The 72089-nt window shown below is 37.7% G+C and overlaps 1 protein-coding gene across 2 annotated transcripts; it reads right to left on the bottom strand.

Annotated features, from left to right (window-relative positions):
• Positions 1–26382: 26382 nt before the first annotated feature.
• Positions 26383–39923, bottom strand: LOC107803924 (beta-glucosidase 12). Of its 2 annotated transcripts, XM_016627714.2 has the most exons (13): positions 39676–39919; positions 39514–39583; positions 39307–39365; positions 39110–39185; positions 31323–31400; positions 31148–31235; positions 28665–28920; positions 28423–28538; positions 27460–27677; positions 27310–27341; positions 27098–27200; positions 26899–27001; positions 26383–26652 (listed from the first exon to the last, which is right to left on the bottom strand). In XM_016627714.2, the coding sequence occupies exons 1-13, from the start codon at positions 39847–39849 to the stop codon at positions 26484–26486; spliced, it is 1542 nt and encodes a 513-aa protein (XP_016483200.1). In that variant the 5' UTR covers positions 39850–39919; the 3' UTR covers positions 26383–26483. The 2 variants fall into 2 exon arrangements, with proteins under 2 accessions (XP_016483200.1, XP_016483201.1); XM_016627715.2 differs by lacking the exon at positions 26383–26652 and having other exon boundaries at positions 26898–27021; positions 39676–39923.
• Positions 39924–72089: the final 32166 nt, after the last annotated feature.

Below are 72089 nucleotides of genomic sequence, written 5' to 3'. Positions count from 1 at the left end.
GTCATAAGTTACTTAATCACATTAATAAATGCTAAATGAATCAACCCCAATGCATGAAAATGAGTTTTCCAAAGTTTTACCCAAAAGTCAAAATTCACCTCCGGGCCCACGTGGTCGCAACCTGAGGTTCAGACCAAAACCCGATTACCCATTCCCCACAAATTCAAATATATGGTTTGTTTTGAAATCAGACCTTAAATTGAGGTCCAAATCCCTAATTTTAGAAAAACTTAGGTTCTACCCACATCACCCAATTTCCCCATGAAAATCTTTGATTTGAAGTTGAAATCATGTTAAAAGATGTTAAGAAGTGAAGAAAATAAGTTAGAAATCACTTACCAATCGTTTCGGAGAAGAAAAGTTCTTTGGAAAATCGCCTCTTATGTTTTGGGGTTTTGAAAAGTGTAAAATAACTGAAATTCACGTGTATTTATACCCCTCTGAAGTTCCCACCGCGGACCACGCAAGAAGGATCGCGGCCGCGCAGGCTCCCTGAAGACCTGCGGATCATTGCCCCGTGCGGACCGCACCAAGCCGACCGCGGCCGCACAGCACCCACCGCGGACTGCGCAAAGGCGACCGCGGCCGCATTGGCCCCTTCGCGGCCTCACGCGTTTCCTCGCGGGCCGTGCAAAAGGGTTCAGAGACCTGTCAAAATTCGTGAACCTGCAACATCTGATCTTTTAAAGCCTAAGGCATCCCAGAACCTACTAGAAACTCACCCGACCCCTCGAAACTCTAAACAAAGCATGCACACTACCTCAAAAACACCCTACGAACATATTCGTGTGATCACATCACCAAAATAACATCATGAACATCGAATTGAGCCTCAAGATCCATGAAATTTCTCAGATTTTCTTTTAAACATCAATTTTCCCAATTTGGGTCCAGATCACGTCAAACGACATCCGTTTTTGACCAAACTTTACAGGAGTGATTCAAAACATATATAAGACTCGTACCGGGCGCCAGAACCAAAATACGGGCCCGATACCACTGCATTCTAATCAGATTTCATTACCATTTTCTTTAAACATTTTCAGAGAACAATTTCACTTAAAAATTCATAACTCGGGCTGGGGACCTCGGAATTCGATTCCGGGCATACCCTTGAGTCCCATATTTTCCTACGGACCCTCCGGGATCGTCAAATCACGGGTCAGGGTCCGTTTAACTAAAATTTTGACCGAAGTCAAATTTATTCATTTCGAGGTCAAAACTTAGAAATTTTCACAAGATTTCTCATTTAAGCTTTCTGGCTACGCGCCCGGACTGCACACAAATCGAGGCGAATCTAAATGAGGTTTTCAGGGCCTCGGAGACATAGATTTCAATTAGAAACAGGTGATAACCTTTTGGGTCGTCACATTCTCCACCTCTAAAATAATCATTCATCCTCGAACGGACAGAAGAAGGAAGTGCCTGAGTCGGGGAAAAGATGAGGATACTGATCCCGCATATCGGACTCGGACTCCCAGGTCGATGCCTCAGGGGGCTGAACTCTCCACTGAACACGAACCAAAGGAAAACTCTTCGACCTCAGCTGGTGAACCTGTCGGTCTAGAATAGCCACCGGGTCCTCCTCATACAACAAATCCTTGTCCAACTGGACAGTGCTGAAATCTAATACGTGGGATGGATCGCCGTGATATTTTCAAAGCATGGACATATGAAACACTGGATGCACGGCTGATAAGCTAGGCGGCAATGCAAGTCTATAAGCCACTTCTCCCACTCGATCAAGGATCTCAAATGGACCAATGAACCTAGGGCTAAGCTTGCCCTTCTTCCAAAATCTCATCACGCCCTTCATAGGCGACACTCGGAGCAACACCCGCTCACCAACCATAAAAGCCACGTCCCGAACCTTACGATCTGCATAGCTTTTTTGCCTGGACTGAGCTGTACAAAGCCTATCCTGAATGATCCTGACCTTGTCCAAGGCCTCCTGAACCAAATCTGTACCCAACAACCGAGCCTCTCCCGGCTCAAACCATCCAACCGGAGATCGACACCGCCTACCATATAAAGCCTTATAAGGAGCCATCTGGATACTCGACTGGTAGCTGTTGTTGTAGGCAAACTCTGCTAAAGGCAAGAACTGATCCCACGAACCTCCAAAGTCAATAACACAAGCTCGGAGCATATCCTCTAATATCTGAATAGTCTGCTCGGACTGTCCATCCGTCTGAGGATGAAATGTTGTACTCAACTCAAGCTGGGTGCCTAACCCTCGCTGAACTGCTCTCCAGAAATGCAAGGTGAACTGCGTAACTCGGTCCGAAATGATAGATATCGGCACACCATGAAGATGAACAATCTCCCGGATATAGATCTCAGCTAACCTCTCAGACAAATAGGAGACTGCCACAGGAATGAAATGCGCTAACTTGGTCAGCCTATCAACAATGACCCAAACTGCATTGAACTTCTTCTGGGTTAATGGAAGTCCAGTAACAAAGTCCATAGTGATTCTCTCCCACTTCCACTCGAGAAGCTCAATCCTCTGAAATAAACCACCAGGCCTCTGATGCTCATACTTAACCTGCTGACAATTCAAACACCGAGCCACATAGGCAACGATATCCTTCTTCTTTCTACCCCACCAATAATGCTGCCGCAAATCCTGATACATCTTCGCGGCTCCCAGATGGATAGAGTACCGGGAACTATGGGCCTCCTCTAAAATCAACTCTCGAAGCCCATCTATATTAGGCACACAAACTCGACCCTGCAATCTCAGAACTTCATCATCACCTAAGGTAACCTGCTTGGCACCCCCACACTGCACCGTGTCTCTAAGGACACACAAATGGGGATCATCAAACTGTCGATCACGGATACGCTCCAATAACGAAGAACGAGCGACCGTGCAAGCTAATACTCGACTAGGCTCAGAAATATCCAACCTCACAAATCGATTGGCCAAATCCTGAACATCCAAAGCAAGCGGCCTCTCACCGATTGGAATATAAGCAAGACTACCCATACTGGCTGACTTTCTACTCAAAGCATCGACCACCACGTTGGCCTTTCCCAGGTGATATAGGATAGTGATGTCATAATCTTTCAATAACTCCAGCCACCTCCTCTGCCTCAAATTCAACTCCTTTTGCTTGAACAAATACTGAAGACTCTTATGATCCGTGAACACCTCACATGCCACGCCATACAGGTAATGCCTCCAAATCTTCAATGCGTGAACAATGGCTGCCAACTCCAAATCATACACTGGATAGTTCTTCTCATGAACCTTCAACTGCCTCGAAGCATAGGCAATGACCTTGTCATCCTACATCAACACTGCACCAAGTCCAATGCGAGATGCATTACAATAAACGGTGTAAGGCCCTGAATCTGTGGGCAAAACTAACACTGGCACGGTAGTCAGGGCTGTCTTGAGCCTCTGAAAGTTCGCCTCACACTCGTCCGACCATCTGAACTGGGGACCCTTCTAGGTCAACCTGGTCATCGGGGCTGCAACAGATGAGAACCCCTCTATGAACCGATGATAGTAGCCTGCCAATCCCAAGAAACTCTGAATCTCTGTAGTTGATGCTGGTCTAGGCCAGTTCTTGACTGCCTCAATCTTTTTTGGATCAACCTGAATACCCTCTACTGATACAACGTGACCCAGGAATGCCACTGAACTCAACCAGAACTCACACTTCGAGAACTTAGCATATAACTGACTATCCTTCAGAGTCTGAAGAACCACTCTGAGGTGTTGCTCGTACTCCTCCTGGCTACGGTAATATATCAGGATATCATTAATAAAGACTATCACGAACAAGTCCAAATAAGGCCTGAACACTCGGTTCATCAACTCCATAAATGTTGTTGGGGCATTGGTCAACTCGAATGACATAACCAAGAACTTATAATGCCCGTCCCGAGTGCGGAAAGCTATTTTAGGGACATCAGATGCCTTAATTCTCAACTGCTGGTAGCCAGATCTCAAGTCAATCTTTGAAAATACCTTGGAACCCTGAAGTTGATCGAACAAATCATCAATCCTCGGCAATGGATACTTATTCTTAATTGTAACCTTGTTCAATTGCCGGTAATCAATGCGCATTCTCATCGAACCATCCTTTTTTTTACAAACAAAACCGGCGCACCCCAAGGCGAAACGCTGGGTCTAGTGAAACCCTTCTCAAGCAAATCCTGCAACTGTTCCTTTAACTCTTTCAACTCCGGCGGGTCCATACGATATGGCGGAATAGAAATGGGCTGAGTGCCCGGAGCTAGATCAATGCAAAAATCAATGTCCCGATCGGGTGGCATCCTCGGCAAGTCTGAAGGGAAAAACTCATGAAACTCATGAACCACGGGCACATAATCAATATAGGGAACCTCAGCACTGGAGTCACGAACATAAGACAAATATGCCAAACACCCCTTCTCGACCATACGCCGAGCCTTCACATACAAAATAACACTTCGGGTAGAATGACCAGGAGTCCCTCTCCACTCTAAACGGGGCAAACCCGGTAAGGCTAAGGTCACGATCTTGGCATGGCAATCCAAGATAGCATGGTACGGGGATAACCAATCCATTCCAATATAACATCAAAGTCGACCATGTCTAAAAGTAACAAATTAACACGGGTCTCAAAACCCCCAAGCACTACAATACAAGAAGGATGAACTCGGTCGACCACAATAGAATCACCCACCGGTGTAAACACATAAACAGGAATACTCAATGAATCACTAGGCATGACCATGTACGGGGCAAAATAAGATGACACGTACGAATACGTAGACCCTGGATTAAATAGCACTAAAGCATCTCTATCACAAACCAGTATAGTACCTGTAATAACTGCATCTGAAGACTCAACCTTGGGCATGGCTGGAAGTGCATAACATCGGGGCTGGGCCCCACCACCCTGAACTGTCTCTCTGGGACGGCCTACTGCTGGTTGGCCTCCACCTCTGGCGGCTTGAGATCCACCTCTAGGACCTCTACCTCCACCTCTAACACCTCTGTCCCCGCCTCTAGCTGACTGGGCGGGCTGTGGGACATCTGGTGCCTGTACCATAGCACGAGAACCTTGATGCGGAGAACTGCTTGAAGCTCGAGGGCAATACCTAGCAATGTGCCTCGTGTCGCCATAAGTAAAACAAGCCCTCGGTTGCTGGGGCTGACGAACCTGGAAACTCTGAAGCAGCGGTGCACTGATAGGTGTTGATGGTGCACTGTAAGGCTGCTGATCAAAATAGTGTGTCTGAGAGCCACGACCACCTGAAGTACCATGGGAGACCTGAAGAGCTAACTGAAAGAGCCTAGGAGGATGGCCTCTACCATATGAATCTCTACCTCCAGACGAGGTACCACTAAATCTACCTAAATGATGGGGATGCTTATCCGACCCATGACCACCTCCCTGTGACAGAACCATCTCAACTCTGCGGGCCACATTGGCCGCCTTCTAAAATGTAATCTCACTCCCGGCCTCCTTGGCCATCTGAAGACGAATCGGCTGAACAAGACCATCAATAAACCTCCTCACTCTCTCTCTCTCTCGGTAGGAAGTATGACAAGAGCATGGCGAGCTAGATCGATGAACCTGGTCTCATACTGAGTGACCGTCATGGAACCCTACTGAAGGCACTCAAACTGCCTCCGATAGGCTTCTCTCTGCGTCACGGGGAGAAACTTCTCCAGAAACAACACTGAAAACTGCTCCCATGTCAAAGATGGAGATATGGCTGGTCTCGCTAAGCAATAATCCCTCCACTAAGTCTTGGTGGATCCAGATAAGCGAAATGCAGCAAAATCGACCCCATTGGTCTCAACAATGCCCATGTTCCTGAGAACCTCGTGGCAGTTATATAGGAAATCTTGGGGATACTCAGAAGGAGCTCCGCTAAATGTAATAGTGAAGATCTTGGTGAATCTGTCCAATCTCCACAAAGCATCGGCGGACATAGCCGTTCCATCGCCGGTCTGAGCCACTACACCCGGCTGAACTGCCACCGCTGGCTGAACTGCTAGAACTTGAATCTGGGGAGCTACCTACTCCGGAGTGCGTGTAGCAGGAGTCTGAGCCCCACCTCCAGCCTGAGAAGTGGCTGGTGCTACAGGAAGCAAACCTGCTCGGGTGACACTCTCCATAAGGCCCACCAATCGAACCAGAGTGTCCTAAAGAACTGGGGTAGCGATAAACCACTCTGGGACCTGAGATGGGCCTACCGGAACTGTTGGGGCTGGAACCTCCTCCTGAAAATTAACCTGAGGCTCCGCCACTGGTGCCGCTGCTCGGGGCTGAGCTCTGCCCCTACCTCGGCCTCTAGCACGGCCTCGCCCTCGCCCTCTGCCCCTAGTGGGAGCTGTTGTAGGGGGCTCGGGATGCTGAGCAATAGATGAGGAAGTGCGTGTTCTCGCCATCTGTGAAGAACATAGTAGAAGTTCAATTAGCATTTGAGGAACAAATCTGCACGACAAGAAAGAACAAAAGTGAAGTTTTCCTAACTCGGTAGCCTCTGGGGGATAAATATAGACGTCTCCGTACCGATCCCTGAGACTCTATTGAGCTTGTCCATGAGTTGTGAGACCTATGTAACCTAGAGCTCTGATACCAACTTGTCACGATCCGGATTTCCCACCCTCGGGAGTCATGATGGCACCTACTAATGAGAGCTAGTCAAGCCAATCCTTAACTGCTTACATCGTTAACAATTACTTCTTTTAACAATTATTGGCGATAGCATGAAAGCAACGGAATTAAATAAATATGCGGAAGACTTAAATTTAAAGAAAACTGAACAATAATGTGAGAATCAACATATGCCTCTACCCAAGAACCGGTGTCACATTATTCACGAACTTCTAAGAGTGCTAAATACAATCGTTTGAAAGAAAATATAAACTATTTGTCTCGAATATATGAGATAACAGACGGAAATAAAAGATAGAGGAGACGTCGGGCCTGCGAACGCCTGCAAGGCTACCTCAGTGTCTCACTGGACTGAAGGCTCGCTCCCGCGCTACTGCTGCTGTCCAAAACCTAGATCTGTGCAAAAGAGCACAAAGCGTAGTATCAGCACAACCGACCCCATGTACTGGTAAGTGTCTGGCCTAACCCCGGCGAGGTAGTGACGAGGCTAGGACCAGACTCACGATAAACCTGTATAGTTATATAATATATGGCGGAAAAGTAAACAAGTAATAAGCAGTTAAAGCTGGGGAAGGGGAACATGCTTCGGGGATAGCAGTTAAAAGAAATAACAGGGAATAATAAGGAAGCTAGCACAATAACTTCTATCACATACGAAGAAAATAAAGGCAACTTTCACTTTCAGTTTCCTCTTGTTGCAGGAGTGCAACCCGATCCCATTTCTCATATCTCGTGGTAGGCGTACCACCCGCTCCCATTTCATTCTATCTCATCGTAGGCGTACCACCCGCTCCCATTTCATTATATCTTGTGGTAGGCGTACCACCCGCTCCCATTTCATAATATCTCGTGGTAGGCGTACCACCCGCTCCCATTTCATCAATCTTGTGGTAGGCGTACCACCCGCTCCTATTTCATTCTATCTCGTGGTAGGCATACCACCTGCTTCCATTTAATTATATCTTGTGGTAGGTGTACCACCCGCTCCCATTTCATAATATCTTGTGGTAGGCATACCACCCGCTCCCATTTTATCAATCTTGTGGTAGGCGTACCACCCGCTCACATTTCATTATATCTTGTGGTAGGCTACCACCCGCTCCCATTTTATAATATCTTGTGGCAGGCGTACCACCCGCTCCCATTTCATAATATCTTGTAGTAGGCGTACCACCCTCTCCCATTTCATAATATCACACAATCACAAGAAATCCCGGCAAGGGAACACAAGTAATATAACAAGGATATCGAAATAGTCATCCCAGCAAGGGAGAATCAGCTATAACCAATCTCACTTTGCTAGTACTCAGTTCAATTAATGGAAATACTCAATCATAGAGGATCATTAATTAAAATATACAAAGTGTCATTTAAAAACACAACAACTTTCAAGTAAAGACCCACGGTCATGCTTGACACCAACGTATAGATACTCGTGACTATGCCTATACGTCGTACTTAACAAGAAGCAAGTAGCAAATATGACTCAACTCCTAATCCCTCAAGCTAGGGTTAAACCAAACACTTATCTCGATGCCTTGAACAACACTCAAGGCTCAATTATAGCTTTACCTCTTGATTCCACCACCAATCTGCTCGACTCTAGTCATAAGTTACTTAATCACATTAATAAATGCTAAATGAATCAACCCCAATGCATGAAAATGAGTTTTCCAAAGTTTTACCCAAAAGTCAAAATTTACCCCCGGGCCCACATGGTCGCAACCCGAGGTTCAGACTAAAACCCGATTACCCATTCCCCCACAAATTCAAATATATGGTTTGTGTTGAAATCGGACCTCAAATTGAAGTCCAAATCCCTAATTTTAGAAAAATCTTGGTTCTACCCACATCACCTAATTTCCCCATGAAAATCTTTGATTTGAATTTGAAATCATGTTAAAAGATGTTAAGAAGTGAAGAAACTAAGTTAGAAATCACTTACCAATCGTTTCGGAGAAGAAAAGTTCTTTGGAAAATCGCCTCTTATGTTTTAGGGTTTTGAAAAGTGTAAAATAACTGAAATTCACGTGTATTTATACCCCTCTGAAGTTCCCACCACGGACCGCGTAAGAAGGACCGCGGCTGCGCAGGCTCCCTGAAGACTTACGGATCATTGCCCCGTGCGGACCGCACCAAGCCGACCGCGGCCGCACAACACCCACTGCGGACCGCGCAAAGGCGACCGCGGGCGCGCTGGCCTCTTCGCGGCCGCATGCGTTTCCTTGCGGGCCACACAAAAGGGTTTAGAGACCTGTCAAAATTCCTGAACCTGCAACATCTGATCTTTTAAAGCCTAAGGCATCCCGGAACCTACTAGAAACTCACCCGAGCCCTCGAAACTCTAAACCAAGCATGCACACTACCTCAAAAACACCCTACGAACATATTCGTGTGATCACATCACCAATATAACATCATGAACATCGAATTGAGCCTCAAGATCCATGAAATTTCTTAGATTTCCTTTTAAACATCAATTTTCCCAATTGGGGTCCGGATCACGTCAAACGACGTCCGTTTTTTACCAAACTTTACAGGAGTGATTCAAAACATATATAAGACTCGTACCGGGCGTCGGAAACAAAATACGGACCCGATACCATTGCTTTCTAATCAGATTTCATTTCCATTTTCTTTAAACATTTTCAGAGAATAATATCACTTAAAAATTCATAATTCGGGCTGGGGACCTCGGAATTCGATTCCAGGCATACGCCCGAGTCCCATATTTTCCTACGGACCCTCCGAGATCGTCAAATCACGGGTCCAGGTCCGTTTACCTAAAATATTGACCGAAGTCAAATTTATTCATTTCGAGGTCAAAACTTAGCAATTTTCACAAGATTTCACATTTAAGCTTTCCGGCTACGCGCCCGGACTGCGCACACAAATCGAGGTGACTCTAAATGAGGTTTTCAGGGCCTCGGAGACACAGATTTCAATTAGAAATAGGTGATGACCCTTTTGGATCGTCACACTAGGACTCCATCCAATCATGCCAACAAGTCCATAAATACTACCTGAACTTATCTAAAGGCTTAAAATATTTTGATTAACGATCAAAACACAAGTTGGACCTCTTTTAAATTCAATAGTTTCCAAACTTCAAACCAAGCATCTGATTCAAACCTAACCAATCCGGATTATAACCAAACATTCCACACAACTCCCTCGCAAAACAGACATATTCCAAATTTTGGAATAACCATCCAAACCCGATATCATCAGAGTCAACTCCCGGTCAAACTTGGAAACTCTCCAAACCTTTAAATTACTAACTTTCGACAAATAAAAGCACCCTAGGAACCTCGAAATCAAAATTCAGACATACGTCTATGTCCGAAATCACCATATGAACCTATTGGAATCATCAAATCATCAATCCGAGGTTGTTTGCACAAAAGTCAAACCTTGATCAACTCTAGCAACTTAAGCTTTCAATATAAGACTAAGTGTCTCAATTCACTTCAAAACCTTCCCGAAGAGAAATCAACCATCTCTACCAGTCACAAAACTTCAAACAAGCATAGGGGAAATATCATTTAGGGGAATAGGGCACAGATACATAAAACGGGCCGGTCAGATCCTTATATATCAGAGCTATATATACTTTTCGCATGGAGTTTTACTCTTTGCTCAATGATAGTGATCCATGGACAACAACATTACCATTTATAACTTCTGGAGTAATGACGAACATCCCATTCGAACAAGCATCCAACTTTCAATTGCATTTCTGATATTATTATTTTTGCAGCATAATGAAAAGCCATTTTCATTGAAGGCGATGAGAGATGATCGGGTGCTTTTACACCGAGTGAGTATGTTATTCGCTTTTGTTCCTTAATTCAAGTCATATCATGCATGTATGAACTCTATTAATGCCTGGATCACCCGAACATTATATGCACAATCGGTTTTCAATGAAAAGATCAAATGTAGGTATGCTACGTTTGTCTCTGATTTGGTGTTTATTCTATTTTGATGAACCATCTCAAAAGGAAAAGTAGTGAGCTCCCTTCTTCTTTTCCACTCATCCTACATCCTGAAGAATAATTTATATATGGAGATCAATCTGTTACATATTCTCAGGTTTGATATTAAATCAGTTATCCTTAATCTAAAAGACAAATATTTAAGAATATCTATCCAGTTTTGCTTCCAACTAAATAATGTGTTAGCAGGACCGGCCACCTCCAAATTTTGTGGCAAAAAAAAGAAGGTTGTCTAGATATTACAGAGTCAAGCAGGGTATACAGTACCAACCTACAAGACAAATCTACTTAATAGCAAGTTCAAAGATGGTCTATGGGCAACTCTGGAGTTCAACAGAATATAGATAATAGGACTACTTCAACAAGAAGCATGGTAAAAAAGATGCAATTACACAGTGGCACTGTGGCGGTTGTTCACTACTAAAAAAACTACCTAAAACCGTCTAGAAATACCGACTGAAATCGATCGGAAAACTGAAAAAACAAACCAATTTCCGAACGACTTTAATATGTTGAAATTAGGATGGTCGGTAATAAATAGCGACCGAAGTCGGTTGCAATTTTCGACCGATTTTGATCGGTCAATTAAATTTCACAAACAACCCAAAAAAGAAAATATTTGCTGAAAAAAACAACTGAAGTCGGACAGTATTTTTAATTATGCAATTAAAAATGCACCGTATGGGAATCGAACCAAGGTCTATACAGTGACAGGATACTATTCTACCACTAGACCATTAGTACATTTTGGAATAAAACTTTTTTTTATTTGTACTTTTTAATTGTATTTTCGCGCGAAAATAAGCAACCAAAGTCGGTCATTTTTTTTTAAAATATATAATTAACGATCGAAGTCGGTCGTTTTTTTAAAATGACTGACTGAAAAAACCGACTTATTTCAGTCGGTTTCTTAAAAAATAAATTTTGCGGGACGCTAAAATAATTTCTTGCATTTTTGCGCCAAAACAAATTGTCCGAAGTTGGTCGGTTTCGTAAAAAAAATTAAAAAATAAAATATTTTAAAAAACCAACCGACTTCAATTGATTTTTCGGTAGGCTTTTTGACCAACCGAAGTCGATCGGTTGGCCACGATCGGTTTTGGTCGAATTTCTAGTAGTGGTTATAGGTATACCAATCTTTGCACATATTGTTAAAAAAAGAGTCATGTTATACTCATATATATATTAAAGCAAGAAAGTTACCATATATAATTGACATTATGGTTAAGCCAAGTGGCAAGCTAATAAATATCAATAGTATATGGTAACTTTATTCTATATTTGACTATTTTAGTTAAATACAAATATAATATATATATACGGAATTTGAATTAAAATATAATTTTGAATTTATAGATAAGTTATCATGTTATCATACTTAATTCGGTTAATGATCATATGCAATCATGTTAAGAACTTTTGTTAGTATATGATAACTTTATTCTATATTTGACTATTTTAGTTAAATACAATATTATATATATATATACGGAATTTATATATATATTAAAACAAGAAACTTACCATATATAGTTGACATTATGGTTAAGCCAAGTGGCAGGCTAATTAATGTCAATAGTATATGATGACTTTATTCTATATTTGACTATTTTAGTTATATATATAAATTAAAAGATAATTTTGAATTTATAGATAAAATTCTAAAATTCGAATTTAAATTAAAAATAAAATTTATCTTTTTTTATCATGTTATCATACTTAATTTGGTTAATGATCATATGCAATCATGTTAGGAACTTTTGTTATTTTTTCTAATTATTTAAATACTACTTTGCCTCTACCAAAAAAAAAATACTCCATATAATTATAAAACTCTTTCATATTTAAAATCCTATAAGTATAGTTCTTTGAAACACTGTAGCTAGATTTGAATAAAATGAAATTCGTTTAAAATAAATGTAATATATAGGCTACACGTCTATGTTTATCTAAATAACAAAAAAAAGTTTACAAAACCAAAAAAATTTTACTTACATATATAATAAAGTAAACGTACATGTTGGAGAAAGTAACATCACAAAATCAGTCAATATTAAAAATAAAAAAAGGTTGTTTTTTTTTCTTCTTGAAGAATATTTGTTTGAAAAGTCAATTTGCATAAATGGACTTCAAACAAATAACAAAACTTTGGCTATACAATTGTTATCATTAATTTCAATTTAGCACATTCAAGGAATTGAAGGGTATAAGTTGAAACCCCTTCATTTAGCTGTAGTCAAACCAATATTGCAAGGGTATAATATTTTTTTCGTCAAAGAATATTAGTTTTGAATCTTTAGATTATGTGAAAGTTTTTTTTTTTCAAACTCAACAAGAGATAAATGGTTTCTAATTGATAGTTTCTGTAGTGACTTTTAAATGTAACAAAGAGTATATATAAAGAAAAAAATGGCATGACGTGAAATATTTTTTTTTAAATGTAAACAAATAAATTCAAATATAATAAAAAGATAAGATATTTTTGAACATTAGTAGAGAGTTTTAAAATTATTATAATAGAAGTTATATAATGGATAAACTCAAAAAATCGAAATCTTATGGAATATTTATATAATATTTGATCATATTTATTGTTTACTTTTTATAGCTAATATAAATAGATGATATACCGACAACACACGATTATACACATATTATATATGGATTATATATAAATTACACATCATTCAATTTTTTAATTTAAATGGTCGGGTGAGCACCTATTTAGGCTGATTAGATAAAGGCAAAAGAAAAATATGAAATAATTTCAACGAAAGACTAAAAATATAATTAAAGTTCATATGTAGATAATTTTTATTAAAACTCATCCTTTTATAGTGAAATAAATTAATTTTTTGTAACAAAAGAAATAATGGCATAAAAATAAGATAAAAGAATATATATTGAAAAAAATGTTAGAAAAATTTAAAAACGAGAAATAAAAGATGACAACAAATTTCTTCTTATGTTTCATCTTTGTTGAGTGTAAACATTTTGAAAGTTAATCTCATCGATTTCAAATATTTTTTTTCCACTCAAATACATAGATTATAAGATAAGATATCTTAGAATATTTTTTTAATTTACATTATGTGTCGTTTTTAAAAAAGCACTATTACTAACAAATTGATATGATATTCGAATTTGAATTGGAATGCAATTTGAGTAGTTTGCATTGAGGTTAAGCCATGTATGGTGTCGAAAAATAAACTACTTGACAATTTTAAGACAATATATGTAATATTTTATAATAATAATAATAATCAACTAATTTAACGTTTAATGATTTAAAGAACAAAAATTTTGTATATACATGGTATTAAAAATTCAAATTCTGGGGCTAGAGATATCGATAAACTTAAAGTGGAGTCATACTGAAATAAATCCGGCCAACGAATCATTTAAATTTTTAGATAGCCGATTAAAGTAAATTTTAAATTAAGGATAATATCTTCACTTGCATCATTATCAAGATAATCATTATTATATGATATATAAAGTTTTAGAAATTGAAATTTCAAAATAGAAATATTTTTTGAAAGATAAAATCATACCAAAAAAGAGTTCAAGTCGTAGTATAAGAGTCACGTCGTAATCAAAGAATCGTTTATATCGTGTCAACCTTTGTGATTTGCCATAAATATGAGTTATTATTTCACTTTATATTTTTAGGTTCCAATGGAACCTATGAAAATATTGCAAAAATAAAATTATCACTACGAGAATTCAGAAAATGTTAGTTTTTTTTCATGTGGTGTTTCTTAATTAATATCTGACGATTATCTATAATTATTTAGAAGGTTTAAATGTTAAGGTTATTTACATATAATTCAAATAACTCAGATATTTAATATGGTTAATATCATATATCAAAATGGAGTAAAAAAAATTCACTAGCTAAAGAATTTTTATATTTTTAGATAGCCAACTAAAATGAGTTTTGAATTAAGAATAATGCTTTCAATTATATCATTATAAAAATAATTATTATTGAAAAATAATATTTTAGAAACTGAAATTTTAAGAAAGAAATATTTTTTAAGAGATATCAACACACCAAATAAGAGTTTAAGTAGTAGTAAAAGAGTTAAGTCTTATCCAAAGAGTCATTCATTGTCTCAACATTTGATTATTTTGCCATAAGTATGAGTTAATATTTTGCTTCCTCACTATTTTTAGGATCCAATGATACCAGCAAGAATGGTATCAAAAAAGAAAAATAGAAGAAATGGTTAGTTTTTTTCATGTAGTTAATATCCAATGATTATCTATATTAATGAGAAAGTGTAAATTTTAAAATTATTTACATACAATCCAAATAACTTAAATATTTGACATAATTAGTGTCCGCGCGGGTACTAATACTAGTATTGTATTAAACATCTTTTTATTATGGTTGTTTATTTTCTATTTTAAACGAAGCACTGTATTACTGTCACTAAAATTGAAAAAAGCGACACATAACATATTGGGCGCGTGCATCGCATGGACATCATCTCTCTAGTATTAGTAGAAACCAATAGAAAACTATTTAAACTCACAAATGATAACGAATATGAAACCTCCTTAGACGCAAGGTCAACATTTCTATGATCTGTTTAATCATAAATTTCAACATGCAATAAAAGAACTTTTAGGTGCAAATTCCAAGAATAAAGAAAGACCAGAAGTAGAGAAACCAAATAATCCTAATAGATGGATCGAAAGGGTACCCCTCCCGCAAAAGAAGAAAAGAAGATGTTATCTCTTGATAATAGGACATTCGTATATTTTATTTTGTTGTAAATTATTTTATTTTATTTTTCAAGAACTATTATTTATAACTATTATCTTTGATATGACGTTACAGTACAAATATTTTTATATGACTTGATAAGGCAAAAATTCTTTAATTTTACAGAATTCAACTCAACTGGGATATATAACATTAAAAGAGACGATGTCCCGTGAAGCAACTAGTCCAATTTGGGACCTACCCATCGAAACTCCGTGGTGGTCAAAGAAAATAAAGTGCAAAAAAGGCCAAATAACTTCTTATCGTATAACTATCGCCTTCTAGGTGCCAGTGAAGATGTAGAAGAAAAAGGAAAGCATAGAAAAATGTCATATAAAACGTGAGTAATTAGAAGGCTTAGTGTAAGATTGCCTGCGTTAAAAACTGGAAGCAACATCCAAGCAATTGCCTTTTCAACTCTCAACCCATAATCATCAACATTGTTCTAAGAAAGTTCCTAACGTTGTAGCAATTGGCTTGTCATCTCTCAACCATTTGTAATCATCACTTGACGTTCTAAGAAAGTTCATCACTCATTCGTTCTTGAAAGGTGAAGATCATGATAAATTATGTAATGGGATTGGCACTTAGCTGTAAAAATATGGGACGTCTCATGAAACAGACATACACTAAAGCTGTGTTTGGTACGAATGTAAAATGTTTTCCATTATTTTCCAAGAAAATATTTTCATGGAAAATGAGTCGTTTTATCACTTATTTTCTCTTGTTTGGTGGGTGAGTGAAAAGCCTTTTCCGGAAAATATTTTCTAATGTTTGGTTAGAAAATAGAAAATATTTTTTAGAAAAATTAATTTTTTATGCTACTCTCTTCACCCCCCCTCCTAAACCCTAAACCCTAAACCCTAAACCCTAAACCCACCCACCCACCCTCCCCAAATACCCAACATTTTCAGGACTACATTTTTGTCACGACCCGATTTTCCCCGCATTCGGGAGTCGTGATGGTGCCTACTAATGCGAGCTAGGCAAGCCAATTATCAAACAGATTACCTTTACCCATTTTTATCCCTTTTCAGCATTTATAAAGCAATAATGTGAAAAATAGCGAAAATCTCATTAAGTGGAAGAAATGTAGTAAAATATCTGAAATATGAATCTAATACAACTGTTTAAGTCTTAATCACCCAGAACTGGTGTCACAGTACCACAGACGATCTAAGAGTGCTAAACACAAAGTCTGAAAATAAAGATACACTGTTTTCGAATCAAAGAAATGAAACAGGAAATAAAGGATAGAGGAGACGCCAGGGCCTGCGGACGCTTGCAGGTCTACCTTGGATCTCCGTGTGGACTGAAGGTAGCCACCTGAATGTTATGGTCCAATAGCTGCTCCGGGATTCTGCACATAGTGCAGAGTGTAGTATCAGCACAACCGACCCCATGTGCTGGTAAGTGCCTAGCCTAACCTCGGCGAAGTAGTGACGAGGCTAGGACCAGACTACCAAATGAACCTGTGCAGTTATATAATATACAGCGGAAAATAAAACAGGAATAAGCAAGTAAAGACAGGAGGGGGGTACATGATGCGGGGGTGTATCAATATCAATAGTAAATCAAGAGTAATGGCATAAGGACAACTTAGAATTCAAGGCAAAACAATAAGAAACTTGTATCCAATCTATAAACACTTTGTATCAACAATTGTTGCGGCGCGCAACCCGATCCCAATATATAATAACACTGTTGCGGTTTGCAACCCGATCCTAATATATAAAAGCACTGTTGAGGCATGCAACCCGATCCCAATATATCATTGTTGCAGCGTGCAACCCGACCCACATATAATATTATTGCGGCGTGCAACCCAATCCAAATATATCATTGTTGCGGCGTGCAACCTGATCCAAATATATCATTGTTGCGGCGTGTAACCCGATCCACATATACAATCAACAACAATCATAGCAAGAGTCCCGGCGAGGGATCAATAAAGGACTACACTATCCTGGCAAGGGAATCGACAGTATAAGTAACTACGCTCCGGCAAGGGATCAATAAAGAACTACACTATCTCGGCAAGGGAATCAACAGTATAAGTAACTACGTCCCGGCAAGGGAGAAACAGCTACAACCAAACTTGTTCCAACACCTAACTACCTCAGTTAACACTAATACTCAGTCATAAGTAATTTCCACGAGAATAACCATAAACCTTGCTCAATACAGAGAATCATCAACTTAAGCATCCGTAGTATTATTCAAGAACACAATAAATAACAATTTAAGACTCATGGTCATGCTCGGCACCAACGTATAGATACTCGTCACTATGCCTATACGTCGTACTCAACATGAAACAAGTAGCAAATAGGACACAACTCCTAATTCCTCAAGCTAAGGTTAGACCAAACACTTGCCTCGATGCCACGAACACAATTCACGTCTCAATTATCGCTTTACTTCTTGATTCCACCACCAATTCGCCCGTATCTAGCCATAAGTTGCATAATTACATCAATAAACGCTAAATGAATCAACCCCAATGCATGAAAATGAGTTTTTCAAAGTTTTACCTAAAATGTCAAAAATTGCCCCATGGCCCGCATGATCAAAACCCGATGTTCGAACCAAAACCCGATTACCCATTCCACCACGAACCCAAATACATAATTTGTTTTGAAATCGTACCTCAAATCGAGGTCCAAATCCCCAATTTTTGAAAAACCTAGGTTCTACCCAAAACATCCAATTTTCCCCATGAAAATCATTGATTTTGAGTTGAAATCATGTTAAAAGATATTAATGATTGAATAAAACGAGTTAAAATTGACTTACAATCGATTTGGAAGAAGAGTTGTTCTTGAGAAATCGCCCTAGGGAGTTTGTGTTTTGAAAAGATGTGAAAAATGGTTGATTTTCAGCTAAGTATAAAAATTGCAGGTTGTAGGCATGGGAAATTGCGAATTGCGAACCCTGACCTCTACTAGGTTCGCATTTGCGAAGGGGGTTCTCGCATTTGCGAGTTGGGAAATGCGAACAAGGGATCGCATTTGCGACTACCGGCTAGGAGGGGAGGCATCGCATTTGCGATAGATTTCCTCGCAATTGAGAGGTAGCTGACCTGGCCTTGGATCGCATTTGCGACGAGGCCCTCGCATTTGTGAGTCAGGCTTCGCAAATGCGAAGCCTGCAGGCCTGCAATGCACAATTGAAAGTCTGCAATCCTCAAGTCCAAAAAATTCACCACGTGGCCTATCCAAAACTCACCCGAGCCCTCGGGGCTCCAAACCAAACATGCACATCAACCTAAAAATATCATACGGACTCGCTCGTGTGTTCAAATCACTAAAATAACATCAACAACTATGAATTTAGCATCAAAGTCATGAAATTTTCTTAAGAACTTCAAATTTTCAATTTTTTCAAAAATGATCCGATTCATGTCGTTTCAAGTCTGTTTCTTACCAAACTTCACAGACTTATCTTAAATCACATATAAGACCTGTATCGGGCGCCGAACCAAAATACGGGCCTTTTCGGGCTTGGGATCTCGGAATTCGATTCCGGACATACGTCCAAGTCCTATATTTTCCTACGGACCCTCCGGGGCCATCCAATCACGGGTCCGGATCCGTTTACCAAAAATATAGACCGAAGTCAACTTAAACTCATTTTAAATGCAAAACTTCAACATTTTCACAGATTTTTACATAATAGCTTTACCGCTACGCACCCGGATTGCGCACGCAAATCGAGGTGATTGTGAAAGTGGCTTTTAATGCTTCGGAACGCAGAATTCATTTTAAAAACAAGTGATGACCTTTTGGGTCATCGCAATTTTCTTCAAGAATTTAATTATTCTTCTAAAAATTCACACAAACCCAAAGGAACTAATGTGTTGTTTTACCTTTTTACGCAAAAACAACGTTGAAATTTGTGCTCCATAACTAAAAAGAAAATATTATTGGTTGAAAAAGAAATTACTCTTTCTACAACATGAAAATAAAATACTCATATTTTGAAATGAATGAAAGAAAATACTTTTTCTACATCATAAAAAAAAGTACTTTTTTGTTAAAATGAAAAAAATACCTTTTTTATATCATGAAAAGAAAATACTTATGATTTGTTTAAATGAAAAACAAAAATATACTCTATCTATAACATGAAAAGAAAGTACTATTAATAATATTTCTATTTAGGATGGGATGCGGGTTGGGTGGGTGTGGGGGTAGGGCGAGGGTGGGGTTGGGATGGGGTACGGTGGGTGTGGGTGAGTTGGTGGGGATGGGGAATAAGATGGAGAAAGTTGTAAAAGAATTTTAAAAACTATTTTCCCTTCTCTTGATAGGGAAAACATTTTTTTCCAATGATGTAAACAAAGAATCTATGTTAAATTTTATTAATTGTGGCAAAGATCATATTTTAGAGCTCAACTCCAAACATATGGACTTATTTTCAAGAAGCGCAAGAAGCTCAAGATTGATTTCAAGAAGTTAAAATTCATTCCTTCTTAAAATATGATTTATTTTATTTCTTTTAGAATAAGGATTTTTATTTTAGTAGGATTCTAGTTTCTTTTCTTTGTAGAATAGAGATTTTACTTTCCCTGTCTTTAGTTATTTTATTTCCTTATTAGAATAGGAATTGTAGTCATCAAAGAAGAGACTCTAGGCCTATATAAAGGGCCATCTTGCCTTGTAGAAGAGAATTCACGTTTTTGAGCTTTGACCTTAATTTGCAATAGAGTATTTTTCTCTATTTTGTCTTCGTTATCCTTGTTTTCTATTCCAAGCAAGGTGATGATAGTTTTTATCTCTTTTCAATTACGTGTGGTGTTTCTTTATCACGTTAATAGATTTTCAAGTGGTGACTTTAGGAATTTTTTAGTTCTCGATCATTCAAGAATATGTTTCTTAATCTAAATTCGTTCTTTTGATATAATAGAATCAAAACTATTAAGATTATAAGAGAAATCTGTATTTTATTTTCCTTTCCGATAATTAGTTAATAGTTAGTTAGAGGTTGCACTGTTCATTCCGATAGTTAGTTGTAGCTGTTAGTTAGAGGTCGGTTAGTTAATTGGTTAGAGATTGCTTACCTGTTGCTTAGTTGTCATTAGCTAATCTGATTGTATATATTCCAGCTTATGCATAATTGAAAAGTGATTCTCTTTTCACTCATTTGAGAGTTCCACTTCTGCCTTAGCTTCTATCCTTTGGAAGCTTCTAACTGCTTCCGCCATTGTAGGCTGTGAAGCTCTCTGAGTTCGTGCTTTTTCAAGCTTAACATGGTATCAGAGCCTTGCTCTTTTGACAAGACGATCCACTAAAACATAGATCGCAGTCCATTGATCACTTCACATTCAAAGTTAGGGCTCACATTTCAACTCATTTGATCGAGGATCTTTGTGTCCTCATTTTCTCAGTCAATCAACTTTCTTATTATTCAATCCTGATCTCGAGCTAAAGCAAACATGGAGATATGTGGTGCAGACACTACGAACACGACAACAACAGAAATTCAATCGACGATCGATGTGAGTAGTCCACTTTACATTCATCCTTCTGATAGCCCTTAGCTAGTTTTGGCTCCAGTACCTTTCGATGGACTAGGATATCGTTCATGGAGGAGAGGTGTATTGATATCTCTCTCTGTTAAAAACAAATTAGGCTTCATCACTGGAGAATGTGTGAAACCTAATTCGAATTCGTCGAGTTTTAGGCAATGGGGGAGGTGTGATGACATGGTAACCTCGTGGATTTTGAATTCACTTGCAAAATAAATTGCAGATAGTATGGAGTATGTGAACACTTCAGTTGAGCTATGGAGATAACTTGAAGATCGTTATGATCAAACAAATGGAGCAAAGTTATACCAGATCTAAAAGGAGATTAATGACTTGAGCCAAGGAGTGCTCGACATCACTGGATACTACACTAAAATGAAGAAGTTGTGGGAGGAATTGACCAATCTAAGTGCTAAATCAGTATGTAACTGTCAGTTCACTTGTGGTGCAAAAGAGAACATGCACAAAGTTGAGCAAGACAAGAGACTAATACAATTTCTAATGGGCTTGAATGAGGTCTACACTATAGTTCGAGGGAGCATTTTGATGATGAATCCCTTGCCATCAATTGCACAGGCTTTTTCCCTTCTAGTGCAATAGGAAAAGCAAAGAGTTTCGACCAAGGAATCAGTTGAATTTTGAGTCTAGTGCAATGAACACTAGCGTTACAGCTCCAAGATCATTCAGAACAAATTTCTTAGTGAACAACAGACCTAGGCCCTATTGTAACTTCTGCAAGAAACAAGGTCATACCAAGGAAAAGTGTTTCAAACTTCATGGATATCCACAACACTTTAATTGACAAGGAGCTCAAAGCTACAACTCAAACAACTATAATTAGTATCCCAAGAACAATAGAGGAAGGAACATTACAACAAATGTTGTGGCTGGTGCACAAGCTATGCCATCTGATACAATGTCAAACCAAGGAGAAGATCTAGAGAATCAAGGAGGCAACAACAACCAGAATGTAAACCTCTCAAAGGATCAATATGATCAAGTGGTGAGACTCATGCAGCACTTTCACAATGATGGAACAAGGGACAGTTCAAATACGAATCTAGCCAATGCAATAGTGAATTTTGCAGGAAATTTTGCAGGTATTGTAACTTGTACTTCTTCTATAGATTTTGACAAACTGTTATGCAAATGTTTTCAAGCAAAGGCTGACTTATGGATTCTGGACTCAAGAGCCTCACACCACATGACCTTCAACAAAACACACTTACAGAACATAGTCACTTTCCCCTATCCTTTACTTGTGAAACTGCCAAATTGCTACAAAGTCAAGGTCACAGAAATAGGAACTATGACTCTTACACCTAAAATATTCCTATACAAGGTTCTGTTTGTCCCAACTTTCAAATACAACCTCATTTCTATTAGCTCTTTGACAGCACATCTCAAGTGTCTAGCCTTCTTTTCTAACACATGTTGTTTTTTGTTGGCCCCTTCTCTGAAGAGGCCTCTAGAGATTGGTAAGGTCCATGATTGATTGTACCTTCTCTGCTCAGACTGTCTGAATATAGGAAATCCTACAGCAGTAAAAAAGAATGCAGATCATGCTACTACAACACGTTGTTTTTCTCATTCCTATTAAACTAGTCCATCTGTAAATACTCAATGTGTTTCTTTTCCCTTTCATCCCAGTTCTACTGTGAATACTGTGTCTCCACTTCCTATTGTAAATAATTCTCATTTCAATAAAACATAGTGGGACTGTAATTCTGAATTCTTTTTAAATGATGTGAATGATATGAACATGTTATGGCACTATAGACTTGATCATGTACCTTTTGCAAAGATGAAAATGATATCCAATATACCAGCAGACTTTGCACCAAGACAAACCTTCCTTTGTTCTATATGCCCTATGCCCAGGCAAGCTAGACTTCCTTTTCCTCCAAAGATTACAAACACCACTGCCATATTCGACCTCCTACACATAGATTTGTGGGGACCTTATCATGTGTACACTCATGACAATTTCAATTACTTTCTCACCATAGTAGATGACTTTAGTAGATCCACTTGGACTCATCTACTCAGTTGCAAAAGTAATGCACTACACACCCTCAGGAATTTCATATCCATGGTTGAGACACAATTTACCACTAAAATAAAGTGTATCAGATCAGACAATGTCTTGGAATTCACTAGCAATGAAGCCACTTCATTCTTTCAGTCAAAAGGTATTGAAACACCAAAGAACTTGCCCCTATACACTTCAACAAAATGGCGTAGTAGAGAGAAAACACAAATACTTATTGGAGTCTGCCAGAGCCTTATTGTTCCAAGCCAAACTTCCATTGAAATACAGGGGAGAGTGTGTACTTACAGAAACCTTTCTCATTAATCGATTACCTATTGTACCCTTGAAAAACAAGTGCCCTTTTGAGTTGCTGTATGGAAAGAAACCAAACTACTCACACTTAAGTAGTTTTGGTTGCCTATGTTATCCAACTGTCCCTAAGCCTCACAGAGATAAATTTGAACCAAGAACTTCTCCACATGTTTTAATAGGATATCCTTTTGGTGTAAAGGGGTATAAGGTACTGAACTTAACTACTAAGAAAATCTGTGTGTCTAGAGATGTGATTTTTCATGAATCAATCCTCCCTTTTTCACTCCCACCTGTACCAAATTCCTCTTTTCTCTTGCCTAATTCTGTCACACATCAAGATCATTCTACTGACTGCTGTTCTTACCCAGTCCACAATCCTTTAACTTCTCAGACAGATAACTCTACTGCACCATCACCTAGTAGCACCACACACATAACTATCCCAATGTCACCTAATCATACTATACATTCACCTCCTACACTTAATACCACATCACCAGACTTAATCCCTTCAATCACCTCTAGGGTAGACCAACCCTCATCTTCTGTTACGAGGCCAATTCAAAGGGTGTCCAGTCAAGTATCTAAGACCCCATCTTATTTGTCTGAATATGTTTGTAATATACCTAACCTAAAATAATCTCAGCATGCTGAAGCCGCTCAGATCAACCCTTCCTTTTCTCTCAATGCTCTTTTTACCCAAAACAACCATATTGCTCATGATGTCCTTAATGCTGATAGTCAGCAGGTTGTAAAAAGCATCTGTAATGACAGGGATCCCTTGTCTTATGAAGAAGCAGCAGTCAATCCTGCCTGGCATCATGCCATGATTCAGGAATTTGAAGCCCTTCATGCAAACAACAATTGGACTTTAGTCCTTTACCTGCTGGGAAACAAGCCATAGGCTGCAAGTGGGTCTTCAAGGTAAAGCATAAAGCAGATGGGAGTGTGAAAAGGTATAAATCCAGATTAATTGTAAAAGGCTATACACAAAAAGCTGGCATAGATTACACAGAAACTTTTTCTCCAGTAGAAAAGATGACCATTGTTAGAGCTTTAATTGCTACTGCAGCTAAGAAGAACTGAGAGCTATTTCAATTAGATGTGAACAATGCTTTTCTCCATGGAGATTTGCATGAAGATGTATACATGAAGCTACCCCAAGGGCTTGTAGTTTCTTCTCCAGAACCGGTTTGCAAATTGAACAAATCCCTCTATGATCTAAAGCAAGCTAGTAGACAATGGTATGATAAACTCACTGAAGCTTTGTATTCCAGGGGCTACATTCATTCTATGCACGATTATTCTCTCTTTTACAAGAGAACATCTAATCGTGTGGTATTTGTGGGAGTTTATGTAGATGATGTTCCATTAACTGGAAATGATCTCACTGAAATTCAAATGCTAAAAACCTTCCTACATGACCAATTCAAAATCAAAGTCTTGGAAAAATTACACTACTTCTGGGGACTTGAGGTGCTCTACAGAAAAGGTGGAATCTTGATCTCACAAAGGAAGTTTACTCTTGATCTCCTCAAAGAATATGAGTGTCTCCATGCTACCAGTTTGTCTTCTCCACTTGATCCCACAACAAAGTTGAAAGCTAAGGAAAGAGTACCTTTATCTGATCCTACTTTCTACAGGCAGCTAGTTGGGAAGTTAAACTTCCTCACCAACACTAGACTGGACATAGCTTATGGGGTACAACATCTAAGCCAATATATGCAGGACCCTAGAGAACCTCATCTTCAGGCAGCATACCATATGCTCAGATACCTACTCAAGGATCCCACCTTGGGTCTCTTCATGTCAAGTGATAATGATTTCTTAGTAAAAGCCTACTGTGATTCTGATTGGGCTGCATGCCCTGACTCCAGGAAGTCAGTGTCAGGATACCTTGTTCTTTTGGGCAACAGTCCTATCAGTTGGAAATCTAAGAAGCAGGAAACCATCTCCCTTTCTTCAGCAGAAGAAGAGTATAGATCCATTAGAAAGGTCATTGGTGAACTTGTTTGGCTGCATCGTGTGCTCACAGAATTGACTGTCCCTCTTGTTCTACCTATCCCTGTATTTTGTGACAGTCAATCTGCTCTCCACATTGCCAGGAATCCAGTTTTCACTAATGTACCAAACACATTGAGGTTGATTGCCACTTCATCAAGACAAAGCTCACAGAAGGCCTCATCCTACTTCAACATATTAGAACTGGTGATCAACTCGCTGACATTCTCACCAAATCCTTCACTGGGATCAAGCATTCCATTGTCTTGGGCAAGTTGGCAGTGTGTTCTCCACCTCCAACTTGAGGGGGAGGGGGGTATTAAGATTATAAGAGAAATCTGTATTTTATTTTCCTTTTCGATAATTAGTTAATAGTTAGTTAGAGGCTGCACTGTTCATTCTGATAGTTAGTTGTAGCTATTAGTTAGAGGTCGGTTAGTTAATTGGTTAGAGATTGATTAGTTGTTGCTTAGCTGTCATTAGCTAATCTGATTGTATATATTCTAGCTTATGTATAATTGAAAAGTGATTCTCTTTTCACTATTTGAGAGTTCCACTTCTGCCTTAACTTCAATCCTTTGGAAGCTTCTAACTACTTCCGCCATTGTAGGCTGTGAAGCTCTCTGAGTTCGTGCTTCTTCAAGCTTAACAAAAACTTTCATTGAACCGGTACAACACCAATATTTACTTATTTTGAACGAGTAAATAATCTTTCTTATCGTTCAGATCATCATCTGTCACCTCGTTTTTGAATCACCATATTCCGAGTTCTAAAACTTGAGATATGTTGCTTCTTAAAATTGGTCCGCAAATCACGTTTTCGTTTCAAGATCTTGATCCTGGTGGGTTGGTTCTTTGTTAACTCGAAGAATCACATCATCCAATTGGAGAAAAATGAATTCATGAGAAAAATATTTTCCAAAACATTTAAGCCATCCAAACAAGAAAAAATTGAAAAATATTTTTTTTCCTACCAAACACACCCTAAGTGATTAAGTATCGAGAAGTATTATCATATCATAAAGATAAGTATAGTCATCCTCGATGCATTCAACATCTAGCTATAATATAATAATAATAATGCTATAATTAGAAGAAAAAAAATATGATATTTAATACGCACATTTATTATGAAGCAAGCAAAATGAGGAGATACAGTTCAATAGTGCCTATGTTTAAGCCACAACAATGGAACTCCAAAATATCTCTACTTAAGAAGAAATTTTTTGAGCCAAAGCGCAGAAAGTTTGGGATATCTTTTTAAATTGTCTGTGTAATCAATAAAATTAATCCCAAATCTCTGTGTGTAACCTGAATTCCATTCAAAATTATCCAACAACGACCATGCAAAGTAACCCTTGACAATCACACCATCCCTGTTATAACAAAAGTATCAATATCAGCATTCACTTTTTCAAGTATATAATATTGCTTTTCCGACTAATTTTCAAAATTAGCACAAAAAAAGTGCTGTTGTAGAAGATCTAAGTTTAGTTAACAATAAAAATAAACCGTATACATGTGATACGAACACACAACATTAACAAATTTTCTTAAGGAAAATTTAAACTAAAACTTTTTTTGTGAGAGGGATATATTTAGGCAAAGATTAATTGACTCACTTAAGGGAAGCATTAAGGGCCAAGAGATGACGACGGTAAAAATCTACTCGTTGGAAATCATTGACTCCTTGCTGAACTTCGGTAACATTAGCATCACTCATTCCTGATAAAAAAAATCAAAAACTTTGCGAAGAAAGTTGGAAGAATTCCTTCAAATTATTGTATAAGAGACCAATAGTAGATTAGTTCTTTGTCATACCATTCTCGGTAACGTAAATTGTGGGATTCTTGTATTTTTTCTTCGTGTAGACCAAAAACTTATGAAGTCCTTCTGGAACCGCGAAGAAAACACTCGAGCCCGTCTGTAGTTAAAACTCAAGAAAAAAAATGAGGAAACAAAATGAAAGAAAAAAAATATAAGAGTCAAAAGACAACGTTTGCTTGCGAGGAAAAAGGTACTAAGTTTTTTACCGGTTCACCAATGAGTTTTCCATTTCTTTCCGCTGCAAAATATTTTTTAAGATAAACAAGAAGAACAAAAGGTTACATATATAGGAAAAATTAAGATTAAAAAGGATATTCAATCACTATTTTAGGTCATGAAAGACTTTTAGAACTCACTTGTTTCATTTACTTGAGAATCTCTTGAGTAGCTAATGTTCACTTTATATGGAGAAACAATATTGGATGCATAATTCGAAGTGTAGTAATTTAGTCCCAAGAAATCATAGGAACCTTTCACCATCTCAGCTTGCTCGGTCGTAAATTTAGGTAAGCGATCTTGCACAAGTCTACGCATATTTTTTGGATAGTCACCATAGGTTAATGGATCTATAAACCTACATTCAAGTTCAAGAAAATAATAGATATTTAAAGTCTTAGACTCAATGAATGAGAATATTAGGCTTTAGTAGACAACAACAACAACAACAAGAGCTTCTCTCCAAGTAGAGTAGAGAGACTGTTTCCAAATAGACCCCCGGCATCCTTCTCTCCAAGAACTTCCCACCTTGCTCTTGGGGAGACTCGAACTCACAACCTTTTGGTTGAAAGTGGAGGTTGCTTACCATCAGAACAACTCCTGGTCAAATAATCACTTTCTTGGTGTAACATGAATAGTCACTTTCTTGGTGTATTTTGAAGTCGGCCACTTTTCCAAAATTGGACCAGTGATATGGAGTTCGAACGTGGTTACCTGATTTGAAGTCTAAAATTCAAAAAAAAAATTCACTCACTGATCTAATTTTGGAAAAACAGCCAACTTTTAAGTGTATAATGCCAAAAAAATGACCATCTGGTCTAAATAATACTCTATTTGTTTAATTTATGTATCGTTTTTTTCTGCTCTGTCCTAATAAGAATATTATATTTCCTTATTTAAAAACAATTTAACTATAAACTTCCCATTATACCTTTAATAAATTGATTTCTAGTCACTCAAGTTTCTATGATTTATTTTAAATTACAAGTATCAAAAATCTTTCTTTCTTTCTTTCTTTAATTTAGTGCGGAATCGAACACCAGCCACATAATTAAATTGGGACGGAGGGAATACCATACTCTATAGGTTAAAAATGTACTAACCATCCAAACATGAAGTCGATGGCTCGCTTAGCTGCTTTCGCATCTTCTTTAGTCTTGGAGTATTGTTCAAACCAATGAGACACCAGCACTATTCCTATCTCACCCTTTTGTAGTGCCTATGTAATTTATCAAACGCAAAAAAGAAAAAAGATTTTTAGTGAGAAGACTACTAAATAAATTTCCAGTTGAGATGACTTGAATATAATATCATGACTCAAAAAGGAAAAAACATGTCCATTTACCTTGTATTTAGTTCTATATACTTTAGCTGCTTCAGCATGAGCAAGAAGCATATGGTGGCCAACTATATAAGGTTCAGTTGCAGAGTCCCCAGAAACGCAACTATTGTTCATCCAAGCAGAACATCTTCCAGGTGCGAATTTGCCCGAGTCATAGCCAATAGAGGCATAAGTCCATGGCTCATTGATTGTGGTCCAAAGCTTAATCTTATCGCCAAATTCTTTGAAGCAAAGGTCAGCATAATCGCGAAAATCGCTCCTGCAAGTAAAGAGTTATGCTTTTCAACTTCAATTGTGTGTTTCTTTTTATATATGTTGGTGAAAATTCAGTCATTGAATTCACCATACAATGATTTCCCATCTATCGCACATTTGTATTACGATTAATATCTTCTTTATCTTCTTTCAAAGGCAAAAAGATCTTTAAATCTCATAATTACGATCAATTCATTCAATATTTCCTTTTTTAGAGGATAATTTTTCACATCTAAATTTGGTTCAAACTCTTTGCTATTGGGTAAAAGATACCCCTCTTTATATTTATTATGATTCTTTTTCCATGAATATTGGAATTTAAATATTCTTATTACTTCAAAGAAGCCCCGTTACTAGGGATTCTGCTCCTTAAAATTTTCTAGAACTCTTCACGAAAGATTTAGCACCAGAAGTCATGACTGTTACCGTATGAACATTTGACGTTTTTTGACTAACTGAATTAAGCTAAAGTGTACAAAATATAGGAGAGCTGTGAAAAGAAATAAGTAAATTGCTACAAATGAAGCTAAAACACTAATTGGATTGAATTTCACAAAAAAAAAAAAAAAAAAGAAATAGAATAACAATAGATAGGATGTTTATTCTTGTGTTTGATGAGTCTAACCGGGTGTCGCTTTTTTGGTGACCATTTATATTTTGTACACTTTTTTAAAAAAGTTGCAAATTGTAACTTCCCACTTTACAAGCAATCACTCAACTTGGTTGGTAACTATAGACCTGGTGGTCTACAATTGTGGAATAACTACAAAAATCTATGACCAACTTTAGTCTAGTCCAAAATCAAATGGTGCAAATTTCCCATTCTTTTAACTGTGTAGCGTAAAGGTTATATTTGCAAATATTTTACATAAGGGCAAAATATAAACAATGACTCAAAAGGGGCTATTTGTGCACTTCCGCCCTTTCGCACAACTTAACACATTTAAGATGGTATGTAAATGCCAACATAGCGTCTGTTTGGATTAGCTGATTTGAAGTAGCTGATAAACATTTGGTGATGAAAAGCACATTTAAGTGCTGAAACTGATTTAATAAATAAGCAATTACGTGTTTGGGTACAAGTGCTAAAATTGATAATAAGTTGCTGCAATATTTGATAAAAAAGTACAGATAAACTCTTTTTCTGTTAAAATGACTAAAATAACCTTAGAACTGTTTACACTTATAAGGGCGTCATTTCTTCAAAATTTTAGATTCAGATCGATTCAAATACAAAATATTCTATTTGTCATTTTATTTTAAATACAACTGTGCTTAGATAAGATAACTGTTATAATAAATATAATTTATTTTATGATAAGCATATAATCATAAGTTATAGTAATAACTAATAAATTGACAAAAGTTTCTCAGTAAATAAACTTAAATAGGACAAATTATTTAAAGAGAAACAAACATTGTCTTCATCACCACAACACTTAGAAAGCAATACACCAAAAATTTGATATGCATAATCACATAAATATAAATATGCAAAGGATAAATAGTCAATGAGAATTGCAGACTTGAAGAGGTGGGGGATGGAGGGTTTAGGTTGAATACTTGAGGCAATGAATATCGATGTATGAGTTTTATTCTAAAAAGGAATATTTTAAAGATAAAATAGTAAAAATTTTGATCAAACTTTAAGTGTTTATAAGCTAAAAATTCATAAGCTGGTGGTGACCAGCTTATATTTTTTGGGCTTATTTTTGACTTATAAGCACTTAGCTTATAAGCACTTTTAACTTTATCAAACACGTAGATAAGCCGAAAAGTGCTTATAAGCTAGTTTGGCTAGCTTAAGCTTGGCAAAATACCCTTATACTCTTATCTTTTTTTTGGGTAGTAAAACCCCTTTTTGACTTGATCACAAGTGGGAACAGGGAACTCCAATGATTTTTCCTCTCTATATTGAAAATAGATTTCAGAGTTGACCTACCTCATTTGCAACTACAGATTGAGACCGAGATAGATCCATCCATTGAGTCTTGTGGATTTGGCCCAAATTTTAGTTATAACATTTTTCTCTTACAACTTTTAGCAATTTGAGAATTCAAAGAGGTTTAAAAAGTTGTACTAACAAAGAGTACGGTTATTAAGATTTTAGTACTAATAATACCATTTCTGAATCTGATAATTTCATTTTTATCAGAAATTAGAAATACACATAAAAATAATAATTAATTGTTCCAAGCATTGTCTTAGTAATGTAGGTGAGATTCACTTACACAATATGAGGGCTTAAAAAGCCAAGATACTCATCTTCAAGGGCTTGCGGTGTATCCCAATGGAAGAGTGTAACCAAAGGCTGTATTCCTGAGGTTCAGAGCAAAAAATGATCTCAACTTATTCATTGGAAATAGAATTATTTACTATTAAAGAAGACTAGGAGAGAAATTTTACCATTTGCTAGGAGCTCATTGATGAGATTCTTGTAGAAGGTAATGCCCTCTTGGTTTACTCCCTTACTTTGCTTCCCATCTGCAGATGCAGGGAGAATTTCAAATATAGCCAGATTTACAAGTGGTTATTCAAAAATAGCTACAATTTCAAAAGTAATCAAAATTTCACCATTTTTCATCTAAAGATAAATCTGAACGAAAATATTGTTTTTAAAATCCGGAAAATACTCCAGCATAATATACTGGAATTCCAGTATAATATACCGGACTTCCCGCATAATATACTAATATACTGATGCTGGAGGTTCATACACATGTGCTCCAATCTCCAGTATATTATGCTGGAACTTTCAGCATTGGAGTTCCAGCATAATATGCTGGAAGTTCATACACAGGTGCATAAATCTACAGTATATTATGCTGGAACTTTTCATGTTGCAGTAATAGTGGTTATTTTTCAATGACTTTACAAACACCGCCTATTTTTGAATGACCAGTCCGAAAACTGGCTAGCCCGTGCTATTTTAACTCCGATGTATATCACACATAAGAATTAGCGCATTGTAACTATAATTTAAAGAAGTGGAAATGTAAAAACAAAATTATATTAGTTTAAGTATTTAGTTAGAAGCCACTATGATTGAAAAAGAACTACGCCAGCAAAAGGAAAATAAATAGCTAATCAGCAAAAAGATGGAAGAGAAAATTGCAGCGATACTAGAAAGTAATATTTATCAAATGTAGAAAATATACGTAGTTGTTCTAAAAATATCATTAAATTGAATTTACTTTTAGCTGTTCTTAACACTACGCTACAAGATCTTAACTGCAAGCATGTCAGATGGTACTAAACAAAAAATAATAATTATGGGGCACGGACAAGATGTTCTTAGGGACTTAGTAGAGTATTCCAAATAGTTTAGCGTAATATTTTGATATAGTTAGCATTCTTTACAGTGACAAAATCGAATTTTATCAACTCCCTGCCTGTTACTCATGTGCTAATAATATTTCTTTTCGTTTGCGCCGCCATTTTATTAATATTGGGGAGAGAGTTTCACAAAAATTATTCCTTTTGCGGAATCTAAAAGGGAACCAAGGCCAGTTGAAAAGACAAAAACTCTAATATGAAATATTTAAAAATTTCTACTGGCAACGTTATTTGCTAAACCATATTCCAAGTTGTTCCCTTCGTGTTCATTTTTGTATTTGGTTCACAAGAGCGCCTTTGAGAAATCAGATTCTGCATACGCACTTATAATTTGTCAATAACTTGAAGTATATTAATTTTATACACTGACAAATAAAGTAATCACAAGTAAATATATATATATAATAAATATTAATTAATAATATAATAAAAACAATAATTAACGCATTATAACAAGTCACAATATACGAATATATTAAATTTGTTACAGTATCACTGTATATAATTTAAAACTTTACCCAAACATAAGACTTGCTCTATCTAACAGTATATGACAAATTTGACGTTCTCTGATCTCTATAAAGCCGAATTAAAATATTCAACAGTCATAATAGCCAACTTCTGCATATATTGATTAGTGTGCCAACCCACCACCAAATTTGAACACTCAGGAACCAAACGACCTTCTTCATCCAACTCCCTTCCTCAAGACCACCAATCACTGTCTTGGATAGAGCAAGTTTTAATGGGCAATACAATATCGTTCAACATGGTCTTAGATGGTCAGGAGACGGCAGTAATCATACTCCATAATTCACACTTTCTAGCCCAACAAGTATTCGAGGGGATGCACATGATCATGAGCAACTACCTCAATCATGTATAGTTAAACAATATTCTTTACCCACTAACCCCTACAATAGATGCAAACCTAGCCCAGGCAATGAGGAACCAGTGAAATCTGCCTCCACACTTCAACCCCTTGAAACCATAGAACATATAGCAATGGACCGCCCTTTCTTCCCACCAAAGGAGATCTCGAACCTAAACCCAATCTTCATGTCATGGCCAACAGCTCAAAACCATGCCAAGAACCAAGCCTATGCACCACCACCAGCAAACCATGTACCACCTCAAGCACCCCATCCCAATGTACCAGAACTAGAAGACAATCAAGTGGGGAATGCATAAGAGATGAATTTGCTAAGATCAGAGGAAATAATGTAATTTTCAAGCCTAAACAAAGTAAAGGTGTATCTCTTCAGGGAAATTCAAGAGAAGAGGTACATTTTCAGTTGTCCCTCGGCTCTGTACAAATGTTCAATGGATATCAGGCTATCACAGGATCCAACAGTGGGGAGCCATGCGATGATACTTGTTCCCTCACTAAGGAAGAACCCAGTATTCCATGCAAGACTGGAGAATGGCTCAATCAACAACCAAGCAGAGATGATGTATCGACCAACTAATATCATTATCTGGAACATACGTGGCAGTAACAATGAAAACTTTCATGTTAATTTTAGAGAAATTATCGATACACATAAACCATGCATGATGGCATTGTTGGAAACTCGTATGGAAAATCGTGTTTCCCTCTTAAATGACTTTGCATTTTCGGAGATTATTAAGGTCCCAACGGAGGGACAAGCTGGTGGAATGGTCATCTTGTGGGATTCCAGTATTGTGAAAATTCACAACTTTGTTAGGAGGAACCAAGAAATTCATACCATTGTTGAGGTACTCCCTACTCATACTATTTGGCTATTTTCCTCTATCTATACTAGTACTAAACTAGATAAAAGACATGAATCGGCAAAACATAGAAAATATGCATAGTAATTGTAAGGGCCCTTGGCTATTAGGGGATGATTTTAATAACACTTTTAGTATTAAGGATAAATTTGGAGGAAACCCCATCAATCGTATACTTGGTAACTCTTTATGGAATTGTATCGACAATTATAACCTTATGGATTTAGGACATAAATGATGCAAATATACTTGGTCTAATCATAGAAAAAAGTCTAAAGGCCTAATTATGGAAAGGCTTGACATGATTTTTGTTAATAATGATTGGTTGAATTTATTCCTAAGGCAGTAGTTATACACCTCCCTTAGACTTATTCAGACCATGATCCCTTATTAATCCAGCTTACCCTAAGAATGTGAATTATAGTGGTAAACTCTTTAGATTGGAAACTATTTGGTGGAGACACTCTGACTTTATTAATATCGTAAAGCAATGCTGGACTAGTAATGGCCTGATTAATGCCATAAAATCTTTAAAGAGGAAGTTATCAAGTGGAAAAATTAGACTTTTGGGGATATTTTCAAAACAAAAAAAAAGGTTGTTAGCTCGTCTAATGGGATTCAATCTTCTCCTTCATGCTAGAAGAGCATTTTCTTACAAGAATTAGAATCTCAATTACAACTAGAGTACAATAGTATTCTTAAAATGGAATATGATTTTTGGAAACTCCGCTCTAGAATTTCTTGGCTAAATGATAGTGATGCCAATACAAAATTTTATCACATAATGGCCTCTAACCGTAAACGACGTAATGCTATTATATATTTCACAAATGATAATGGCGAATGGATTTCAGACCGAAAGTTAATCCTAGACCATACCTACACTTACTTTTAAAACGCCTTTAAAACTTCCAAATCAATCACCCACAGAAATGTCATCCTGAGAGACCCAACATGCCATATCTCTTTAGATTTAACTAGCTTTGATATGCCTTTATCAAACATTGAAATTACTAAGGTTATTTTTCCCTTTAAACCTATTAAGGTTCCAGGTTCAGATGGTATACACCCTTTTTTTCTATCAAAAGTATTGGTACATTATTGGTGATTCAGTTATTAATTATTGTCATAATGTGTTTGAAACCCAAACCTTGCTTGCAGATACTAATGAAACTTATATATGTCTCATACCAAAATTTGCTAATGCAAACAATCTTAAAAATTTCAAGCCAATCGGTTTATATAATACTTCTTATAAAATCATTACTAAGATTATTGCTAATAGGCTCAAACCATTCCTCTCATATCTTATTAGTCCAATCCAACCTAGTTTCATTAAGAATAGAAGAGCTAGTGACAACGCTATTAGTATCCAGAAAATTATGAATAATCTCCGTATTTCAAAAAGATCAAAGTTTGACATGATGATAAAAATAGACCTAAAGAAGGCTTTTGATAGACTGGAGTGGTCTTTTGTCTATAGAACTCTGAGATATTTTAAGTTTCCCCATAAAATAGCTAAATTAATCATGCATTGTATTTGCACTAGCTCCATGGGGATCCTGGTAAATTGTTCTAGAACAAACTTCTTTAGTCCCAATCGGGATATACGCCAAGGAGATTCTATATCTCCATATATCTTTATCCTTTGTCTTGAATAACTCTCATGTCTCATTAGCCACTAAGTAGACATTATGCGTTGGGATCCTATTAAAACAAACCGCAAGGGTCCCTCATTCTCTCATATCCTATTTGTGGATGATATTACTCTAATAATAAAGACTAACCAAAAAACTGGTCAATACATAAAATCATGCATGGACCTTTTCTGTTAAGAATCTGGGCTTTCCATAAAGTTCTTAACATTAAAAATCATCTTCTCAAAAAAATTGTCCCTTGTCAATTACTTTTTATTTCACAAATCTTTTTGGTATGAGATTAAGTTATGATTTTGGTAAATACCTTCACTTCCCAATCCTTAATCACAATCCAAAACCTAAAGACTTCCAATTTGTATTAGACAAATTGCGCACTAGACTGTCCCATTGGATTTGCTTTTTTCCTAAATATAGACAACATTGGCCACAAGTACCTTAAGTGTAGTTCCTACCCATTCCATGCAATATATGTTGCTTCCTACCAAAATCCTAAAACAAATCGATAAAACCCAAGGAGATTTTATCTGAGGATCCACCAACACTTCTAGAAAAATACACCTTGTTAATTGACAAACTGTCACAAAGGATAAAGTTGAGGGTGGTCTTGGTATACGCTCAGCCGCATCTAAAAACATGGTCTTGCTAACAAGACTCACCTAAAGACTCTTGCAAAACCCTACTACACCTTGGGCACAACTCATTTCTATAAAGTATGCCCGAAAAAAGTCTACTATTAACACCTCTTTCATTTAGAAGGCTATCCTTATAGGCTGAAAAGTTTGCAACGAAGGTATATTATGACACCCTTGTACAAACTCCAAAATTAATATCTGGTCCTCCAAATGGATTTACAACCCAAACACCCTTAGAAACTCTATATATGGTCCTCTTAGTATGGATGACCTAAATATTTCCATAAAAAGCTTATTAAGCATGGTCAGTGGGACGTATCAAATATTTCTTTTGAATTGCCCTCCACAATTATTAATAATATTGCTTTGATCCCTTTACCTAATAATGACCTAAAAAGAGACATTATGAGTTGGGCCCTAATGCCAATGGGTTTTTTACTACAAAATTATGTTACAAGCTTTTAAATCCTAATAACACTACTAACACTATCTTTAGCTGGATTTGGGACCTCCACTGCATGCCCTAACAAAATCAAATACTTTCTTTGACAATGCATGCATAATCGTATTACTTGTCGAGCCTTGTTAGCACATATTGGCATTAATATTGATGCCACTTGCATGGTTTGTAAGGAAAATGTGGAAGATATTCAGCATATTTTTCTACGCTGCCCAGCTACTATGTACTTTTGGAACAATATGGGTATTCCGACTCAGCCTATCGACAATAACACTCACTGGTTGATCAACCTAAAAAACAGATTCATTCAGAATACTAGTCATTCTACAAGCCGGGAAACCATTTTTCCTTTCTCTATTTGGAACCTTTGGAAAAATAGGAATAACAACAACTTCAACAACTTAGACCTTGATCTTCATGCCTCAAAAGTTATTCAACAAGCCTGGGAATTTAACTTCTTTACTGAAAAACCCCTTTTAAAGTTCATAAGATCAAGATTGAGATTAAGTGGAAAAAAATACCCTTCTATTGGTACGATTAAATTAAACATAGATGGAGTTTTTCAAACACCAGTATGAAAGCTAGACTAGGTGGAACATTAGAAATAGCAATGGATACGATCCTTGATTTTCATAAATCATGCCATGCAAAATCAACCATGTAACATGAATTAATGGCTTTACAAGAAGGACTAAAGCTTGCAAAAGAGATGAATTTTCCCAAGATGGAAATTGGAACAGACTCCACAGAATCATCAAACTCATATATGAAGACAACCAATATTTATCTAACACTACTCTTGACTGCAAGTTGTTAATGCACCAACTGAAGCTCCCAATTCTGAGACATAACTTTGGAAAAGAAAATGAAGTAGTGCACCTCCTAGCAAAGGAAGCTGTTAAACACTTCATCCTAACTAAATATTTTTACCATGCTCGTCCTCCCCCTTTTATTGATCTTGAACTAAAGAGGAACAAGCAAGGAATCAGTAAAAGTATTAAGTATCTTCCTATTTTGCTTGTAATAGCCTTGCCACTTTAGGCAATAGTAATGTCCTCAGGGATTATGTATTGACTATGTAATCTTTTGCTTAGGAATATAATTTTCGTTTACCTTTAAAAAAAAAAAAATAGTGTGTCAAGCCGCGAGATGCTAGTTAATAAATTTCTTTTGTTCCTTTTTCCTTATTTTGGCCTGTGTATTATGTGCCCGTTTGGACATAAAATTTGATGGAACATTTTTCCAAAAAAATATTATTTTTTTCTGAAATCAGCATTTGTTCATAAAATTTTTAATTTTCACTTGAAGATGCATTTTGGAAATTTTCGAAAATTTAAAAAATTGCAAAAAGTTGTTTTTCAAAATTTTCACTCAAATCATTCACAAAACTTCAAAAACCACCCAAACTGAATTTATGTCCAAACATAACTCTAAATTTCAAATACCATTTTCACTTGAAATTTTTTTCACCATTTTTTCGAATTTTACAATTCTTATGTCCAAATGCCTACTATATTATTTTTATTGTTACTCTGAGTTTTGTACTTTTCCTAACAACAAGTAAGCCGCAGAGCCAGACATAGGAACTAAAAGAATTACTGTACTTCTTTTTAGCCAAAAAGAAAAATATTATTCCCTCCATTTCAATTTAAATGACACAATTCCTTTATTAGTTCGTTCAAAAAAGAATAACATATTTCTATAGTTGGATACAATTCAACTTTAAATATTTTATTTTACATACTTTATCTTTAATGAGAAACTTTTATAGTCACACAAATACCATGACCCCTTAAGCTTTTGCCCCTTAAGCTTTTAGGACCACAAATTTCAAAAGTCTTCTTTATTTTTTCTTAAACTTTATGCCAAGTCAAACTGCCTCATCTAAATTAAAACGGAGGGAGTACTATTAATCACCACAAAAAAATACAATTAAAAACACTCAAAGCTCGCTGAACTAGAAATACTTACTAGGTAGAGCTCCCGAGATCCATCCGAGCCTCAACAAAGCAAAGGAAAACAAAAGAAAACTGCTGTTCGCTATACAATATATATATATATATATATATATATATATATATAGCACTCTTTCAAAATTCTTCTATCCATACCTTGTCTGTACTATTCTGCCTTGGATTCAAACCTTCCCATTCCGATATTTACACTCCTTTATTTGACTGCATATAGCATGGGGGCAAGGGAAACCAATAACCTAGACAACTGGTTTGCTACAAATTTTCAAAATCGTGCAACATAATTTAAATTTTTTACGATGACAACGGTTTCATGTACTATGCAATTAGTGGAATTAAAGATGTTTTGAAATAACAGAAACTTGATAAGTAGTCTTACATGGTAAAATTCTTGACCATGAGATTGAAAATCTGAAACCATTTAGTCCTTCAAATTTCATTAGCTTTATGTCTTCCTACAAAACACATCATGTAATAGAAGAGGATTATCTCCATGAGTAATAAAAGCTTCTACTTCATTGTGTTTTCGATTGACTATTACTATCAAAACATAAAAGTAATTAATAAGAGTGATACCTTGTAACGATGGTAAAAATCTACAGCTACGTCACCATTGCTACGATCAGTTATTCTTTCTGCAAATTGAAAAAAAGGATTTGTTTTAGCAAAACAACCTTCACAAAACTTGCAGTCAAAACATTAACATATTATTTTTACAATTTCAAAGAGGAAAAGCACTTTTTATATTTTACACTGTTAGGGCTTCGACAGAAAAAGAGATACCAGATTGTTTATGTGTATAGGTATCCCAGATACTTGGTCCTCTACCATTTTTATTGGCTGCTCCTTCATACTACAAATAAACAACAAGCACTGCTATGCATAAAAATGGAGCTTAAATTAAGTTTATTAAGATCAGCTATTAATTAGGATTCAATTCCAAACCTGATAAGCAGATGAGGCTGTTCCAAATATGAAATCCACTGGGAAACTGCTACGATTAAATGGAACAAATATCTTATGGCCTGGAAAATTTGCAGTTACACTGAGCTCAATCTGAGGAAAGAAACTGAAAACTAGAACTGAGAGAAATAGCAAGAAAGATATATGATGATCCATATAGCTAAATTAAAATTGATTAATTCACAGGGGCTCAAAGAATCAGCCATTTAAACAGTTTACGTGATTAATTAATTCGGCTTCAAACAATAAGATAAAGGGCTATTGATAACTACTGGTCTGTCCAAAATAAGAAATGAAAACCAACTTTGTCTTGTTTCGCCGCTCTTCTGTGTAGAAAAACTTATCCAACTTGTCTTACTGTTGACTATTGACTAAGGACTAATGACCTAATCAGAATTTTATGATTATTGTTTATGGCTGCTTGAAAACTTACTTTTAACTTATTATCTTAGATTAGGACATGGAAGAACATTAATATATAATGATGAATTGGAATATTCAAAGATAAGCGTTTGTCGATATAACGTGTACTATCGATTGCTCCAAAATTACGTTTATGGATAATCTTACATAAAGGCAACTTGATCCACTACTAGAAATTTGAAAAAAAGTGACCAAAATTTGGCGACCAAAATTGGTCTGTCAAGAAAAAGCGACCAACGTTGGTCGCTAAATTGGAGAAAATAATTAAATAATTATTCTAAATACTTGGTCGCTTTTTGGTCGATAGTTTGGTCAAAATGTTGATCGGACTGATCAGACTTACTTGGTCAAAGAAATACTGAAATTAGCGACCAACTTTGATTGCTAAAGTGGGACCCACTTATAAAATTTTAATAATTATATTATTATTTAAATTTTTTTATAAAATATAATTTAAAATTAGCGACCAAAGTTGGTCGCTTACGAAAGGGGAAGCAGATAGAGACCAACTTTGGTCGCTAATCTGGGACCCAGTTATAAAATTTTATTAATTATATTATTATTTAAAAAAATTATAAAATATAAATAAATATAATTCAAAGTTAGCAACCAAAGTTGGTCGGACTCAAAAATGGGTTTCCCCCTCCCATTCTCTTATTTTCTTCCCAAATTCTCTCTCAACACATTCCCCTCTCCTTCTCTATTTCCCTCACACAAATCAATCGCCCCACCCCGCGCCACCACTGTGACCGCCTGAGCCACCACCGGAGCCACCGTTGCCATCGCTGCCACTGTTGCCGCTGCCCCTTTCTCTCCTTCTCCACCTAAAAAAAACTAGGTTTGAATTATAACCTTAAATCTTTGTTATTTCTAGTTTTTGTTTCAATTATTTCAATATTGTAGTTTAAGGATATGAATTATTGTTTAAATTCTTTGAACATTGTATTTTATTGAGGATTAGGGTTTAGGTCTTGTTTTAGTTAGCTTTGTTAATTAATTTTATTAACTAATTAGTTTAATTAGTGTTGAATTTAGTTTAGTTAGATTTGAATTATACTTTGTATTGTCTTGATAGTTTAGTTAGAATCTAGGGTTTAGTTTATGTATTGGAATTTTAGTTTATAAATTGAAATTTTAGTTTATAAATTGAAATTATTGTGTATGAATTGAACTTTTAGGATATGAATTGAACATTTAGGATATGAATTGAAATTTTTGTGTGTGAAGTGAACTTTTGAGATATGAGTTGAACCTTTAGGATATGAATTGGACTTTTAGTTTATGTATTGGAATTTTAGTTTATAAATTAAAATTTTAGGATATGAATTGAACTTTTATGGATATGAGTTGAACCTTTAGGATATGAATTAAAACTTTAGGATATGAATTGAAATTTTTGTGTATGAGTTGAACTTTTGTGGATATGAGTTGAACTTTTAGGATATGAATTGAACCATTAGGATATGAATTGAAATTTTTGTGTATGAATTGAACTTTTGTGGATATGAGTTGAACCTTTAGGATATGAATTGAATCTTTTAGTTTATGAATTGAACTTTTAGTTTATGTATTGGAATTTTAGTTTATAAATTGAAATTTTAGGATATGAATTGAACTTTTGTGGAAATGAGTTGAACCTTTAGGATATGAATTGAACCTTTAGGATATGAATTGAAATTTTTGTGTATGAATTGAACTTTTGTGGATATGAGTTGAACCTTTAGGATATGAATTGAACCTTTAGGATACGAATATTGGACTTTTAGTTTATGAATTCGACTTTTAGTTGATGTATTGGAATTTTAGTTTATAAATTAAAATTTTAGGATATGAGTTGAACCTTTAGGAGATGAATTGAAATTTTTGTGTATGAATTGAACTTTTGTGGATATGAGTTGAACTTTTAGGATATGAATTGCAATTTTTGTGTATGAATTGAACTTTTGTGGATATAAGTAGAACCTTCAGGATATGAATTGAACCTTTAGGATATGAATATTGAACTTTTATTTATGAATTGGACTTTTAGTTTATATATTGGAATTTTAGTTTACAAATTGAAATTTTAGGATATGAATTGAACTTTTGTGGATATGAGTTGAACCTTTAGGAGATGAATTGAAATTTTTGTGTATGAATTGAACTTTTGTGGATATGAGTTGAACCTTTAGGATATGAATTGAACCTTTAGGATATGAATTGCAATTTTTGTGTATGAATTGAACTTTTGTGGATATGAGTTGAACCTTTAGGATATGAATTGGTTTTTTAGTTTATGTATTGGAATTTTTGTTTAATAATTAAAATTTTAGGATATGAATTGAACTTTTGTGGATATGAGTTGAACCTTTAGGATATGAATTGAAATTTTTGTGTATAATTGAACTTTTAGGATATGAATTGAGTCTTTAGAATATGAATTGGACTTTTAGTTTATGTATTGGAATTTTAGTTTATAAATTGAAATTTTAGTATATGAATTGAACTTTTGTGGATATGAGTTGAACCTTTAGAATATGAATTGAACCTTTAGGATATGAATTGAAATTTTTGTGTATGAATTAAACTTTTAGGATATGAATTGAGCCTTTAGGATATGAATTGGACTTTTAGTTTATGGGTCGAGGGCCGAGCCTCGACTATACATGTAAGTTTTTTACTTTTCATTAAGTATTTTGATATACTTTTGTATAAATTTTGAAATACTAATTCAATGTAATTTTTCTTATAGGTTCGCTTCACATCTGACATGGAGGAATTCATACGCAGTCAGCCACCTAATGAATAGGGCGAGACAATCCAACTTTCGGACGAGGATGTTGAAAGAACACTCCTTGAGTACTTTATATACTTTGAACTAGATAATAGAACCAATTTTTGAATGGGCTTGTAATAAGCATTAACTTAGTTTTGTTAGCTTAATGTGTTAGTTGTATTGAACTTTATACTTTGTTGGTTTTAATGCTATTGTTATTATTATTGTGTTGTTGTTGTTGTTGGTATTATTGTTGTTGTTGTTGCTTGTAATAGGAAATTTGGTATGTTGACAGGTGGTGTAGCTGCCAAAACAGGCAATTTCTGCCAAACATATACCCAGAAAAACGACCAACTTTGGTCGCTTGTTGGTCGTTTTTCTTATAAAAAAAATATTTTCTGGGCAATAGCGACTAAGGATTGTCGCTAATTAACCCAGATTTCTTATAAAGCGACCAACTTTGCTCGCTATTCTATTAAAATAATAATTTCTGGAAAATATGTTTAAAAACTAATTAAATTTTTGCAATTAGCGACCAATTTTGGTCGCTTATGTTTTAAAAAAAAATTAAAAAAAGCGACCAAAGTATTTTCTAGATTTTAAAATATAATATTTCTTTTACAGTACAAAATTGGTCGCTATATTTTGATTAATAATAAATAAATATAAAACGTAATTTAAATATAGAGACCAACTTTGGTTGCTAAATTTATATTATTAAAATACTAAAGCGACCAAAGTTGGTCTCTACATTTAAAACCCGGAATATTTGGTCCTTTTACCTTAGAGATCAAAGTTGGTCGCTAATTAGCGACCAACTTTGGTCTCTAAGGTAAAGCGACCAAGCCAGTTTGGACGCTTTTTGGTCGCTTTTTGACCTGTAAGCGACCAACTTTGATAGCTTTTTGTGGTCGTTTTTTTTTTCGAATTTCTAGTAGTGAAATTGAATCAAGTGTAAATAGAGAGCAAAATACTAAGCAAAATCTATACTTCATATCTTAAAAATGAAAGAAGTGGAACTGTTCGCTATTAAGATGAAAGTGATTCTCCAACAAAGGTAGAGGAATTGTTGGGATCACATAATCAAATAATACATACCATCTTGTTAGCACCAATATGAATCTGAACTAGAAAGGTTTTGGGCCATTGTGACGATCCGATCGGTCATTTTGAGAATTAGCGCCTCGTTCGGTGGCTTAAGGTCTCGAGAAGCTTCGTATTATATATTTTAACTTGAGTGTGTAGTCGAGTTCGGTTTTCGGATGATTTGGGATTGATTTGGAAGAATGATTCTTATTTTAGAAGCCTAAGTGGTAAGAGTTGACTGGAGTTTAACTTTTGTGTAGACGACTTCGAAATTGTATTTTGATGATTCCAATAGCTTCGTATGGTGATTTTGGACTTAGGCGTATGTCCAGATTTAGATTTGGAGGTCCATAGATTGATATGGTGCATTTTGTGTCACGACCCGGATTTTCCACTCTCGGAAGTCGTGATGGCGCCTACTCGTAGAAGCTAGGCAAGCCACAAAATTAGGAATCTTTAACTCTTTTGTTTTAATCCTTTTTACAACTTATATTAACAAGTGATAAACATTTAAATAACAGTGGAATGTGAGATTAGGAGGAAGACTTAGACAAAATATACCAAAATAATACGGAAATCAACACATGCCTCTACCCAAAAACTGGTGTCACAACATTCACGAACCGTCTATGACTACTACATACAATTGTCTGAAGGAAAGAAACACAGTCTGTCTCGGATACAATTGATAACAGAACATGATAATAGATAGAAGAGACGTCGGGCCTGCGGACGCCTGCAGGACTACCTCGGAATCTCGGTGGACTGAAGGCTGGCTCCCAAGCTACTAATCCAATGTTGCTCCGGTATCTGCACAGAGTGCAGAGTGAGTATCAGCACAACTGACCCATGTGCAGGTAAATGTCTAGCCTAACCCCAGCGAGGTAGTGACGAGGCTAGGACCAGACTCTAGATAAACCTGTGCAGTTATATAACATATGGTGGAAATAAAAAAGGAATAAGCAGTTTAAATGGGAGGGGGTACATGCTTCGGGGAACATACCAAATCCAACAGCAACTTAATAAGATATGAAAGGACAATTCAATATCTACAACAATACAATAACAATACTGTTGCGGCGCGCAACCCGATCCCCTATCATTTAATATTAATGCGACGTGCAACCCGATCCACATATATAACTGTTGCGGCGTGCAACCCGATCCACATATATAACTGTTGCGGTGTGCAACTCGATCCAATATAATATCTGTTGCGGCGTGCAACCCGATCCAATATAATATCTGTTGCGGCGTGCAACCCGATCCAATATAATATCTATTGCGGCATGCAACCCGATCCATAAATATATATAATAATGTTGCAGCGCGCAATCCGTCCCAAATATACCGTCAATAGTGATCATAATAACAGTCCTGGCAATGGGTCAACAATAAACTACACTATCCCGACAAGGAAATTCAACAGTACAAGTATATACGTCCCGACAAGGGAGAATCAACTATAACCAATCTTAACTCAACTCCTACTCATCTCAATTATCACCATTTCTCAATCATAAGTATCTTCCACGAAAATAAACTTAAGTCTTTACTCATTATCAAGAATTCACCCACTATAGCATTCGTAGTATCATTTAAGAATACAACAAGTATCAATTTAGGACTCACGGTCATGCTCGACACCAACATATAGATACTCGTCACCATGTCTATACGTCGTACTCAACGAGAAGCAATTAGCAAATAGGAGTCAACTCCTAATCCCTCAAGCTAAGATTAGACCAAACACTTACCTCGATGCCTCGAACACAACTCAAGTTTCAATTATAGCTTTACCCCTTGATTCCACCGCCAATTCGCTCGTATCTAGTCACAAATTACTCAATTACATCAATAAACGCTAGATGAATCAATTTGAATGCATGAAAATGAGTTTTCTAAAGTTTTACCCAAAAAGTCAAAAATCACCCCCGGGCTCACATGGTCAAAACCCGAGGTTCGAACCCAAACCAGATTATCCATTCCCCTACGAACCCAAATATGTGATTCGACCTCAAATCGAGGTCCAAATCCCCATTTTATTTTTGAAAAACCTAGGTTCTACCCAAAACACCCAATTTTCCCCATGAAAATCATTGATTTGAAGTTGAAATCATGTTAAAAGATGTTAATGATTGAAGAAAACTAGTTAAAAATGACTTACAATTGATTTGGAGAAGAAAGATTGTTTGAAAAATCGCCTTTTATGTTTTTGGGGTTTTGAAAAATGAATAATGACTGAAAATCCCATCTATTTATACCCTTCTCAGACCCCATGTGCGGACCGCACAAAACGGACTGCGGTCGCACAGGCCTTACTGAGGGTACTGCGGTCCAATGCCCTGTGCGGACCGCACAATATGGACTGCAGCCGCACAGGCCTTCCTGAGGTTACTGCGGTCCAGTGCCTTGTGCGGACCGCACAAAATGGACTGCGGCCGCACAGCCCTCTACCGCGCACCGTACAAGGCCGACCGCGGACCGCACTAGCGCCTTTTGTGGCTGCACACGTTTTCGTGCGAACCGCACTGGCGGGTTCAGAGATCTGCAAATTTTCTGAACCTGCAACAACTATGTTTTCAGGCCTAAAGCATCCCGGAACCTACCCGAAACTCACCCGAGCCCTCAGGGCTCCAAACCAAATATACACAAAATCCTCAAAAACATCGTATGACCTGCTCGTGCATTCACCTCATCAAAATAACATGTAAAATCATGAATTAAACCTCGAAACTCAACATATTTATCAAGAACTCTCATCGTTCATAACTCTCCAACCGGAAGTCTATCTCACATCCAATAAACTCCGTTTTTCACCATATTTCACAGTTATCTTTCAAATACCATAACAAATTTGTACCGGGCTCCGGAACCAAGATACGGGCCCGATAACAGTGGTTTCAAACATTAATTCTTTTCTTTATTTCTTAGATAATTCAGTAAAACAATTTTTTTCAAAAATTGATTTCTAAGGCTTGGGACCTCGGAATTCGTTTCCGAGCATACACCCAAGTCCCATATTTTACTGCAGACCTCCCGAGATCGTCGGAATACGGATCCGGATCCGTTTGCTAAAAATGTTGACCAAAGTCAACCATATCAATTTTTTTTAACTCTAAAATTTCTATTTCTCATATTTTCACATAGAAGGCTTTCCGGATATAGGTCCAGACAACGCACGAAAATTAAGGTGGGGTAAAAAGGAGGTTTTTAGGCCTCGAAACACTGAATGCACGGTCATCACATTCTCCACCTCTAAAACAATCATCCGTCCTCGAACGGACATAAGAAAGAAGTACCTGAGTAAGGAAAAAGATGAGAATAACGGCTCCGCATATCGGACTCGGACTCCCAAGTCGATGCCTCAGGAGGCTGACCTCTCCACTGAACACAAACAGAAGGAAAACTCTTTGATCGCAACTGACGAACCTGTCGGTCTAGAATAACCACCGGCTCCTCCTCATAAGATAAGTCCTTGTCCAACTAGACAGTGCTGAAATCTAACACGTGGGATAGATCTCTGTGATACTTCTGAAGCATGGACACATGAAACACTGGATGCACGACTGATAAGCTCGGCGGCAAATCAAGTCTATAAGCCACCTCTCCCACTCGATCAAGAATCTCAAACGGGCCAATGAACCTAGGGCTAAGCTTGCCCTTCTTCCCAAATCTCATCACGCCCTTCATAGGCGACACTTGGAGCAATATCCGCTCACCGGCCATAAAAACCACATCTCGAACCTTGCGGTCTGCATAACTCTTTTGCCTGGACTGAGCTGTACGAAGCCTATCCTGAATAATCCTGACCTTATCCAAGGCCTCCTGAACCAGATCCGTACCCAACAACCAAGCCTCTCCCGGCTCAAACCATCCAACCGGAGATCGACACCGCCAACCATATAAAGCCTCATAAGGAGCCATCTGGATACTCGATTGGTAGCTGTTGTTGTAGGCAAACTCTGCTAAAGGCAAGAACTAATCCCACGAGCCTCTAAAGTTGATGACATAGGCTCAGAGCATATCCACCAAAATCTGAATAGTCCGCTCGGACTGCCCATCCGTCTGAGGATGAAATGCTGTACTCAACTCAACCTAAGTGCCCAACTCTCGCTGCACTGCTCTCCAGAAATGCGAGGTAAACTGCGTACCTCGGTCCGAAATGATGGACACAGGCACACCATGAAGATAAACAATCTCCCGGATATAGATCTCAGCTAACCTCTCGGATGAATAGGAGGCTTCCACAGGAATGAAATGCGCTGACTTGGTCAGCCTATCAATAATGACCCATACTGCGTCGAACTTCCTCCGAGTCTGCGTGAGTCCAAAAATAAAGTCCATAGTGATCCGCTCCCACTTCCACTCGGGAAGCTCAATCCTCTGAAATAAACCACCAGGCCTCTGATGCTCATACTTAACCTGCTGACAATTCAAACACCGAGCCACATATGCAACGATGTCCTTCTTCATTCTACTCCACCAATAATACTGCCGCAAATCCTGATACATCTTCGCGGCGCCCGGATGAATAGAGTACCGGGAACTATGGGCTTCCTCTAAGACAAATCTCGGAGCCCATCCACATTAGGCACATAAACTCGACCCTGCAATCTCAAAACTCCATCATCATCTAAGGTAACCTGCTTAGCACTTCCGTGCTGCACCGTGTCTTTAAGGACACACAAACGGGGATCATCATACTGCCGATCTCGGATACGCTCCAATAACGAAGAACGAGTGACTGTGCAAGCTAGTACACGGCTGGGCTTAGAGACATCCAACCTCACGAACTGATTGGCCAAAGCCTGAACATCCTAAGCAAGCGGTCTCTCACCGACCGGAATATAAGCAAGACTGCCCATATTGGCTGACTTCCTGCTCAAAGTATCGGCCACCACATTGGCCTTTCCCGGATGATATACGATGGTGATATCATAATCTTTCAACAACTCCAACCACCTCTTCTGCCTCAAATTCAACTCCTTTTGCTTGAACAAATACTGAAGGATCTTGTGATTCGTGAACACCTCACATGCCACGCCATATAGATAGTGCTTCCAAATCTTCAATGCGTGAACAATGGCTGCCAACTCCAAATCATGAATCAGATAGTTCTTCTCATGAATCTTCAACTGTCGCGAAACATAAGCAATGACCTTGCCATACTGCACCAACACCGCACCACGCCCAATACGAGATGCATCAAAATAAACTGTATAAGACCCTGAACCTGTGGGCAAAACCAACACTGGTGCCGTAGTCAGAGCTGTCTTGAGGCTTCTGAAAGCTCGCCTCACACTCGTCCGACCATCTGAACTGGGTACCCTTCTGGGTCAACCTGGTCATCGGGGCTGCAATGGATGAAAACCCCTCCATAAACCGACGACAGTAGCCTGCCAACCCCAAGAAACTCCGAATCTCTGTAGCTGATACTGGTCTGGGCCAGTTCTTGACTGCCTCAATCTTCTTCGGATCAACCTGAATACCCTCTGCTGATACAACATGACCCAGAAATGCAACTGAACTCAACCAGAACTCACACTTTGAGAACTTAGCATATAACTGACTATCCCTCAAGGTCTAAAGAACCACTCTAAGATGCTGCTCGTGCTCCTCCCGGCTGCGGGAATATATCAAGATATCATCAATGAAGACTATCATGAATGAGTCCAAATAAGGCGTAAACACTTGGTTCATCAAATCCATAAAAGCTGCTGGGGCATTTGTCAACCCGAATGACATTACCAAGAACTCATAATTGTCACACCTCCTTTTTCCGCCCCCGCGGGGGGTGAAGAGAGTTTTTTCCAATTAAAGGATAATCGAAACGGGATTTATTTATTTATTTCAGAGTCGCCACTTGGGAGATTTAGGGTGTCCCAAGTCACCAATTTTAATCCTGAATCGAGGAAAAGAATGACTCCATATTACAGTCTGCGTACCAGAAATCCGGATAAGGAATTCTGTTAACCCGGGAGAAGGTGTTAGGCATTCCCGAATTCCGTGGTTCTAGCACGGTCGCTCAACTGTCATATTCGGCTTATTTATCTGATTTTAATACAATTATGAACCGATGTGCCAATTTTAACTTCTTACCACTTTATTATTTTTAAAAGAATGTGAACATCACTTAAAACACGTCTTTGGACTGCGTCACACGAAATGCACCCACAATCCGGAACACATTTTATTTTATGTTTTGGGATTTGGATTTGGGTCGCATGAAATGCACACCCGTGTTTAGGAATGTATTATTATTAAAATCATGCCTAAAGCGATTAGCGTATTATTATTTCTGGGTAAGACCGTGGAATTCACTAAACAGTCCATCCCGAATTCTAAATATTCAATTAAACATTTATTGAGGGCCCCGCAATTAGTGCATTTTATTGGGCGAGACTCATCTCATTTTATTTTTAAAGGACAGTCCTTAGATGCCTACATTTTTCTCTTATTAAATTTGTCTTTACAAAATAAAAAGAGAAAATGTCTTAATTTATTTACATGCTTGAGTTGTTATAGATGGGTTTCGAATATGATTCATAAAATCTGAAAATGATGCAAACAGGACAGTCTGTTGCCACTGCGGGCCCAGGCCCATCGTGTATGACATAAAACTAGACCTGGGCCATCTTATTCGCATGTTACTACCTAGTTACATTATACTAAGCATGTTCTCAGTTTGTCAAATTAAAAAAAAAACTTAGCAATCTAATTTTAATCCTAGACCATTTACATGCTGAAATTAACTAATATTATTTAACTAAACAATATTCCTACCAAGTTCCTAAATGGCCTATTCGTTTGAATTTTTAACTAGACGGAATTACTACACCATTTATTTATTTTTAGGCAATATATAGATAGTTCATCCGTTAAGCTATCGTCGGATGTTCCACTATATATATTAAATAGCTACATGATTCTGATTTTTGCAAGCTAAATAATTTATACATACAAATAAAATTCAGAATATAATTAAATTAAATTTAGAATTTCAACTCTTCATTTTCGTATTCATGCTTCATATTTCGGTTTACAATAACCAGCGTGTCAGTTGTGTACCTGATATTGGAAGAAAAAAGGAAGATGAGAATCAGCAGCAATAATAACAATACAGCACAGCAACAACAGCCCAGCAACAACAGCCCAGGAACAGATTTGAAAATCAAAATAAAATCCAGAAACACCGACAACAAACAACGGACAGAGTCCAAGGGAATTTTCAGATTTGAAAGGCTAATTAATGTTTAACCCTTAATTTCTAAAACCCGTATATCAGAATATTTATCAGGTGTGTACTACTCTCTCTTCTAATTTCCAGCTCCTTTTTTTTATTTGTATTTTTTTCTTTTCTTTTCTTTTTTCTTGAAAGTTTTAATATTTTTCGGAATTTTCTTTCTCTCTTAAATATTCAGCTCTTTTTTTTTTCTCTCTCTATCTGTCCTCTTTCTGTATTCTCTTCTTCTTCTTCTCCTCCATTCTCCCTAAAAATCTGATTCAAGACCTCTATTTATTTCTCATCCCAAACCCTTTAATCAATTAAAATCAACCACTTTCTCCTACTAAACCCATTATCTTCCCACTCATCCCCCACTATATTAAACTAATATATCAAACCAACCCATTACATTTTGTCCCTCATGCCTACCATAAAAATTACCATATTCCCCTCCACTACATTTTGTCTTGTCCCCCATTTATATTAAACAACTATATCACCCACACCCCATTACATTTTGTCCCCCATGCTTAACATAAAGAATTATTCAAAATGTTCAATTACCAAACTACCCCTCCGACCTTACTAAAACTACCAATTTACCCCCTAAACGTGCTGCAAATTAACAAACTACCCCATCAGCTATAACCAATTCACTTAATCAAACTCAACCAAAATATAGCCAATAAGACCAATTTCTTAACCAAACTCAACAACAAATCATATGAACACGGATGAACAACACAACTCCAAATTAATGGAAATAAATTAACCATATCGGGAACCAATCCTGGTTAACTTAGACCAAAAATTGATGAGCAAGGAAACAACAATATTAACAACACAATACATGATTCAAACTAAATCAACAAATCAAAAACCAAAACATAAACTCATGTTAAATCAACTGGATTAAAATGAACTTCAAACCAAGATGAACATGAATTAAATCAACTTAAAAAACAAAACATGACGGATTCAAATGATTAAACCAACATATTTCCCTATTACAACTACATTCTTTTAGACAAATAACAAAACAAAGCCGAAGAAGAAACAATTATGAATTTAAACTTGAATCTAACAACATTAACAATTTCTGAAAAATACATAAAACGCATGAAACAAATTGAAGAAATAATTAATTAAATTTCAATTTGAATCTAACAAACATTAAACTAACAATTTCTACCTAAACAACAAACAAGAACAATAAAACAAACATGAAACAAACTGAAAAATTAACAAAACAATGAACACGAAACAAAACAAAATTTCCCGATTTTAGATTTGAGAATATCAAAAAAAAAATACGGACAAAATGTAAAACTCAAAACCAACTAACCGGAAATGAACAACGATGAACTTGAATGAAAACACATCTGTCCGGAAACGATTATCGCACCAAAATCACTTGAATGTGCCTGGACGAACGACTGCTCCAATTAATTTGATGTTCGAAGAATAATACAAATGAGCACTGAAACAAACTCTCAAAACCCCGAACATTCAAACGAACACCCGCTAATTCGTCACCTTCCACTCATTTGAATTTTATCACTTCGAAACTCAAATTGAAATCAAAGAAAATCAACAGAGATGGTGCGACAATTCTGTCCAGAACTTCCTCTTGACGTTAAGGTGCAATGATGCTGGAGCTGGGCGTAGCAGAAGCAGCCATGGCGGAAAGCTTAATGAAGGAGTGGCGACCATGGATGTCGAGCTCAAGCTTGAGCTCGACGAAGAAGACGAAGGCAGACGCGGCACAGTAGCAGTTGAAAACAGCAATGTGAGCAGCAGCAGCATCACGGCACAGTAGCAGCGACTTGCTGGAGAAGAAGGAGCAACGATGGATGTTGGTCGGAGCTAAGGCAGCGTGACAAAGAAGATGAAGCATCTGGTTGCTGCTGGTCGTTTGGACGTGAGAATGCAGCAAGAAGCAGCACGTGAAGCTAGGGGTCGACGCAGCAGCACTGCTGCTCGTCAATGGCGGACAGGGAGGGGCGTTGTTCGTTGACGAAGATGAAGGAGCTTGGGCAGCAGCTATGGCTGCTCGGAGACGAGGCGAGGTGTGTATGTGTGTGCGTGGTGACAATGGAGGCTGGGGAGGAAGGGCAGCTGCCATGGGAGGTGATGTGAGGAGTTTGGAGAAGATGAATATGGTGATGAAGGAGAGAAAGAGGGGGGGGGGGATGTGTTTAGTCTAGGGTTTTCTTCTTTTTTTGTTTTGTTTTTTTGTTTTGTAAAAATGAAAAATGAAAATGAAGAGGGGGAGTTGGGTTGTTGGTACTGGACTAGGTCGACCCGGTTTGGAATGGACCGGGTCATAGGGAAGGTTGGGCCATTTTTGGGCCTGTGGCTTGAAATCGAAGAAGAGGCCCAATTCCGACTTTCTTTATATTTTTGCTCTCTTTTCTTCTTTTATTTTTTCTAAAACTAAATTCTAAAAATCCTTAAATTATTATTAAGAACTAAAGTAAGTTATAAAAGCGCAAATTAACTCCCAATAATAATTAACGCACAATTAAGTAATAATTAAGCATAAAATTGTATTTTTGGACATTAAATGCTAAAAATGCAAACGATGCCTATTTTTGTAATTTTTATTTTTTGTAAAACAAACTTAATTACTAACAATTGTAGAATTAAATCCTACATACAAAATGCGATATATTTTTGTATTTTTATTAATTTAACAAATAAACATGCACAGACAAATACAAATAATTATTCAAAAATATCACAAAATTGCACACCAAGGAAAATCAGTTTATTTTTGAATTTTTTTTGGGAGTAATTCTCATATAGGGCAAAAATCACGTGCTTACAGCTGCCCCTCTTTGCCCGAAGACACGAAGGTTTTTCGTGCAAAGATAAAGCGAGCGATTTTTGCCCATCCGAGTACTCCGTGTGAAGCATTTTTTTGAAAAAGATTTAACCGAACCTTTGCTTCAAAGGTTTCCTACATATCCTGGGCTAAACAGGAATCAGGTCAATGTAGTTCGGGAAGTTTTGGTAGCTGGGACTACCGTGGGACTGCAATGTTACTGTTGTTGCATGCTATTACCACTGCTTACCGATCTCCTTGTTACACCGTGCTTAAAAGAAAACAAGAAACTAGGCTAGACTGCAATTTGTTCTTGTTGCCTTTCTTTCTTGTCTGCTTGCGTTTCTTCCGGTGCTTTTCTTCCGACGCTTTTCTTCCGAGACTTCTAGCCCTTTGCTTTTCTGAATACCAGTTTTCATTATTTTGTTCGGTCCGATGGGGACATGGCTTTCTTCATTAAGCTTTTCGGCGGTTCCTCTGGGGATACGGCTTTCTTCATCAGATTTGATATGCTGGGCATAATTTAATGTTCACATGCCCTTTCTTTCAAAATGCGTCTTTTCTTCCTTTTGACACATGCACATGAGTTTGTGCTGGGACCTCTTGTTGCAACCTTCTGCTTCCCGGTGCTGGGGATTTTTATTGTTTCCTGCTGGGGATTCCTGTTGTAACCTTCTGCCTTCCGGTGGGGTTACTGATTTCAAAATCTGAAGTATAAGACTCAAAAGTATTCCTCTCGTTATACAGGTGGGCGCCTGAATGCGAAAATATGAAATGTATGCCCGCATTATACTGGTGGGCGACCTAGAACAGAAATGAAAAGACATAAATGTATTCCCGCATTATACTAGTGGGCGACCTAGAACATGAAATGAAAAGACAGAAATGTATTCCCGCATTATACTGGTGGGCGGCCTAGAACATGAAATGAAAAGACAGAAATGTATACCCGCATTATACTGGTGGGCGACCTAGAACAAAAATGAAAAGGCAGAAATGTATTCCCGCATTATACTGGTGGGCGCCTTGGACATGAAAGAAAAAGACAGAAATATATTCCCTCATTATACTGGTGGGCGCCTAGGACATGAAATGAAAAACAGAAATGTATACCCGCATTATACTGGTGGGCGACCTAGAATGAAATGAAAACAGAAATGCATACCCGCATTATACTGGTGGGCGACCTAGAAATGAAAAACTGAAATGTATGCCCGCATTATACTAGTGGGCGCCTAGGACATGAAATGAAAAACAGAAATGTATACCCGCATTATACTGGTGGGCGACCTAGAAATGAAATGAAAACAGAAATGCATACCTGCATTATACTGGTGGGCGACCTAGAAATGAAAAACTGAAATGTATGCCCGCATTATACTGGTGGGCGACCTAGAACACGAAATGAAAAACAGAAATGCATACCCGCATTATACTGGTGGGCGACCTAGGACATGAAATGAAAAACAGAAATGTATACCCGCATTATACTGGTGGGCGACCTAGAACATGAAATAAAAAAAACAGAAATGTATTCCCGCATTATACTGGTGGGCGCCTAGGACATGAAATGAAAACATAAATGTATACCCGCATTATACTGGTGGGCGACCTAGAAATGAAATGAAAAACAGAAATGTATACCCGCATTATACTGGTGGGCGACCTAGAAATGAAAAACTGAAATGTATGCCCGCATTATAATGGTGGGCAACCTAGAACACGAAATGAAAAACAGAAATGTATTCCCTTGTTATCCAGGTGGGCGCCTAACTTCAACCAACAACTTTGAATATAAATTCTCCATTTCTCTCTTCAGGCGGGCTCCTGACTTCATCAACAACTTTGAAAATAAAATGTCATTCCTCTCTTCAGGCGGTCTCCTGACTTCAACAACAACTTTGAAAATAAAATGCCATTCCTTTCTTTAGGCTGGCGAGATTTCAACAACTTTTAAAAATAAAACGCCTTTCCTCTTTTCAGGCGGGCTCCTGATTTCAACAACTTTTCAAAATAAAATGCCATTCCTCTCTTTGGCTGGCGAGGTTTTAACAACTTTTTAAAAAATAAAACGCCTTTCCTCTCTTCAGGTGGGCTCCTGACTTCAACAACAATTTTGAAAATAAAATGTCATTCCTTTCTTTAGGCTGGCGAGATTTCAAAAACTTTTAAAAATAAAACTCCTTTCCTCTCTTCAGGCGGGCTCCTGACTTCTTCAACTTAAAATTTAACAACCTCCGTTCTACAGGCGGGCTCCTGATTTTAACAACAACTTTGAAAAATAAACGTCTTTCCTCTCTTCAGGCGGGCTCCTGATTTCAACAATTTCTTAAATTTTAATGTCTCCATTCTCCAGGCGGGCTCCTGACTTCAGCTCTAATATTTTTTTTTTAAAAATAAATCAAACTCCTTTCGAGCTTTGGAGAAAGATTCATCGGACTAAGATTTGATATCTCAGTAGAAAATAAAAATCAGACTAGGACTTTTATCCTAGGAGGAAAATGTAATGATCAAAGGTTTGAGAAACTTACCTTTGCAATTCCTTTTTTTTTCTTTTTCTTTTGTTTTTTTTCTTTTTTTGTTTTTTTTTTGTTTTTTTTTTGTTTTTGCATAGCTTCTTCCTTCGAAGAATACCTCCCTTAAGACTCGTTTTGTATCCGCTGAGGATACCGATTTTCACCAAACTTGTGTTGGACTCCTCGAAAATGCTGGGGATAACACTGTTAGTGAATTATTTACTTACCTGTTGGGGGATAAAATGTTATCGGCTGGGGATAACGCTTTCGAGGATAACACTGCTGGGGGATTCTGACTCCTTCAGAACTAGTGCTTCACTCTTCGGAAGGCTGTTGGGATGATACTAGCCTTTTGCTTTTCTGAGCACAAGTGTCATCCCTTTGTTCTATCTACTGGGGAACAACTTCCTCTATTGAAACTTATTATGTTGGGGGCAACACAGGTTCAAAGACCACTTCCCTTGAGACTGGTGTTATCTTTATTCTTCCTCGACTGGGTACCTGACTTCCAGAAAATTTTCTAAATGAAAGGAAAATTTTCTGCCCCAGTTTGACAGTCTCCCTTATGGTATGCATTTCTGTCATCAATGCCATTTCCTTTACCTGTTTCAAATCAAACAAAATTTGTTAGTTTAAAACGCGGTGGTTGGTTGTGATACTCCTGCTGGGGTTGGCTTTCCCTTTCTCCTTCCTTGCTCTGCGTTCCACAACTTGTTGGGGATGATATTATTTGTTGGGGATAATCCCTTTCTGCTGGGGATATCCCTCTTCTTTTGTGGCATAGCTCGGAAACTGGCATTTCCCCGACCTTTTAGTCTAGTATGAATTTCCCAAATCATGCTCACTGCTCTCCTTGCTTTGTTCACGGGCCTTGGCCTTGAGGTTTATAACCTTTGGTTTTGGCAAGGATATCCATCTTGACATTCGTCAATCCTTTTGTCAATTCCCTTTTGCGGGGATATCTTTCTTGACACTGGCCTCGCGCTTGTTCCTTGCTGACTATACCACTTGGATGTACTAGACAGATCTCATCTTGCATAATTGTAAAGCTGATGGCATATTTTGAAGTCAATTCTCACTTGTTCTGACCAAACAGACTCTACTGGGGTATTTTTCTATGAAAGGAGAAAGATAAAAAGGAACGGAATAAAAGACAAAGAAAAAAGATGACTCTTTAACAAAAGAAACTATAAATAAAAACCTATCAAACATAGATACCAACTCTAATGGTCATGACATGCATATGTGGCCTATCCTCCGCCGTCAATCGTCTTTCAAGACCTTCCCTTGACAATTCCCCATCTAATTCTCAATCATATTCGACTTGTAGTGTCCGAAGGGTTTTCACTATCAAGCCTCTCTCATTTTGGTTTTTTCTCAGCTCGTATCGCCTTATGGTGTCCGTAAAGATTTTCACCAATAAGACTCTCTCATTTGTATCACTTTCCAGCTGGGGATTTGGAGTGCTGCCGGTATGACTCTCTCTGCTGGAGATTAGAGTCCTTTCTATTGTGGAACAGAGTGTTATGTTCACCGGTAAGACTCTCGTTTGTCTGACTTGGCATCTTTTGAAGACTGATCAGAAGGTCTTTCTTTGGACCGTAATGTGGGTTTTTTGGATAGGTCTAGAAAGAAAGGGTATCAAAGGCTCAAAGACAAATCAATTTGAGGTTCAAAATTACAACCTTCGAAACCATATTTGCTCACCACAAGCGCAACCCTTGCCCCAGTTTCTTGCTTGGGGATTATTTATTTATATATATATATTTTTTTTTTAATTTTTATTACACCATGACCGAGCCGTAAGGCGCCTACGTATCCTCTTTGAGGAATCAGGTCGAACGTAGTTCTCATTTCCTCTGTTTTTTCCTGACTTTCTTTTGTTTTTTGTTATCATTTTTCTTTTCTTTTCTCTTTTTTTCGTTTTGTTTTTTTTTCTTATCTTTTTATGTTTGTGTTTCTACTATTTGCTACTGATTCCGAAAGAGGGGTATGAAAGAAGAAAATAGACAAGGCTCAAAAGGGGTAACGAAGGATAAAATGTTTAGGTAGCAGAACAAAATGTCTTCGTCATTCCAGTCTTCAAAACATGCCAAATGCAAACAACAAAATTGAACATAGATTTATAGTCTCTTCCGATGGTGCTGAACTTTGACAATTATATTCAACATTTGCTTTTCGTTTGTCATTTCTAAAGCACCATTGGGCGACACTCTCATTATCATGAACGACCCTCATGCCAATTTGGCGAATCTTGCTTTTAACGGTTTTCTTTGTGTTTAACTTGCCCTAGTTCCACATGACTCGAGCTCCGAATATTCTCAAATCGTCCTTATTTTTCGGGGTTTTATGATTAACTTTTAAGATTAGGCCCAATTGTGCGCACATGTCATGTTACTAGAATCGGCGCTGAACAAAATGATAAAAGGATCAAACAAAAAGATGACTGGAAATAATAAAAGACCGGATTTGCTTTAGACTACCGGTGGAATGGTTTGAATAACAAGACAAACAAAACAAACCAGAATAAAATCCTAAAACAAACTGTACAAAACTTAAACAAACTGCTATGACAAAATTGAAAGATAAGAAAGTTTGACGCAAGACAATATCCGGATTACAACCCTAAGAATAATCCGGACAACAGAAATGACAACAAAATAAGCCACCAAAAGCTTCTCTCTTGCTAACCAAGGAACGGAGCGTCCTCCCACTTTATCAAAACTGGCATCTCAGCCACTGAGTTTCGTATCAGTATCGCCCAGACCATTGCCAACTTCAATATCATCAACCTTAGTCAATAAGTCCCAATAGGATTCGAGTGCTTCTGTTATCAGGCCTAATCCCCGCAAAGTGTGCTTCTGAGTCTTGTATTTCCGGCTTACCACAAACAAACCACCTTATCTTTCTTTGTGATTCAAAACAGAACAGGTTAGAATGGACTCAGTCGGTCCTCATTATTGACAACATCGTTTTTCCTTCTTTTTTTTTTCATTTTTCTGTCTTCTTTTTTTTCGCTTTTTTCATTTTTTTTTCATTTTTTTTTGTTGTGGTCAAATCTTATGGAGATTGCCTACGTATCATGACCCCGCATGAATCAGACCTTGCGTAGTTCGGACAAATAAAAGATAAACAATAATAAAACATTTTTTTTCAATTCTCATATTAAAACAAATTGGGTTTCAAAGGTTTGAAGATGACCTACAAACTCGAAAATCAAACAACCCACATATTCTAATTAAAAGATTTACAAACTCCAAAAACAAATGGCCGGCTTCCTTTCTCCGTTTGACAAATGCAACCGAACGGTTATTTTTTGCAAACGTGGCCCCTTCCAAATTTCACATGAATTTTGAGGCCGGGGAGGATTATTTTATGACACTTTACAAACGTGTCCATTCTTTTACGAAAATAGCCTTTCGACAACTGAAAGATACTCTAAGGCTGTTTCGGCAAGAACGGTTCAAGACGCGGCCGAAGCTGGCTCGGCTTATTTTTGACTAAAAATCCAAACGGTATTCACCCGACCGCTGACTCTTTGTTTTTTTTCTTTTCAAATTACAATAAAACCTGGTGTTGCAAACACGACCCTTCAGCGCCTCGGGGACGAAGATTTTTAAGGCTGTGTGGGTCAACTGGACCAAAAATCCTAAACATGACCCAAAAGGTGGCTGTTTATGCAAAGTCAGCCTTCCGGCGTTCCTTTCGGGAACATTCGGCCATGTTTTGACAAAACAGCATCACCTGACTTATTTATGACTCTTTTTATCGTTTTTTCAAATTAAAAAACTCAATATTGCAAACACGGCCCGTCAACATCTCGGGGACAAAGATTTTTAAGGCTATGTGGGTCAACTGGACCAAATCTTAAAAAATGACCCAAAGGTGGCTGTTTATGTAAAGTCAGCATTCCGGCATCCCTTTCGGGAACATTCGGCTATGTTTTGACAAAACAGCGTCACCCGACTTCTTTATGACAGAATTAAAATTTTGACATGTTTTTTTTATTATTATTTATTTATTTGTTTTTGGCTATTTTAGCAAAAGGGGGGTTGGACCCGATGAGGGTTGCCTACGTATCTCACATCCGATGAGAATCAAACCCGCGTAGTTCGGGCTATAAACTAACTAATTTTTGAAAACAAACAAATTTTTTCCTTTTTTTTTATAGCAAAAAAAAAACTATTTTCATTTTTCATTTTTTTTTGAAAATAAAGCAAATTAAAATAAAAGACTCATTCCTACACACTTTCTGCTTTCTAGGCAAACAAATAATTCTAAAAGTAAAAATATATATGTATTTTTTTCAAAATTTCGGCGGCGTTCCGACAGTACTTGGACACTGATTTTTTCTAAATTAATCATCTAACTCTCCACTTGCTATTTTTTATTTTATTTTATTTTAAATTAATTTTTTTTTACATTCCCGAGACTCAGAAGCCGGTCAACATGCAAGACCGAGCAAATAAATGCACATAAAACAAATAAGATGCATCAGGATGGTCTTTATTTCAGGTTGCTAGCCCTAGACGGACCCAGCCCCTGTGTTGAGTCCCCTAAGTCAAAATGCACATGATGCAAATAAGCGTTCCTATTAGGGATCCGGCATGAAGCTGAGTTATTCTAGGTTCAGAACCTGGGTATTTGTTCTAGACTTGGCTTACCCGAGCGGACAGCTCGAGCCGAGGGGGAGGCAGCGTACCGGGAATACAGAAGTTTCACCGTCTTTGCAACTTATCCAACCTCGTTCTAAATTGGGAATATAGACACTATACAGAAAAGAAGTCACACGAAGTGCACCCTTCTTCATGATTTAGAAGACTCATAGAGGAGATGGGTTTCGGCACAGCTTATATACAGTTCACATAAGATCAAAGCGGTAAAAGCAGTCAATTAGCACATTAAGCACAGATCATGTAACAAAATCAAATGAAGCCAAATACAACAATTATTCCAAGCTCGAATTCTGAATCCTGAACCAGAGATTCTGGGTCTAATCCCCAGCAGAGTCGCCAGAGCTGTCACACCTCCTTTTTCCTCCCCCGCGGGGGGTGAAGGGAGTTTTCTCCACTTAAAGGACAATCGAAACGAGATTTATTTATTTATTTCAGAGTCGCCACTTGGGAGATTTAGGGTGTCCCAAGTCACCAATTTTAATCCCGAATCGAGGAAAAGAATGACTCCATATTACAGTCTGCGTACCAGAAATCCGGATAAGGAATTCTGTTAACCCGGGAGAAGGTGTTAGGCATTCCCGAATTCCGTGGTTCTAGCACGGTCGCTCAACTGTCATATTCGGCTTATTTATCTGATTTTAATACAATTATGAACCGATGTGCCAATTTTAACTTTTTACCACTTTATTATTTTTTAAAAGAATGGGAACATCACTTAAAACACGTCTTTGGACTGCGTCACATAAAATGCACCCACAATCCGGAACACATTTTATTTGATGTTTTGGGATTTGGATTTGGGTCGCATGAAATGCACACCCGTGTTTAGGAATGTATTATTATTAAAATCGTGCCTAAAGCGATTAGCGTATTATTATTTCTGGGTAAGACCGTGGAATTCACTAAACAGTCCATCCCGAATTCTAAATATTCAATTAAACATTTATTGAGGGCCCCGCAATTGGTGTATTTTATTGGGCGAGGCTCATCTCATTTTATTTTTAAAGGACAGTCCTAAAATGCCTACATTTTTCTCTTATTAAATTTGTCTTTACAAAATAAAAAGAGAAAATGTCTTAATTTATTTACATGCTTGAGTTGTTATAGATGGGTTTCGAATATGATTCATAAAATCTGAAAATGATGCAAACAGGATAGTCCGTTGCCACTGCGGGCCCAGGCCTAACGTGTATGACATAAAACTAGACCTGGGCCATCTTATTCACATGTTACTACCTAGTTACATTATACTAAGCATGTTCGCAGTTTGTCAAATTAAAAAAAAAACTTAGCAATCTAATTTTAATCCTAGACCATTTACATGCTGAAATTAACCAATATTATTTAACTAAACAATATTCCTACCAAGTTCCTAAATGGCCTATTCGTTTGAATTTTTGACTAGACGGAATTACTACACCATTTATTTATTTTTAGGCAATATATAGATAGTTCATCCGTTAAGCTATCGTCGGATGTTCCACTATATATATTAAATAACTACATGATTCTGATTTTTGCAAGCTAAATAATTTATACATACAAATAAAATTCAGAATATAATTAAATTAAATTTAGAATTTCAACTCTTCAGTTTCGTATTCATGCGTCATATTTCGGTTTATAATAACCAGCGTGTCAGTTGTGTACCTGATATTGGAAGCAAAAGAAAGATGAGAATCAGCAGCAGTAATAACAATTCAACACAGCAACAATAACCCAGCAACAACAGCCCAGGAACAGATTTGAAAATCAAAATAAAATCCAGAAATACCGACAACAAACAACGGACAGAGACCAAGGGAATTTTCAGATTTGAAAGGCTATTTAATGTTTAACCCTTAATTTCTAAAACCCGTATATCAGAATATTTATCAGGTGTGTACTACTCTCTCTTCTAATTTCCAGCTCCTTTTTTTATTTGTATTTTTTTTCTTTTCTTTTCTTTTTTCTTGAAAGTTTTAATATTTTTCGGAATTTTCTTTCTCTCTTAAATATTCAGCTCTTTTTTTCTTCTCTCTCTCTCTCTCTATCTGTCCTCTTTCTGTATTCTCTTCTTCTTCTCCTCCATTCTCCCTAAAAATCTGATTCAAGACCTCTATTTATTTCCCATCCCAAACCCTTTAATCAATTAAAATCAACCACTTTCTCCTACCAAACTCATTATCTTCCCACTCATCCCCCACTATATTAAACTAATATATCAAACCAACCCATTACATTTTGTCCCACATGCCTACCATAAAAATTACCATATTCCCCTCCACTACATTTTGTCTTGTCCCCCATTTATATTAAACAACTATATCACCCACACCCCATTACATTTTGTCCCCCATGCTTAACATAAAGAATTATTCAAAATGTTCAATTACCAAACTACCCCTCCGACCTTACTAAAATTACCAATTTATCCCCTGAACGTGCTGCAAATTACCAAACTACCCCATCAGCTATATCCAATTCACTTAATCAAACTCAACCAAAATATAGCCAATAAGACCAATTTCTTAACCAAACTCAACAACAAATCATATGAACACGGATGAACAACACAACTCCAAATTAATGGAAATAAATTAACCATATCGGGAACCAATCCTGGTTAACTTAGACCAAAAATTGATGAGCAAGGAAACAACAATATTAACAACACAATACATGATTCAAACTAAATCAACAAATCAAAAACCAAAACATAAACTCATGTTAAATCAACTGGATTAAAATGAACTTCAAACCAAGATGAACATGAATTAAATCAACTTAAACAACAAAACATGACGGATTCAAATGATTAAACCAACATATTTCCCTATTACAACTACATTCTTTTAGACAAATAACAAAACAAAGCCGAAGAAGAAACAATTATGAATTTAAACTTGAATCTAACAACATTAACAATTTCTGAAAAATACATAAAACGCATGAAACAAATTGAAGAAATAATTAATTAAATTTCAATTTGAATCTAACAAACATTAAACTAACAATTTCTACCTAAACAACAAACAAGAACAATAAAACAAACATGAAACAAACTGAAAAATTAACAAAACAATGAACACGAAACAAAACAAAAATTTCCCGATTTTAGATTTGAGAATATCAAAAAAAAAAAAATGTAAAACTCAAAACCAACTAACCGGAAATGAACAACGATGAACTTGAATGAAAACACATCTGTCCGGAAACGATTATCGCACCAAAATAACTTGAATGTGCCCGGACGAACGATTGCTCCAATTAATTTGATGTTCGAAGAATAATACAAATGAGCACTGAAACAAACTCTCAAAACCCCGAACATTCAAACGAACACCCGCTAATTCGTCACCTTCCACTCATTTGAATTTTATCACTTCGAAACTCAAATTGAAATCAAAGAAAATCAACAGAGATGGTGCGACAATTCTGTCCAGAACTTCCTCTTGACGTTAAGGTGCAATGATGCTGGAGCTGGGCGTAGCAGAAGCAGCCATGGCGGAAAGCTTAATGAAGGAGTGGCGACCATGGATGTCGAGCTCAAGCTTGAGCTCGACGAAGAAGACGAAGGAAGACGCGACACAGTAGCAGCTGAAAACAGCAATGTGAGCAGCAGCAGCATCACGGCACAGTAGCAGCGACTTGCCGGAGAAGAAGGAGCAACGATGGATGTTGGTCGGAGCTAAGGCAGCGTGACAAAGAAGATGAAGCATCTAGTTGCTGCTGGTCGTTTGGACATGAGAATGCAGCAAGAAGCAGCACGTGAAGCTAGGGGTCGACGCAGCAGCACTGCTGCTCGTCAATGGCGGACAGGGAGGGGCGTTGTTCGTTGACGAAGATGAAGGAGCTTGGGCAGCAGCTATGGCTGCTCGGAGACGAGGCGAGGTGTGTATGTGTGTGCGTGGTGACAATGGAGGCTGGGGAGGAAGGGAAGCTGCCATGGGAGGTGATGTGAGGAGTTTGGAGAAGATGAATATGGTGATGAAAGAGAGAAAGAGGGGGGGGGGGATGTGTTTAGTCTAGGGTTTTCTTCTTTTTTTTGTTTTGTTTTTTTTGTTTTGTAAAAATGAAAAATGAAAATGAAGAGGGGGAGTTGGGTTGTTGGTACTGGACTGGGTCGATCCGGTTTGGAATGGACCGGGTCATAGGGAAGGTTGGGCCATATTTGGGCCTGTGGCTTGAAATCGAAGAAGAGGCCCAATTCCGACTTTCTTTATATTTTTGCTCTCTTTTCTTCTTTTATTTTTTCTAAAACTAAATTCTAAAAATCCTTAAATTATTATTAAGAACTAAAGTAAGTTATAAAAGCGCAAATTAACTCCCAATAATAATTAACGCACAATTAAGTAATAATTAAGCATAAAATTGTATATTTGGACATTAAATGCTAAAAATGCAAACGATGCCTATTTTTGTAATTTTTATTTTTTGTAAAACAAACTTAATTACTAACAATTGTAGAATTAAATCCTACATGCAAAATGCGACATATTTTTGTATTTTTATTAATTTAACAAATAAACATGTACAGACAAATACAAATAATTATTCAAAAATATCACAAAATTGCACACCAAGGAAAATCATTTTATTTTTGAATTTTTTTGGGAGTAATTCTCATATAGGGCAAAAATCACGTGCTTACAATAATGCCTGTACCGAGTGTGGAAAGGTGTCTTAGGGACATCGGATGCCCTAATCCTCAACTGATGGTAGCCATATCTCAAATCAATCTTTGAAAATACCTTGGCACCCTGAAGCTGATCAAATAGATCATCAATACTCGGCAATGGATACTTATTTTTGATTGTAACCTTGTTCAATTGCTGGTAATCAATACACATCCTCATCGATCCGTATTTTTTCTTGACAAACAACACCGACGCACCCCACGGCGAAACGCTGGGTCTAATGAAACCCTTCTCAAGCAAGTCTTGCAACTGTTCCTTCAACTCATTCAACTCAGACGGGCCATACGATATGGCGGGATAGAATTTGGCTGAGTGCCCGAAGCTAAATCAATGCAGAAATCAATATCCCTGTCGGGCGGCATACCTGGCAAGTCTGAAGAGAAAACCCCAGGAAACTCACGAACAACGGGCACAGAATCAATAGAAGGAACCTCAGCACTAGAATCACGTACATATGCCAAATAGGCCAAATACCCCTTCTCAACCATGCGTCGAGCCTTCACATAAGAGATAACACTATGGGTAGAATTACCAGGAGTCCCTCTCCACTCTAAACGAGGCAAACCCGGTGAAGTTAAGGTCACAGTCTTGTCATGACAGTCCAGGATAGCGTGGTAAGATGATAACCAGTCCATTCCCAATATAACATCGAAATCTACCATATCCAGAAGCAACAAATCTACATGAGTCTCAAGACCCCCGATCACAACTATACATGAACGATGGACTCGATCTACCACAATCGAATCACCCACCGGCATAGACACATAAACAGGATCACTCAAAGAATCACTAGGCATAACCAGATATGGTTCAAAATAAGAGGACACATACGAGTACGTAGACCCTGGATCAAATAACACTGAAGTATCTCTATCACAAACCAGAACCGTACCTGTAATAACTGCATCTGAAGCCTCAGCCTCGGGCCTGACTGGAAGAGCATAACATCAGGGCTGGGCCCCACCACCCTGGACTACATCTCTGGGATGACCTATAGCTGGCTGACCTCCACCTCTAGCAGTCTGAGCTCCACCTCTAAATCCTATACCTCCACCTCTAGCACCTCTACCCCCACCTCTAGCTGGCTGGGCAGGTTGTGGAACACCTGGTGCTTGAACCATAACACAAGGACCTTGCTGTTGCGACTGAGTACCCACCAATCTCGGACAAGCCCTCCTGATATGACCATACTCACCACACTCATAGCATCCACCTGAGTGTTGCGGTTGAGAAAACTGAGACTGACCTTGGCAACTTGAATGACCACCCCAAAAACTCTGGAGCGGCGGTGCACTGATAGGAGCTGGTGGTGCACTGTAGGACTGTTGATCAGAATATTGCATCTGAGGACCACGGCTACCTGAAGCACCATGAGAAACCTGAAGTGCTGACTGGAAAGGCCTAGGAGGATGGCCTCTACCATATGACTCTCTACCTTCGGACGAGGTACCACTAAATCTGCTTGAATGGCGGGGCCTCTTGTCTGACCCATGACCACCTCCCTATGACAGAACCATCTCAACTTTACGGGCTACATTGGCTGCCTCCAAAAAAGTAATCTCACTCCCAGCCTCCCTAGCCATCTAAAGAAGAATCGGCTGAATAAGTCCATCAATAAACCTCCTCACCCTCTCTCTCGGTAGGAAGGATGACAAGGGCATGGCGAGCCATGTCGATGAATCTGGTCTCATACAGGGTAACCGTCATGGAACGCTATTAGAGACGCTCAAACTGCCTCCAATAGGCCTCTCTCTGAGTAATAGGGAGAAACTTCTCCAGAAACAACACTGTAAACTGCTCCCAAGTCAAAGATGGCGATCTGGCTGGCCTAGCCAAGCAATAATCTCTTCACCAAGTCTTGGCGGATACAGATAAGGGAAATGTAGCAAAATCAACCCCATTGGTCTCAACAATACGCATGTTCCTGAGAACCTCATGGCAGCTGTCTAGGTAATCCTGGGGATCCTCAACAGATGCACCGCTGAAAGTAGAAGTGAAGAGCTTGGTGAACCTATCCAGCCTCCACAAAGCATCGACATACATAGCTACTCCATCGCCGATCTGAGCTATCACACTCGGCTGAACTGCTCCAAATGGCCGATTCGCTGGAGTCTAAATCTAGGGAGCTACCTGCTCCGGAGTGCGTGTAGCAGGAGTTTGGCCCCTCTTCCAGCCTGAGTGATGGCTGGTGCCACAGGAAGCAAGCCTGCTCGGGTGACACTCTCCATGAGACCCACTAATTGGACCAGAGCATCCTAAAGGACTGGAGTAGTAATAAACCCCTCTGGGACCTGAGCTGGGCCCACCGGAACTGCTGGGGCCTGAACCCCCTCACCAAAATCAACCTGAGGTTCCGTCACAGGTGCTGCTGCTCGTGGCTAAGCTCTTCCCCTACCTCGGCCTCTAGAACGGACTCAGCCTCGCCCTCTGACCCTCGTGGGAGCTGTTGTTGGGGGTTTGGGCTGCTGAGCGATAGATGAGGAAGCACGTGTGTTTCTCCCAAATGCACACGCAAGTATACGTGGTCGACAAGTAATATAATGATAAGTTGAGTGTCGAACCCACAGAGACTTGTGTAAACTACTTACTAAATCGCTAAAATTAAAGTCCAATAATATGATTATATTATACTACAATTCTAACTAATAACTAAATTATCAAGTAACAAGTTGATTGTTGTGTATTCAGTAGAGACAAATATTCCAGGGTTGCGATCGATTCACCATTCATATTGTGTTCTCATTAACTCTCCCTTTCATATAATTCACTCATGGTTGCTAATTAATCGATAAATGCTCTCATAGCCTTCTCCTGAAGTACTACTCACCTATTCTCAATAGATTAACGCCTATATTCCTATTGAAATCAATCTATTAAGAACGCATTAAGATCACGATATTTAATTAAGCACGGTGACTAGGTATATTCCTATCCTAACCACAAATCTGCTCCCCCTAAGGGTTAAGATCATGCTCTCTTCAATTCTTCTCTAATCTAAACACGGCTTTCCCAAGCATAGCATAAATAGTAAATAGAACCTAACTGTTGGCCAGACAATTAAGCAATTAAACACAGAATTAAAGAAACAACCATATATTGGTGAATTATAATCAAGTTCAAGTCAACGTTAAATAACAATATTCATGGCTAAATCACAACCCCAAAACAATGAGTGTTTAGCCACTCATGATGAAATCAAACAATTGCATAAGTTTTGAATAATTAAAAATACTAGAAAAGATGAAGAAATCTGAGATGTTCTTGTGTGTATTTTTTTTCCAAATTGTGTCTCTCCATGCTAAGCTCTGTCAAAAGTCCTCAAAATAACGTTTTTATATGTATTTATACCAAATAGGGTCGGGCCCAAATGAAAACACTTTCTCCTGCACGAAATAGGACTCCTGTTCTGTGAAATTTGTACAGACGTGCCGCACCATGCACCGAGCCATGCGCCGCGCTAATGGAAATTATCAGCAGCCTCAACTTTTTGCATCAAGCAGTATTTTACACTGTTGCGCCGCGCTTTGCGGCGTCCCATGCGGCGCGGCGGTGTAATTTTCTCAGAGTGAACTTATTTCGTCCTCTTTTAACATCCGGACTTGGTACACGACCTCCGAACACGATCCCAGCTTAATATCTTGGGCTTTTACTCAGACTTCAAAGCTCCAAATCACTTGAATTCATTCTATAACGTCTACATAGATCGGAATCACTCCTACAAGGCATAAAACACATATTTAGTGCAAAACACTAGCGATTAAAGCTCAAACTCAATTAAAGTACAGTAAATTAGAGCGTAATAAGCGACTAAAATATGCAATTATAGCCTATCATCAACGTGTTCTCGCCATCTGCGAGAGAACAGAGTAGAAATTCAATTAGCATTGAGAAACAAAACCGCACCACAGGAAAGAACAAATGTGAAGTTTTCCTAACTCTGTAGCCTCTAGGGGATAAATACAAATGTCTCCGTACCGATCCCTCAGACTCTACTGAGCTTGTTCGTGAATTGTGAGACCTATGTAACCTAGAGCTCTGATACCAACTTATCACGACCCAGATTTCCCACCCTCGGGAGTCGTGATGGCACCTACTTGTAGAAGCTAGGCAAGCCACAAAATTAGGAATCTTTAACTCTATTGTTTTAATCCTTTTTACAACTTATATTAACAAGTGATAAACATTTAAATAACAGTAGAATGTGAGATTAGGTGGAAGACTTAGACAAAATATACCAAAATAATACGGAAATCAACACATGCCTCTACCTAGAAACTGGTGTCACAACATTCATAGACTGTCTACGACTACTACATACAATTGTCTGAAGGAAGAAACACAGTCTGTCTCGGATACAAGTGATAACAGAACATGATAATAGATAGAAGAGACGTCGGGCCTGCGGACGCCTACAAGACTACCTCAGAATCTCGATGGACTGAAGGCTAGCTCCCAAGCTACTGATCCAATGCTGCTCCGGTATCTGAACAGAGTGCAGAGTGTAGCATCAGCACAACCGACCCCATATATTGGTAAGTGTCTGGCCTAACCCCGGTGAGGTAGTGACGAAGCAAGGACCAGGCTCCAGATAAACCTATGTAGTTATATAACATATGGCGAAAAAAAACAGGAATAAACAATTTAAATAGGAGGGGGTACATGCTTCGGGGAACATATTAAATCCAACAACAACTTAATAAGATATGACACGACAATTCAATATCTACAACAATACAATAACAATACTGTTGCGGCACGCAACCCGATCCCTAATCATTTAATATTGTTGCGGCACGCAACCCGATCCACATATATAACTGTTGCAGAGTGCAACCCGATCCACATATATAACTGTTGCGGCGTGCAACCCGATCCAATATAATATCTGTTACGGCGTGCAACCCGATCCAATATAATATCTGTTGCGGTGTGCAACCCGATCCAATATAATATCTGTTACGGCGTGCAACTCGATCCAATATAATATTTATTGCGGCATGCAACCCAATCCATAAATATATATAATAATGTTGCGGCGCGCAACCCGTCCCAAATATACAGTCAACAGTGATCATAATAACAGTCCCAGCAAAGTGTCAACAATAAACTACACTATCACGGCAAGAAAATTCAATAGTACAAGTATATACATCCTGGCAAGGAAGAATCGGCTATAACCAATCTTAACTCAACTCCTACTCATCTCAATTATCACCATTTCTCAATCATAAGTATCTTCCACGAAAATAAACTTAAGTCTTTACTCATTATCAAGAATTCACCCACTATAGCATTCATAGTATCATTTAAGAATACAACAAGTATCAATTTAGGACTCACGGTCATGCTCGACAACAACGTATAGATACTCGTTACCATGCCTATACGTCGTACTCAACGAGAAGTAATTAGCAAATAGGACTCAAATCCTAACCCCTTAAGCTAAGGTTAGACCGAACACTTACCTCGATACCTCGAACACAACTCAAGTTTCAATTATAGCTTTACCCCTTGATTCCACCGCCAATTCGCTCATATCTAGTCATAGATTACTTAATTACATCAATAAACGCTAAATGAATCAATTTGAATGCATGAAAATGAGTTTTCTAAAGTTTTACCCAAAAAGTCAAAAATTGCCCCTGAGCCCACATGGTCAAAACCCAAGGTTCGAACCCAAACCCGATTACCCATTTACCCACGAACCCAAATATGTGATATGTTTTAAAATCGGACTTCAAATCGAGGTCCAAATCCCCATTTTTTTGAAAAACCTAGGTTCTACCCAAACACCCAATGTTCCCCATGGAAACCATTGATTTGAAGTTGAAATCATGTTAAAAGATGTTAATGATTGAAGAAAATTAGTTAAAAATGATTTACAATTGATTTGGAGAAGAAAGGTTGTTTGAAAAATCGCCTCTTATGTTTTTGAGGTTTTGAAAAATGAATAATGACTGAGAATCCCGTCTATTTATACCCTTCTCAGACCTCCTGTGCGGACCGCACAAAACGGACTGCGGCCGCACAGGCCTTCCTGAGGGTACTGCGGTCCAGTGCCCTGTGCGGACCGCACAAAATGGACTACGGTCGCACAGGCCTTCTTGAGGGTACTCTTGTCCAGTTCCCTATGCAGACCGCACAAAATGGACTGCGGCCGCACAACCCTCCACCGCGCACCGCACAAGGCCGACCACGGACTG

Source organism: Nicotiana tabacum, chromosome 5 (genome assembly GCF_000715075.1).
Source record: "Nicotiana tabacum cultivar K326 chromosome 5, ASM71507v2, whole genome shotgun sequence".
NCBI classification, from domain to species: domain Eukaryota; kingdom Viridiplantae; phylum Streptophyta; class Magnoliopsida; order Solanales; family Solanaceae; genus Nicotiana; species Nicotiana tabacum.
This window is presented reverse-complemented; position numbering and strand designations above follow the sequence as displayed.

Excerpts from the sequence above, each read along its gene's own strand:
- LOC107803924 (XM_016627714.2), bottom strand. The coding sequence starts at position 39,849 with ATGGATCATCATATATCTTTCTTGCTATTTCTCTCAGTTCTAGTTTTC. Across the intron at positions 31,401-39,109 it reads ATGGTCAAGAATTTTACCAT|ATGGGAAGCAAAGTAAGGGA; the intron begins GTAAGACTACTT and ends CTGCATCTGCAG. Across the intron at positions 27,201-27,309 it reads GAAAACTCATTGGTGAACCG|ACGGGCTCGAGTGTTTTCTT; the intron begins GTAAAAAACTTA and ends TTTTAACTACAG.